Genomic DNA, 70,458 nt, shown 5'->3' with positions numbered 1-70,458 from the left:
TAGGCTGCAACCTCTTTGACATCAGCCACAGCAAGTTTTTTCATGACACATCTCCAAAGGCAAGAGAAACAAAAGAAAAAATGAACTTGTGGGACTTCATCAAGTTAAAAGCCTTCTGCACAGCCAAGGAAACAGTCAGAAAAACTAAGAGACAGCCCACGGAATGGGAGAAGATATTTGCAAATGACACTACAGATAAAAGACTGGTATCCAAGATCTACAAAGAACTTCTCAAACTCAATACACGAGAAACAAATAATCAAATCAAAAAATGGGCAGAAGATACGAACAGACACTTTTCCAATGAAGACATACAAATGGCTAACAGACACATGAAGAAATGTTCAAAATCATTAGCCATCAAGGAAATTCAAATCAAAAACCACATTGAGATACCACCTTATGCCAGTTAGAATGGCAAAAATTGACAAGGCAGGAAACAACAAACATTGGAAAGGATGTGGAGAAAGGGGACCCCTCTTACACTGTTGGTGGGAATGCCAGTTGGTACAGCCACTTTGGGAAACAGTGTAGAGGTCCCTTAAAAAGTTAAAAATTGAGCTACCCTATGATCCAGCAATTGCACTACTGGGTATTTACCCCAAAGATACAGACGTAGCGAAGAGAAGGGCCATGTGCACCCCAATGTTCATAGCAGCATTGTCCACAATAGCTAAATCGTGGAAGGAGCTGAGATGCCCTTCAACAGATGACTGGATTAAGAAGATGTGGTCCACATATACAATGGAATATTACTCAGCCATCAGAAAGAACGATTACCCAACATTTGCAGCAACATGGACGGGACTGGAGGAGATTATGTTAAGTGAAATAAGTCAAGCAGAGAAAGACAATTATCATATGGTTTCACTCATTTATGGAACACAAGAAATAGGAAGATTGGTAGGAGAAGGAATGGAAGAATGAAGGGGGAGGTAAACAGAAGGGGGAATGAACCATGAGAAACTATGGACTCTGGGAAACAAACTGAGGGCTTCAGAGGGGAGGGCCGTGGGGGACTGGGATAGGCCGGTGATGGGTATTAAGGAGGGTACGTATTGCATGGTGCACTGGGTGTTATACGCAAATAATGAATCATGGATCACTACATCAAAAACTAAGGATATACTGTATGGTGACTAACATAACATAATAAAAAATTATTATAAAAAAACAAAATAAAAGTTACTTCTCCTCTAGTCTCTAATCTTAGATTGTGACTCCGCTGTTTATTCAGGGATGAATCTTTGATAGATCTCACAACCATACAAATACAATCAAGCATTGTCTTTATCTCTTCTCTGAGCACATTATCATTCATTTCCAACCCAATACCCACACACATACACTTGCCTGCACTCCAGTGCTTCAGGTGCAGTTTCAGTGTCAGTTCTCAAACATTCCTTCTTAAATTACTCCCTATGTGTTTCTTCCCTGTTGTCTTGAATAGAACCTGCAGGGCAATCACTTAATTTCTCACTGTATCTTTATATATATATTTTTTTCTTCTTTTCTTTATTTCCTGTATCCTGTACCAGCCTACCTGCAGAAAAGTCAACTGCAGATTCAAAAGGCAAGTTTCCCTTGACTGTTAAATGTGAATTGTAAACCCACCAATTCCATGTACACAAGAGCCTGATCTTCTCTTAGATGACCTGTTACCAAAGGCCTATAGTCAAATTAAACCATCATCTTCAGATCAAATATTTCTTGAACAACAAGTGTTGGTGAGGATGTGGAGAAAAAGGAACCCTCATGCATTCTCAGTGGGAATGCAAACTAGTGCAGCCACTGTGGAAAACAGTATGGATTTGAGGGTGTTCCTCAGAAAGTTGAAAATAGAACTACCCTACAATCCGGTAATTGCACTAATGGGTAATTACTCAAAGAATACAGAAACACTAATTCAAAGGGATACATGCACCCCATGTTTATAACAGCATTATTTACAATAGCAAACATATGGAATCAACCAAGTGTCCATCTACATAGGAATGGATAAAGAAGCTGTAGTATATATAGACAATGGAATATTCTTTCAGTTTCTGTCTGTCCTGGAAGCTCTTTATCTCTCCTTCCATTCTGAATGACAGCCTTTCTGGGTAAATTATCCTTGGCTGCATGTTCTTCTCATTTAGTACCCTGAATATATCATGCCAGCCCTTTTTGGCCTTCCAGGTTTTTGTGGATAGTTGTGATGTTAGTCTGATGTTCTTCCTTCTATAGGTAAGGTACCTCCTGTCTAATCTGCTCTGATAGCTTCTTTGGCTCTAAGATTTGCAAGCTTCACTATTATATGTTGGAGTGTTGATCTATTTTTATTGATTTGGGGAGGGGTCCTTTCTGCCTTTTGGACATGAATGCTTGTTTCCTTTCCCAGATTAGAGAAGTTCTCAGCTATGATTTGCTCAAATATACCTTTGGGCCCTCTCTCTTCCTTTCCCCTCAGGCACACCAATAATTCTGACATTGTTTCGTTCAGGGTATGATTAATTTCTTGAAGCCTTTCTTCGTGGGCTGTTTTCCTCAACTTCCTTCTTTTCCATCAGCCTGTCTTCTGGATCACTTACTCTCTCTTCTGCCTCAGTCACCATAGCTGTTAGAACATCCAATTTAGACTGCATCTCAGTTATAGCATTTTTAAGTTTGGCCTGATTAGATCTCATTTCTGCACCAAGAGATTTTGTGCTGTCTTTTATGCTTCAATTGTTATCCTGAATTCCACCTCTGACATCTTATTTATATCCATATAGATTAGATCTCTGTCAAAGAACCAGAGGTTCTTTCTTTTTTTTGTGAATTCCTTCCTCTAATGATTTTGCCCAGGGAATAATGGGTGAGTGAGTAGAGTCCAAAATATCTACCACAACCCAAGCAAAATTTACCCTAGACAAATCCGAAGTGATCAGAAAACAAAACAGAAAAGCAAACAAAACCAAACCAAAACAGAACAAGAAAGAAAAAGAGAGACAAAAGAAAAAAGAAATGGGGGCAGAGAGACTATAATCTCACAGGGTGGATAAAGCAGGGTGAACCCCTTGTTCCTGAGTGTCTTGGTCTGTGTGTGAGAAGACCCTAAATTCCAAAGTTGCAAAGAAGACAAAACATATATATACAAAAATATGGTTGAATAGAGTGAAAGAACCCCAAATTGAAGCATGTATCTATAAATTGTAGATGTAAAAAAAAAAAAGTTAAAAAGCGACTTAAAAATCTTTGGTAGAATAAAAGACTAGTTGGAACAAGAAAAAGGGGAAAAAAAACAAAATGGAAAATTTTAGACCGAAAGATAAATGAATCATGAGAAAACACCTCTAGCTCAATATACTATTTTCCCCTGGTGCTGGAGTTTTACAGTCTTGTGGGATCTGTAAACTAGTTGTGCACCTGTTCTTCCAGTTTGTCTTCTGGAGGAGGAGCCTGCTGTGCTGCTTCTTGGTTGTCTTTGCCTGGGGGGAGTTGCACTGCTGGTCCTCTGTGTGGCTTTTGTTCCCTGGAGGCTTTCCATCTTTAGAGAATCAGAATAAAAACGGCTGTGCCTGATCTCTGGCCTCTCCAGGGTAATATCACTTTCTGGTAGCCAGTTTATGGAAGAAGCTCCCCACCTCCTTTGTTTATCTTCTGATATCTGCCCTTAGATTCATGTCTCCACACCTCCTACTTTGCAAAAAGCAGTCATCTTTCTACTTGTAGAGTTCCAGATATATCTTCTTGCATCTCAAGCTGAATTCATGGCTACTGAGAATGGTTTGATAGATATCCAGTTAAATTCAAGGGACCAGATGAAACAAAACCCCTACTCTTCTGTCATCTTGCCTGTTGGATCCAATTGTGCAACATTTCCAATGTGCCTATCATCTACAAGCATTCTGCCATGTGGAACTAACCAATGGTATCATAAAATCTCAACTGGCAAAACCCATAGAGTCTTTCCATCTGTCATGGCCAAAAGCTCTTCCCTTAACACCATTAACTCTTAGGTCCACTATTCTTGAGAGACATAAACTTTCACCATTTGAAATCATTATTGGAAGACCAAGGAGATTTAGTCAAGGGGAATCCAGCAACTTAAAGGTAATATGATGACTTATCGTCAGGAAGGGCAGTTGTAAACAGATGCCTCAAAGAAATGAGAAATTGGTGGAACAGTCCGTCCACAGCATGTTCCCGGGAAACAAAGTCATCAAGCATTAGGGCCTCCATCACACCTCTAAAGACTCCCCCAGCCTCTCTGAGAGTTCAAACCAGGTATTGCGAATTGCTAGATAGAAGGCATTGACTCATGGATTCTTGCCAATCATTTCTTTTGAAAAAGGCTGCAACATCCAACTGGACAACCAAACCAATGGGACACCTCAAACTGACTGTAGCCCAGAAAAAGAAGCAGATGACATCTGAGTGGACTGCTTTTCCAAGACGCAGGACCAGACCAATACCATAGTACTTTCATCACACAAAAATCTAATGGAAACTCCTAAAGTTGCTGAAATCTTTGGCCTACTGTTTCTCTGTGTAGGATTTGTTGTGATATTTGTTCTTTTACACTTAGTGGGGCTTCTTCATGGTGGTAACCAAACTTTCAAAGGTTTCTGGATACCTACTGTTGTTCCCAGTTGTTCACTTTGCCCTTATCTCCTCTCTTGTCTGGAAAGATGGTATTATTGTTTAGAGATGCCAATCCTGCTTCACCTGGCAACCCATATGATTGCTGTATCTGTCATTGTTCTCCCACCAGAGCCTTGCAAGATACAATGACCCCACAGTCATTCCTATCTCCAATTTTACAATAGCAACCAATTACACTGTTAGCCATACTACAGCACCATCTACCGTAACCTACCCTGTCCAAATCTACATACTCAATATCCTATATTTGGCTGTTTCTTAACATCCCCACAAATTGAAAACTCTTACTGAATTTTTAACAAAAACACTTACAAATACTCTAACCCTACCACATGAAACTCCCACTCTGTTTGTCATATTCTCACATTATTCTCCCTTCCTGCCTCTCATCCTTGCCTTCCCCATGTGAGCAGTGACCTACATGAGTGAGTAAGAAGGAACCCATTTGTTCTGCCTTTCTGGCACAACATGACATTGTGAATGGCTATAGAATCCCACCCCATTCCACTAGAGGTTTGTCAAAGGAACCTCACTTCTCAACGTTGGACATCACCCCTTACTCACTCCTGGTCTCAACATCCTTTCTTTTTTTTTTTATTTTATTTATTTGTTTGACAGAGAGAGACAGCCAGCGAAAGAGGGAACGCAAGCAGGGGGAGTGGGAGAGGAAGAAGCAGGCTCCCAGCGGAGGAGCCTGATGTGGGGCTTGATCCCAGAAGGCTGGGATCACGCCCTGAGCCAAAGGCAGACCCTTAACGAGTGTGCCACCCAGGCACCCCTCAACATCCTTTCTGACTGATGGAACCAAATGCCCTCAGAACATGTCTGGAATCCTCTGCGCACTGGGAGAGGGGATACATTTTCATTTGCATCTTCCATCTCCAGCCTTGGGCTTATGAATGTTTTAATAGTTGGAGAGGCCTTGGTGCTTGCTACATGTTTTCTAGGACATCCAATGTCTCCTCTTACTGTTTTCAAAACGGCCACTATCCCTAAACCTCACTTTAAAAATTCAGGACCCTTATGAATGATAAAAAATTACCTGGATGGGGTGCCTGGAAGACAATAGCTATGGCCACAGTCAGGGCTGGGACTTTCTGTAGGATATTCTGAAGATCAGTATAACCCACACCTTACAATCATAGGCTCAGGGCTTGGAGCAGGCACAGCCCACCTACAAGTTGTGATGCAAAATCTTACCAGAACTCTTAACAGAATTGCTCGCTCCACCTCCAGGGCCATCAGAGCTCAACACGAGTCTTTAGATTCCGTAGATCCTGAGGTCCTCAACAGCAATACTGCATTAGATTATTTACTCACAGCCAAGGAGGAGTTTGTGCCACAGCTGAAACATCTTGCTGTATGTGGATGAGCTCATTTCAACAAGTAAAAATAAAAACCACTAAGTTACTCACACTAGACAAGTCCCTAAAGAGATATTTGAGCTTTACTCCAGAGTGGTTTGATGCCAATTTCTGATGCTTTTAGCTGGCTGGCTTCAGCGCTTGGGGCTCTCTTGTGTTCAGGTTTATAAGTTTATAAGTTGAATATTTTAATTTGTGCCCTATTTGCAATTTTCCAATTGCTCAGTCTTTGCATATCTCATTGTGCTACTACTCAAAATGTCAAATTGATGGTTGCTCAGAGAATATAAACCATTCATTAGATCCAACCAGAAATGAGACCCTGGCCCTAATTGACATCACAACCCTATTCTCCTAAAACCTTCTTCTTACTCAGATGTGGTCCTCAGACTCACCTAGCATGCTTGCTGAACATAACAAATATCAATGAGCTATGAAACTCACACCTTGGAGGCACATGGTGGGCCCAGAGCAGGTTGCCAACCACTTTGATAATGAAAGGGACCTGTAGGATCATAAAAGTTATTCATTGATACTTTCCTGTTGCAAAGATCTTGAAAAAAAAATGTGGTGGGGAGAATGTGAAAGAAAATTCAAAATGAAGTGAGCATTACTAAGACACTCACTCAAACTAGAGTATAAAGGGCAATAAGGAAGTAAGGCATATGCATACCTTCTGATTCAATTTTCAGAATACCATGAACTTTGACTTCTGACAACTGTAACTGGTCAATTATAAGTGGACACCTCCTGGAATACATCATTCTACTTTGGGCTGAAATAGAGACAATGGAACAACTGGTAAGGAAATGGCCAATCCTGTATTAGACTGTCATCCTGAACACTGAACACTCACCATAAATCTTTCAAAACAAGTTTGTATTTTTCCTTCATAAACCTGCACTCCCTGATCTAAATTAGGAGCACACCTCTTCTCTATGTCACCCAGATTACAGTTCCTAAGTCCCTAAAATTAAAGTTTTGGTAGTTTTATAGCACCTACTTCTTGATGGACAGGAATTATGTATAAAAGCAAGGCCCACTTTTGGTGATTTATACAATGTCATCATGTGATGGCAAATTCAGAGGAAACATGGAAATGCAAAATATAAATTTACACTTCAAGTTAAATTCAGATTCCTGAATTTGATTTAATTAAAGTTACATCTTTTTAGAAAAATTGTTCCAGAAGAAAAAGCTCTAGGTATAATAGAAGATATCTTTTGAAGTAATTTATCCAATGTCATCATAGCCACTAAAATACTCAAAAGCTGTACTTGTGTTTCCACCACCAACAAAAAAAATCCTCTCAAAATCATCAATTAAAATTATTTGGGATCTTACATTTGCCAAAGAATAAAGTTGTCCTTCAACAGATGAGTGGATAAAGAAGAAGTGGTTCAATTCCTCAATTTCATAAAAACCATCTATGAAAAGCCTACAGTGAATATCATTCTCCATGAGGAAAAACCGAAAGCCTTTCCCTTAAGATCAGAAACACGACAAGGATGCCCACTTTTGCCATTATTGTTCAACATAGTACTAGAAGTCCTAGCAATAGCAATCAGACAACAAAAAGAAATAAAAGGTATTCAAATTGGCAAAGAAAAAGTCAAACTCTCTCTCTTCGCAGATGACATGATACTTTATATGGAAAACCCAGAAGACTCCACCCCCAAATTACTAGAACTCATACAACAATTCAGTAATGTGGCAGGATACAAAATCAATGCTCAGAAATCAGTTGCATTTCTATACATGAACAATGAGACTGAAGAAAGAGAAATTAGGGAATCAATTCCATTTACAATAGCACCAAAAATCATAAGATACCTCGGAATACACTTAACCAGAGAGGTAAAGGATCTATACTCTAGAAACTACAAAACACTAATGAAAGACATGGAAGAAGACACAAAAAGATGGGAAAATATTCCATGCTCATAGATCGGAAAAATAAACATAGTGAAAATGTCCATGCTACCCAGAACAAGCTACACTTTCAATGCCATCCCAATCAAAATACCAATGACATTTTTCAAAGAGCTGGAACAAATAATCCTAAAATCTGTGTGGAACCAAAAAAGACTGTGAATCACCAAGGAAATGTTGAAAAAGAAAAGCAAAGCTGGGGGCATCATGTTGCCAGATTTCAAGCTATACTACAAAGCTGTGATCACCAAGACAGCATGGTACTGGCATAAAAACAGACACATAGACCAATGGAACAGAATAGAGACTCTAGGAATGGATCCTCGGCTCTATGGTCAACTAATCTTTGACAAAGCAGGAAAAAACATCCACTGGAAAAAAAGACAGTCTCTTTAATAAATGGTGCTGGGAAAATTGGACAGCTAGATGCAAAAGAATGAAACTTGACCACTCTCTCACACCATACACAGAGATAAACTCCAAATGGATGAAAGACCTCGTTGTGAGACAGGAATCCATCAAAATGATAGAGGAGAACATAGGTAATAACCTCTTTGACATCAGCCACAGCAACTTCTTTCATGACACATCTCCAAAGGCAAGAGAAACAAAAGAAAAAATGAACTTGTGGGATTTCATCAAGCTAAAAAGTTTCTGCACAGCAAAGGAAACAGTCATCAAAGCAAAGAGGCAACCCACAGAATGGGAGAAGATATTTGCAAATGAAACTACCGATAAAAGGCTGGTATCCAAGATCTATAAAGAACTTCTCAAACTCAATACATGAGAAACAAATAATCAAATCAAAAATGGGCAGAAGATATGAACAGACACTTTTCCAATGAAGACATACTAATGGCTAACAGACACATGAAAAAATGTTTGAAATCATTAGCCATCAGGGAAATTCAAATCAAAACCACATTGAGATACCACCTTACATCAGTTAGAATGGCAAAATTTGACAAGGCAAGAAACAACAAATGTTGGAGAGGATGTGGAGAAAGGGAACCCTCTTACACTGTTGGTGGGAATGCAAGTTGGTACAGCCACTTTGGAAAACAGTGTGGAGGTCCCTCAAAAATTTAAAAACAGAGCTACCCTATGACCCAGGAATTGCACTACTGGGTGTTTACCCCAAAGATACAGACGTAGTGAAGAGAAGGGCCATGTGCAGCCCAATGTTCATAGCAGCGTTGTCCACAATAGCTGAATTGTGGAAGGAGCCTAGATGCCCTTCGACAGATGAATGGATAAAGAAGATGTGGTCCATATATACAATGGAATATTACTCAGCCATCAGAAAGAACGGTTACCCAACATTTGCAGCAACATGGATGGGACTGGAGATTATGTTAAGTGAAATAAGTCAAGCAGAGAAAGACAATTATCATATGGTTTCACCCATTTATGCAACATAAGGAATAGCAGGGAGATCGGTAGGAGAAGGAAGGGAAGAATGAAGGGGGGGTAAACAGAAGGGGGAATGAACCACGAGAGACTATGGACTCTGGGAAACAAACTGAGGGTTTCATAGGGGAGGAGGGTGGGGGACTGGGGTTGGCTGGTGATAGGGATTAAACAGGGCACATACTGCATGGAGCACTGGGTGTTATACGCAAACAATGAATCATGGAACACTACATCGAAAACTAATGATGTACTGTATGGTGACTAACATAACACAATAAAAAAAAATCTCTTGTAGACAGCATATGGATGGGTCCTGCTTTTTTCTTTTTTTTAATCCAATCTGATACCCTGTGTCTTTTGATTGGAGCATTCAGTTCCTTTACATTCAGAGTAAGTATTGAAAGATATGCATTTAGTGCCATTGTATTGCCTGTAAAGTCCCTGTTTCTGTAGATTATCTCTGTTGCTTTCTTGTCTATATTACTCTTGGGGTCTCTCTTCGCTTACAGGATCCCCCTTAATATTTCCTGCAGGGCTGGCTTGGTGGTCACATAATCTTTCCGCTTCTGCCTGTCCTAGAAGCGCTTTCTCTCTCTGTCCATTCTGAATGACAGCCTTGCTGGATAAAGTATTCTTGGCTGCATGTTATTCTCGTTTAGTACCCTGAATATGTCTTGCCAGCCATGTCTCTGTGGATAGGTCTGATGTTATTTTGATGTTCCTCCCTCCATATGTAAGGAACCTCCTCTCCCTAGCTGCTCTCAGGATAGCTTCTTTTTCTCTAAGATTTGCAAGTTTTACTATTATATGTCGGGGTATTGATCTATTTTTATTGATTTTGGGAGGAGTCCTCTCTGCCTCTTGGACTCAAATGCTTGTTTCCTTCCCCAGATTAGAGGAATTCTCTGCTATGATTTGCTCAAATATACCTCCTAGCCTCCCCCCCCCAATCAGGAATCAAATAATTCTGACATTGGAACTTTTCATGGCCTCATTAATCTCTCCAAGCCTTTTTTTCCCATGGGAAAAAAAGTTGTCTATCTCTGTTTTCCTCAACTTCCTTCCATTCCATCAACTTATGCTCTAGATCACGTACTCTCTTTTCTGCCTCATTGACCCTAGGTGTTAAGTTTCGACTGCATCCAGTTTCAACTGCATTTTACTCATACCATTTTTAAGTTCGGCCTGATTAGATCATTTCTGCCCTTAGAGATTCTATATTGTCATTTATGCTTTTTTCAAGCCTAGCAGTTAACTTTATGATTGCTATCCTGAATTCTATCTCTGACATCTTATATCCATATTGATTAGCTCTGTGGCAGAGAACACTGCCTTTGGTTCTTTTTCTTTGTAAGTTCCTCCTTCTAGTCATTCTGCCCAGAGAACAATGGGTGGGCGAATGTACAGAGTCCAATATATCAGCCACGGCCCAAGCAGATGCACCCTAGAAAAATCTGGAGTGGTTGGAAGCCACCACAAAAAAACAAACAAAGCCAAAATGAAACACGAAAATAAAATTTTAAAAAAGGGGAGAGGGGAAGAGAGACTAATCTCGCAGTGTGGACAAAACAGGGTGATCCACTTGTCCCTGGGTGAATTTTGGTCTCTGTGTTAGAAGACACTACATCCCAAAATTTCAAGGAAAGTGAAACTTATTTATAGAGAGAGATAAAATTGAATAGAGTGAAAAAGGGACTAAAATGAAGCATATATCCATAAAATGTACATGTGAAAAAATACAAGTTAAAAAGCAATTATGACATATAAGTTGGTATAATAAGCATCTAGTTGAAATGGGAAAAATCTAAAAAGAAATTTTAAAAATTGAAAAAGCATAAGAAAAAGAAAAAAATGAAAAAGGGACTTTCATCTGAAAAACAAATGAGTCATGAGGGAACACGTGGAGCTCAATATGCTATTTTCTCTTGGCGTTGGAATTTTACAGTCTTGTGGGATCCATAGGCTTGTCATCCACCTGTTTTTCCAGTCTGTCTTCTGGGGGAGGGGTCTGCTGTGCTGTTTCTCAGGTATCCCTGTTTGGACAGCACTGTCCCAAACCCTGTCAGGAGGGTGGACTCAGTGCAAACTTGTCCTCTGTGTGGCTTTTCCTGGAGGCTTTCCACACTTCTTCTGTAGATTAGAACAAAAAATGGCCATGCCCAAACCTCTGGCCCAGAGCAGGAGATCACAGTCTGCCCTCTTTAATAAACCCTCCAGGATAAACAGTCTCCACCTCTGTATGTGCCAAAAACTGCAGCCTCCCACAGTAAGCGCCCACAGCAACTCTCTCAGAGGTAGTCCCAGGGCCCCAGGAGTGCCACTGTCCTTTGTAACTCTAGAACTGCAAGCGGTTGTGGACTGCAAGTACACCTGAAGCTCCTGGATCATGCCTGGTTGCTGCCCTAATGTCCTTTCTAGGCTGCTACTGACCTGAGAGCTTTTGACCACTTGTGGGTGTGGATTCCAGTCCTTTTTCAGGCTGCTCAGGAAAAGAGTGATTACCAACTGGCCTGGCTGGTGGTTTAGGGTGACCGTAGCTGAGAGTCCCCTCCTGGGCTCACTGACCATAACCTGCTTCCCAGCTCCACTCCTCGGGCACTCTACTGGTTCAGGCAGTCCCATTCATTCTGTGATTCCTTGGATCCCAAGACCACAATGCCCCACCTAGAATTCTCCCTTTTCACTTCCAGAGCCCTTTTCAGAGAGGGATGTCTCTCACTAGAGCAGATTTCTAAGGGTTCTGATTTTGCACTCCAGTGTTATAACACTTTCCAGGAGCCAGCTAATGGAGGCTCCCTCCTCCTTCTGTTTATCTTCCAATATCTCCCCCCAGATTCACAACTCTGCATGTCCTACCTTGCAAAAAGCAGTCCCTTTTCTGCTTGTAAAGGTCCAGATATATATTCTTACATCTCAGGCTGATTTTGTGGATGTTCAAAATGGTTTGATAGATACCAGCTAAATTCAGGGGACCAGTTGAAATGGGGTCCCCTATTCCTTCACTATCTTGTCTCCCTTTCAACCCACCCGTACCAGGTAACTTAAAAGAAAATTTTAAACTGAAGGACTAAAGACTCATGAGAAAAAACTTTGAATTCTATGTACTATTGCCCCTAGCACTGGTGTTTTTCAGTTCTGTGTGATCCATAAATTTGGTATTAATCTGTTATTCCTGCTGGTGTTCTGGGGGAGGGGCCTGTTGCACTGATTCTCAGGTGTCTTTGCCCGTGTGGAGTTTACTGCCACTTGTGAGGGAGCCAGGCTTAGTGTAAGCTGCTTCCGGTTGCTCTATGTGGCTTTTGTTCCCTGAAGGTTTTCTGTGCCATTTTAGAGGATAAAAAAATAAAAATAAAAATGGCACTACCCTCATCTCCGGCCCCAGATATGAAAGACTGTGGCCCCCACTCTTCAGTGCACCCTCAGGAAAAAGCAGTGAATCACTTTTGTGTGCACCATCTCTGCAGACTCCTGCTTTGCACGCCTGAGCCCATCCTCCTGGGGGAAGGAGGACAGCCTTACTGTGGTTCTGCCGCTTGCTGAGTCCCTGCTCTAGAAGCAGTTGCATGATCATGAGTGCACCCATACCACTCCTCCCAGGGGAAGGAGGAGGGTCTCCCTATAGTTCTGCTGCTTGCTGGGCCCCTGCTTAGAGAGGGGTCATCTGATCGTGCAGCAGTTTGTGTTTTGTGGCAACAGTGAGCTGAGCGCCCACTCCCCAGCTAACTGATTGTAGCCTGTTTCCCTGCTCCAATGCTTTGGAACTCTGCCACACTCAGGAAGCTCCATTCTTTCTGTGACCCCAGTGATCCTGGACCACACTGTCCCCCCTAGGATTCTGCCCCACTTCACCACCAAAGCATCTTTCAGACAGGGATGTCCCATACTGGAGCTGACTTCTAAAAGTTCTGATTTTGCACTCCACTGCTGTATTACTTTCTGGTAACTGGCTTGCAAATTCTCTCTCCACCCCATGATTTATCTTCTGATATATCCCCTCGGATTAACTGTTCCACAGCTCCTACCTTGCAAAAAGTGGTCGCTTTTTTATTTGTAGAATTGCAGCAATTCTTTTCTTAGATCTCAGGCTGAATTCACAGGTGTTCAGAATGACCTGATAGATATCTAGCTGATTCAGGAAGCAGATGAAATGAGCGTCCCCTACTCTTCTGCCATCTTCCCTCCTTCTCAAAGATAATTTTTGTACAGCAAAGCAAGAAAATATGGTTATAAATACAGCACAGTGAACACCTAAGAACACAGTTCTTCTATTATGTCATTAAAATATGAACTGAACAAATCATACTTTGACACATATTTCCCTCGTTTTTCTGATTTCATATCTTCCCTCCTCAGTCTCCACAGCAGCTGGTACAACCCAACTGTTCCAGGAATCCTCTCCCATTGGTTCCTACCTGAGTGCTGTTTCCTACCTGGAGACTCTTTCTGCTCAGCGCTGGAGTCCTGTATACTCTCCACAAACACATCTACAGAAACACAAACATGAGCAATCAGTTTATTAGAGAGAAGAGCTCACCATTTTTCCTGCTGTAGTTGAGGTTCTGGTGGGTCATACAGCATCTCCCTGACCTTTCTTGTAGGTTCTCAGATGTTTGCTGGGCTTGGTAGAGTCACAGTCCCTCAAAAAGACATTTGTCATGGTTGTAAACCTTCATATGACACAGAGATGCTGAAGGAATCACCATTCACATTCTCACCTATACAGGCCTATTAGAGCTCTCACCTCCAAACTTACCACCTAAAATTCCGACTGTTATGCATACACTTGAAATGTAGCTATTGTGACAGAGCACAATCATGTGCTTTATTTTATTTTAAATCACTGAGTTATTGAATGATTGGATAAAATTAATTATAAGCAGACACATGTGGCAAGTGGTTACCACCCTGGAAACACAGCTCTAGAATCCAAAAATGAAAAGACATAACCTCCCCTCCTCTGGTTTCCTCTCAGAGTAATCACTGGCCTGATAAGAGCATTCACTTGTTAGGTATTTCCTGAGCTCATGCACATGTGTCAGGCACCACCTGAGACCCTGAAACACCAAAACAGTAGGCTCAACACTTAGGTCATAAGAAGCGATCTACAGATTCGGGGTGCCTGGGTGGCACAGCGGTTAAGCATCTGCCTTCGGCTCAGGGCGTGATCCCAGCATTCCGGGATCAAGCCCCACATCAGGCTCCTCTGCTATGAGCCTGCTTCTTCCTCTCCCACTCCCCCTGCTTGTGTTCCCTCTCTCGCTGGCTATCTCTGTCTCTGTCAAATAAATAAATAAAATCTTTTTAAAAAATAAATAAATAAATAAAAATAAAAAATAAAAATAAAAATTAAAAAATTAAAAAAAGAAGCAATCTACAGATTCAATGCAACACCTGTCAAAATCCCAATGTCACTGCATAGAAATTAAAAAACACCCTGAAAAACATATGGTACCACAAAGGACCTCCAATAGGCAAAACTGTCTTGAGAATGAAGAACAAAGATGGAATCCTCACACTTCCTGACTTTAAAACACTTTACAAAGCTACAGTAATCAAACAGAATTATACGGGCATAAAAACAGGCAGATAGCCAATGGGACAATAGAGAGCTCCCCAAAAAACTCACACATACGTGGATAAATGACCATTGACAAGAGTGTCAAGACTAGACAATGTGTAAAGGAAAGGTGGCCTGGAGTGAAAATTGACACTCTCTAACCCAGCTGTTCAGGAGATTTGCAACAGGGGTGATGGGCACCAAGCTAACAACCAAATTTTGAGTTCCTATTTGCCACTGTCTCTTGGGTATGTGCTTACAGTATTTGAGCATTTCTCAGGCTTATGGTAATGTTATCAAATACACCAAATTATCTTCCTGATTCTTATCTGCTTTTGGCCATGTATACGAAATCACCCCAATACCGACAGATGTTGATCTCCATTGTCCTACCTCGGGCCTTACGTGTCTCAGATTCTGTGGGTTGACCAAGGATTCATGTGGGATTTCTATGTGTATTTAACACTAATGACTATGCCAATGCCAGCTATTAAACGCACTTACAGCTGCCCAGGTTATGTGACCCTTGAGGCCACCTTGTAATGTTGTCAGTGTTTGGGACTTGGGTAGACTCCATTACTTCCAGTCATGTACACAGATACTGGACTCCCCTGCTCTGTGACTAATAATCCTGAGGCTGAATAATAAATGCTGATCACTAGCTCAGAGCGTCAACATAGGGACCTATGGACTAGGTCCACATTTGGGCTATTCTACTTAGAATGTCAAGACCTTTGGCTATTCATTTCCATTCCATATCCATCTGAGGAAAGGGAATATTAAACAAATGTCCGGGCACAGCTTTGGCGATGGAAGAATTCAGTATTATATATGAAGTGTGCAGTGGTGTTGAGATTTTTCGGAAAGATGACACTTGCATTGTGCTGTGTAGGTGGGAATTACCTCTTGAAGAACTATACGCACATTCAACGCCCATGAATTCACAACCACACTACACAGACACCCCATAACTCTCACACACAAACCACACAACCTAAATGACGCAGTTGCTTTAGGGCCTGTAGAACATGGTCATAGTTCTTTACTGGGAAGTTTGTTTTTCCCACTACACCTCCATTCCCAGCAGGACACCAGAATCGGAGTGGTTCTCCAGACCAAGGCAGACAAGAGAGCTCCACCTTCCTCATCACCTATATTTCTCAGATAGCAAATGATTATAAAAAAATTGAAAGTTTTCATTTCCTATTGAATCCACTATGAGTGAAAACACTATGAGGATGACATCACCCTATATACTGTTGTCACAGGTCTTTTCTTCATTTTAGGAAAATAGATGAGAACCAGAGATTGAGCCAATGGTTCCAAAACAAAACAAAGAGGACATGTGTGGAAAAAGGTTTGAGGTTTTCATGGAATATTTCTCAAGTTCATTTTATTTGGCAAATACAAAACTCTTTCTCAAGGAGGAAAAGCTTTATTTATTTATTTATTTATTTATGTTCAGTTAGCCACTAAACAGTACATTAGTTTTTGATGTAGTGTTCCATGATTCATTGTTTGCGTATAACACCCACTGCTCATTGCAATACGTGCCCTCTTAAAACCCATCACTGGGCTAACCCATCCCCCACCCTTCTTCCCTCTAAAACCCTCAGTTTGTTTTCCAGAGTCCATAGTCTTGCATAGTTCATCTCCCTCTCTGATTTTCCCCTCTTCAGTTTTCCCTTCCTTCTCCTAATGTCCTCCACGCTATTCCCTATGTCTCACATATTAGTGAAACCATGTAATTGTCTTTCTCTGTTTTACTTATTTCACTTAGCATAATCCCCTCAGTTCCATCCATGTCGATGCAAGTGGTGGGTATTCATCTGTTCTGATGGCTGAGTAATATTCCGTTGTATATATGGACCACATCTTCCTTATCCATTTGTCTGCTGAAGGGCATCTCGGCTCCTTCCACAGTTTGGCTATTGTGGACATTGCTGCTATGAACATTGGGGTGCATATGGCCCTTCTCTTCACTACATCTGCATCTTTGGGGTGAACAACCAGTAGTGCAATTGCTGGGTCATAGGGTAGCTCTGTTTTTAAATTTTTGAGGGACCTCCACACTGTTTTCCAAAGTGGCTGTACCAACTTGCATTCCCACCAACAGTGTAAGAGGGTTCCCCTTTCTCCACATCCTCTCCAATATTTGTTGTTTCTTGCCTTGTCAAATTTTGTCATTCTAACTGGTGTGAGGTGGTATCTCAGTGTAGTTTTGATTTGAATTTCCCTGATGGCTAATGATGTTGAATATTTTTTCACGTGTTTGTTAGCCATTCGTATGTCTTCTTTGGAGAAGTGTCTGTTCATGTATTCTGTGCATTTTTTGACTTGATTATTTGTTTTTTGGGTGTTGAGTTTGAGAACTTCTTTATAGATCTTGGATACCAGCCCTTTATCTGAAGTGTCATTTGCAAATACCTTCTCCCATTCCAGGGTTGCCTCTTTGTTTTGTTGACTGTTTCCTTTGCTGTGCAGAAGCTTTTTATCTTGATGTAGTTCCAAAAGTTCATTTTTGCTTTTGTGTCCCTTGCTTTTGGAGATGTGTCATGAGAGAAGTTGCTGTGGCTGATGTCGAAGAGGTTATTACCTATGTTTTCATCTACGATTTTGATGGATTTCTGTCTTGCATTGAGGTCTTCCATCCATTTAGAGTTTATCTTTGTGTATGGTGTAAGAGAATGGTCGCATTTCATTCTTCTGTACATAGCTGTCCAATTTTCCCAGCACCATTTATTGAAGAGACTGTCTTTTATCCATTGGATATTTTTTCCTGCTTTGTTGAAGATTAGTTGACCATAGAGTTGAGGGTCCATTTCTGGGCTCTCTATTCTGTTGCATTGATCTATGTGTCTGTTTTTGTGCCAGTACCATGCTGTCTTGATGACCACAGAGTAGTAATATAGCTTGAAGTCAGGTAACGTGATGCCCCCACTTTTGTTTTTCTTTTTCGATATTTCCTTGGTGATTCGTGGTCTTTTCTGGTTCCACGCAAATTGTAAGATTGTTTGTTCCAGCACTTTGAAAAATGGCATTGGTATTTTGATTGGGATGGCACAGAAAGCATAAATTGTGCTGGGTAGCACAGACATTTTAACTATGTTGATTCTTCCAATCCATGAGCATGGAATGTTTTTCCATCTTTTTTGTGTCTTCTTCAATGTCTTTCGTCAGTGTTCTGTAGTTTCTAGAGTATAGATCCTTTACCTCTTTGGCTAGGTTTATTCCAATATCTTATGCTATTGTAAGTGGAATCAATTCCCTAATTTCTCTTTTTCAGTCACATTGTTAGTGTATAGAAATGCAACTGATTTCTGTGCATTGATTTTGTATCCTGCCACATTACTGAATTGTTGTATGAGTTCTAGTAATTTGGGGGTGGAGTCTTTTGGGTTTTCCACATAAAGTATCACATCATCTGTGAAGAGAGAGAGTTTGACTTTTTCTTTGTCAATTTGAATACCTTTTATTTCTTTTTGTTGTCTGATTGCTATTGCCAGGACTTCTAGTACCATGTTGAACAATAATGGTGAGAGTGGGCATCCTTGTCATGTTCCTGATGTTAAGGGAAAGGCTTCAGCTTTCCCCCATTGAGAATGATATTTGCTGTAGGCTTTTTATAGATGGTTCTTATGAAATTGAGGAAGGTACTCTCTATCCTCACACTCCAAAGGGTTTTAATCAGGAAAGGATGCTGTATTTTGCCAAATGCTTTTTCTGCATCCATTGAGAGGGTCATATGAGTCTTGTCTCTTCTCTTATTAATATGTTTATCACACTGATTGATTTGTGAATGTTGAACCACCCTTGCATCCCAGGAATAATCCCACTTGGTCGTGATGGATAATCCTTTTAATGTACTGTTGGATCCTATTAGGTAGGATCGTGTTGAGAGTTTTGGTGTCCATATTCATCAGGGATATTGGTCCGTAATTCTCCTTTTTGATGGGGTCTTTGCCTGGTTTGGGGATCAAGGTAATGTTGGCCTCATAGAATGAGTTTGGAAGTTTTCCTTCTGTTTCTATTTTTTGAAACAGCTTCAGGAGAATAGGCAATATTTCTTCTTTGAATGTTTGGTAGAATTTCCCAAGAACTCCATCAGGCCCTGGACTCTTGTTTTTGGGGAGGTTTTTTATCACTGCTTCAATCTCATTACTGGATATTGGCCTATTTAGGATGTGAATCTCTTCCTGTTTCAGTCTTGGTGGTTTGTAGGTTTCCAGGAAGGCATCCATTTCTTCCAGTTGTTGATAATAGTTTCTAATTATTTTTTTTCTATACCCTTGGTGTTAGTCATGACCTCTCCCCTTTCATTCATAATTTTATTAATTTGGGTCCTTTCTCTTTTCTTTTGGATAAGTCTGGCCAGTGGTTTATCGATCTTATTAATTTTTTCAAAGAACTAGCTTCTAGTTTCATTGATCTGCTCTACTGTATTTCTGATTTCTAATTCACTGATCTCTGCTCTAATCTTAATCAGTTCTCTTTTCGTGCGTGGCTTAGGCTTGTTCTTTTGTTCCATCTCCGATTGGTTTAGGTGTGAGTACAGGGACTGTAAATTAGATTTTTGTGTTCTTTTGAGTGAGGCTTGGATGGCTATGTATTTCCCCCTTAGGACTGCCTTTGCAGTATCCCATAGGTATTGGACTGAGGTGTTTTCATTCTCATTGGTTTCCATAAATTGCTTAAGTTCTTCTTTAATTTCCTGGCTTACCCAAACATTCTTAAGCAGTATGGTCCTTAGGTTCCAAATGTTTGAGTTTCTTCTAAATTTTTTTCTGTGATTGAGTTCCAGTTTCAAAGCATTGTGGTCTGAGAATATGCAGGGAACACTCTCAATCTTTTGGTATCAGTTGAGACCTGTTTTGTGACCCAGTATAAGGTCTATTCTGGAGTATTCTATTGTTTTAGGGTGGAATGTTCTGTATATATCTATGAGGTCCATCTGGTCCAGTGTGTCATTCAAAGCTCTTGTTTCTTTGTTGATTTCTGCTTAGACAATCTGTCTATTGCTGAGAGTGGAGTGTGGAGGTCCCCTGCTGTTAATGTATTATTATCTACATGTTTCTTTACTTTGGTTAACAGTTGACTTATGTTGGGGGCATAGATATTTATAATTGTTAGATCCTCTTGTTGGATATACCCCTTAAGAATAATATAGTGTCCTTCTGTATTTCTAACTATAGTTTTTAGGTTAAAATCTAATTTGTCTGATATGAGAATTGCTACCCCAGCTTTCTTTTGAGGTCCATTGGCATGAAAAATGGTTTTCCATCCCTTCACTTTCAGTCTGGATGTATCTTTAGTTTCAAAGTGAGTCTCTTGTAGACAGCATATGGATGAGTCATGTCCTTTTATCCAAATTGCAACCCTGTGACATTTATGGGAGCATTTAGGCCATTCACATTGAGAGTGATTATTGAGAGATATGATTTTAATGTCATCATATTGTCTGTGAAGTCCTTGTTTCTATAGATTGTCTCTGTAAATTTCTGTTCTGTATCACTCTTGGGGTCTTTCTTCTTTTATAGAACTTCCCTTAATATTTCTTGCAAGGCTGGCTTCGTGGTCACATATTCTTTCAGTTTCTGCTGGTCTTGGAAGCGTCTTGTCTCTCCATCCATTCTGAATGACAGCCTTGCTGGACACAGTATCCTTGGCTGCATGTTCTTCTCATTTAGTACTCTGAATAGGTTTTGCCAGCTTTTTCTGGCTTGCCAGGTCTCTGTGGACAGGTCTGACATTATTCTGATGTTCCTCCCTCTGTACATAAGAAATCTCTTCCCCCTTGCTGCTTTCAAGGTTGTTTCCTTGGATCTAAGATTTGCAAATTGTAGTATAATATGTCATGGTGTCGGTCTGTTCTCATTGATCTTGGGAGGGGTCCTCTCTGCCTCTTGGAGACAAATGCTTGTTTCCTTCCCCAGATTAGGGAAGTTCTCAGCTACAACTTGCTCAAATATATCTTCTAGACCTCTCTCTTTCTCCACCCCCTTGGGGATCCCAATAATTCTGGTATTGGAACATTTCATTGAGTCAGTAACCTCCCTCAGCTTAGTTTCTTGAAATTGGATTTGTTTATCCCATGCCACCTCTTTTTCCTTCTTTTCTGTCATCTCATCCTCTAACTCACTAATTCATTCTTCTGCCTTATTTACCCTGGCAGTTAGAGCATCCAGTTTAGACTGCATTTCATTCATAGCATTTTTAAGTTCCACCAGATAGTTCTCATTTCAGCCCTTAGAGATTCTGTATTTTCATTATTTTTCTCAAGCCTATACATCATCTTGATAATTGTTACTCTGAAATCCATTTCTGACATCTTGGTTATATCCATATCCATTAGTTCTGTGGCAGAGGCCACAGTGTCTCTTTCTTTCCATTGTTGGGGGTTCCCCCTCTTTGTCATTCTGATGAGGTGTGGTTGTGGGAATGTACAGGGTCCAAATTATTGACCAGGACCCAAGTAAGTTGCACCTGTTTTATAGGTACCTTAGGGATATGGGCTTCTTTTTTTTTTTTTTTAAAGATTTTATTTATTTATTCGACAGAGATAGAGAGAGCCAGCGAGAGAGGGAACACAAGCAGGGGGAGTGGGAGAGGAAGAAGCAGGCTCACAGCGGAGGAGCCTGATGTGGGGCTCAATCCCAGAATGCCGAGATCACGCCCTGAGCTGAAGGCAGACGCTTAATCGTTGTGCCACCCAGGCGCCCCTGGGATATGGGCTTCTTGTTCTTCCAGCCTACTTCACTGATACTCAGGCAACCCTATTTGGGCAGAGTTGCCCTGCCTCCTATTGGGGGGGGGGGATGGGCTCAGTGAGAACCAGTTTTGGGGGCTTTTGTTCTCTGGCGGCTTTCCCTGGTGGCTTTGTGTCTCTTCTGAGAGTCAGAGCAGAAGTGACCGTATCCAAACCTCTGTCTCAGAACAGAGAGATTGCAGTCTGCTCTTCACTGAGCTCTCAAGGCCACACTGACTCCATTTCTGTCAGCACTGCTAAAAACCTGCAGCGTCCTGGATTGTGTGCCCCACAGCTGCTCTCCCAGTCCTCGCTCCCAAGGCCGGGCATGTCTCTGCCCTTTGTGCTTCTAAAACCGCCAGCCGCCCCCAGTTCACATGTGTGCTCCCGAGGTTTCAGTCTGGGGGGTGGTATCCTAAAGACCTTTCCCCGCTGCTACCGGTCTGCAAGTTTGTGCCCCGTTCCCAGCACCGGAGGCTTTTGCCTTTCCGGCACAAGTTCCTGGAGGCTCCCTCCCCCTTCCATTTATCTTCTGATATCTGCCTGCAGATTCTTGGCTCCCCACTTCATACCTCAAGGCCAACCACCGCAGAAATTCTGTTTGTAGAGATCCAGATATATCTTCTTACATCTCAGGCTGATTTCGTGGGTATTCAGAATGGTCTGATAGATATCCAGTTTGATTCAGGGGACCGGTTGAAATAGGGTCCCCTACTCCTTCGCCATCTTTCCCCTAACTTCCACTTTAGCTATTCTAATTCCTTTGCCTTTCCATGTAGGTATCTTTTTAAAAGAGTTTATCCACTTATTTGAGAGAGAGAAAGAGTGCACAAGAGCTGGGAGGAGCAGAGGAGGGGGGGAGAAGGAGAAAGAATCTGAAGCAGATTCCCGGCTCAGCATGGAGCCCCAGGCAGGGCTCAGTCCCACCACCCATGAGATCATGACCTGTGCTAAATCCAAGAGCCAGCTGCTTAGCCAACTGAGCCACCCAGGTGCCCCCACCCAAGTATTTTTTTAAGGGCATTTCTTTTTCAAGAGAAGTTCTACCACTTGCTGTTTTCATTTAGCAGGTCATCATCAACATCTTCCCATGTCAATACCTATAGATCTGCCTCTTCTAAAAAGTAAAGATAAAAATAAAGTAAAACACAAATTCATGGTATTAATGTACTGGAATTTATCTAACCTAGTCCCTCTTAAGGGCTAGTATTTCTTCCCCAGTTTTGTTATAATAAGTAATGCCGCAACCAATACCGTATTCTACATGTATTTGCACAAATGTTCCCAGCCCGTTGTCATTTGACTTTGCTTGTGCTATGTGCAAAGACCTGTTTTGTTTAAACTTTGTGAGGTCAAGTTTATCAATCATTTGCTTTATGGCTTCTGGGCTCTCCGGTATGCTTTAGAAAGACCTTCCCCACTCCATAATTATAAATAACAATGATTCATCCATGTTCTCTAGGAGTACTTTCAACATTTCAGTTTCTCAGTCCTTGCCCCGCTGAGCCCCCTGCAGAACTGACCAAGTCTCCCAGGAGCCCGGGAACTGCCTAAGCTGCTCTGGAGAGCCTAGAAAGCGTGCCCCCACCTGCTAGCCTCTCCAGGAAATGTTCCAAGTTCCTCTTGTGCTCCCGGGTCGCGCCCTGCGGGCTAGGAACACCCAGAAAGACGCCCCTGGATGCGTTGTACGCCCACCACCCGCCCCCACCCCTGGCAGAGAGATGAGATCCAGGGTGTGCCCTGAGGAGATCGCGCCTTTGGGTGGCGGCGGTGCACCCTTGCTGGCCGGCGATCTGGCGCCCTCCCTCTGACATTAACAACAGTTGTCTTCTGGTGGCTACTTTTCCAGATTTCCAGAGAAATCTGCCAGGATGGGGTTTGGCCAAGGCGCGCGAGGCTGAACTCCAGAAGGCCGGTGGTGCTAGCAGAATCTTCCCAGTCCTACTGGGAGTCAGTGCGTTGGCGCATCATCCATTCGCTGGAGAATGGACAGACAGGGTTTGGGAAGAGTGACTGTCGCTGTCCTCCCAGGTGCGTGTATGGACCAGAACCTGCTGGTGCCTCTTCGCCCTCGAGAACCAACCATAGTTGCTGCAGGATAACGGGAAAGCGTGTGACGCGGCCTTCCGGTCTTCACGCTGTCCTTTTTTTTTTTTCCTCTCCCGCTGGGAGGTGGGACCTGGCCGTTAGGAGAGGACCAGATTGCACATCATAGGCTCAGCCGCAAGCCCGCATGAATCCCAGCTGTCAGAAGCACCTGCTGAAATTATTTTCTAAGTTCCCCATCTTAGTGGCACACCGGCAGGAGGCATCTTAGAGCGACAGAACGGGGCCCTGGCTGGGCCGCAGTCCTTCGCGAGGTCCGGCGGTCAGAGGTGCCTCCAAGCTTTCCCAAGTTCCCCTTCAGAGACACGGATCGGCCCTACCCACACAGATGGTCTGGGATGATGTATCCGGGTCTGAAGGCAGGCCTGCGTGGGTCCCCGTCGCCAGACTTTCCCATCAACTTTTCCGAGTCCTGCTCTGGAGGTGGAGAACAGCTTGAGCCCTATAGGTGAGTCTAGGTAGGACGCCCCATCCATTGTGCGGGTCTGTGTGGGACCCGGTCTTCGGAACGTCCCCAAATATTCCAAGTCCCTTCTCCTGAACTGTGGCCTGGCCAGGATGACCTATGCGAGGAGGCCTGCGGAAGGCTTTACTGGGCCTCCACGTCGTGCTTCCCGTCATCTCATCATTAGGGACCACGATGAGGCCAGGCCCACAAGGCTGGCAGTGCTCCCTCATGGCTCTGGGGACCCAGATCCATCCCGGTGTGGTCCACCTCTGTGGTACTGCGCCACCTGGTGGCCCCTTTTATATAGTTTACTCCCGGAGCTGGGGTTGCAATGGTCAAGGGATCTGACTCTGCACGATGGTCGAAGCAAAGCCCCCAGATGCCATCAGCGAGGGCGGGATCGCTCAAGTGGCCTCCCGGAGCCGACTGGGAACGAGCCTGGAGATCGGACCTGCAGCTCTGGGCGGGCAGCGCCGGTTCCCACCACCCTCCCAGGAGGCTGGCTGGCTTGGCGCTTTAAGGATCAACCAGTGCAAGGTGTCCTTCACTGCAGGTGGTCCACAGGCCGGGCTGCGTACCACCTGGGCTCCAGTCGTTGGAGGTGCTGCTCAGAAAATTTTCCAAGACCCCATTCACAGGGCCACCTTGAGTACTGGGAAGGGAACCCAGAGCATGGCCGCTGTCCTTTTTGGGGCCCATTCTTCGGACACAACTTCTGGGGAATTTTCCAAGTCTCACTCCAGGGACACGGATCAGCCCCTGCCACGGGGGTGGCTGGGGAGGACACTCCTTGCTGAGAAATACTGAGCTGGGCTGGGAGGAGGCCAAGCACCCATAGCCAACCTGGAGGAAAAATACGTTATGAAAATTAGATAGGTGACTGAAGGAGTTTACTGGAATAGAGACTGGAAATCCTGAGATTTATAGGAATGATGATTGTTCCTGTTGAGGTTACTATTATTCATCATTATCATAATTGTTACTGTTTTTTTATGGTTAATTGTAGTTGTAAAAACATTGAAGTTTCTCTATCCAAGAAGATGGATTGACTTAAAATGATGAAGCATGGGTTCCGGTCCATGAAATTTTTTAAAAATTGAAATATAATTGACATAACATCGTATATTAGTTTCAGGTGTACAACGTAATGATTTGATGTTTGTATATTTTGCAAACAGATCACCACCATCCAGTTAAAATCTGTCACCATACACAGTTATCGGAATTTTTTTCTTGTGATGAGAACTTTCAAGGTCCACTCTCCTAGATACTTTCAAATATGCAATATGGTATTATTAACTATACTCACTGTGGTGTACAATACATTCCCATGTCATTCATTTTTATAACTGGAAACTTGTACCTTCTGACTCCCTTCACCCATTTGGTCCCCCTGGGGGTCCCCCCATTCCCTCCTCCGGCAACCAGCAAACTGTTCTCTATATCCATGAGTTTGTTTTTGTTTTGTTTTGTTTTTCTAGATTCCACATATAGTGAGGTCATACAGTATTTATCTGCTTCTGCCTGACATTTCACTTAGCATAATGCCCTCAAGGTCCATCCATGGACCTTGCAACAGCAAAGGCAAAATTTCATTCTTTTTTATAGCTGAGTAACATTCTATTTGGTCTACAGAATTTTCTAATTCCACTCAGCAGCCCAGAAGCCTGCTTGCTCCAACTAGCAAGGCCCTGACCCACAAGCTGCAGCACCCAGCCTGGAAGGTCAGACCACAGTCTCTGCAACAACTGGCCCCAAGCAGTCAGGACTTGATCAAGAGCTGACAGTCTCCCTCAGTTTTGCCCTGTCTTCAACACAGCAAATGAGAGAAAGCCAAATTTGCTCCCCCTCACAAATCATACCCCTCTTCAACTCAGCCTGACCCTCCCATCAGGACATGCCTTCCTTTTTTTTCCCACCAGAAAGCTTTCCCACTCCTCTGCCTGCCTTGGAGTCTCTGCAAGTGCTGGTGGCTGACCCCTGTGCCAGGCAGAGCAGGCGCTGAATAAATGGTGCTTGTTCTCACTTGGGAGGTCTTTCTTAATCTCACTAGTGGGGGAACCAAACAGAGAGTCATACCTGTTCCCCATGTTAACTCTTTTTAAAAATGTACGTACACATTTATTTATTTAACACACAATTTTAAAAATTGAGATATAGGGGCACCTGCGTGGCTCAGTCGTTAAGCGTCTGACTTCAGCTCAGGGTGTGACCCCAGGTCCCTGGGATTGAGCCCTGCATCAGGCTCCCTGCTCCGCTGGGAGCCTGCTTCTTCCTCTCCCACTCCCCCTGCTTGTGTTCCCTCTCTCGCTGGCTGTCTCTCTCTCCATCAAATAAATAAATAAATAAATAAAATCTTTTTTAAAAAATTGAGATCATAATTCATATACCATAAGATTCACCCTCTTATATCTGACCAATTCAGTGATTTATAATCTAGTCACAAAGCTGTGCAACTGTCACCACTACCTAATTCCAGAACATTTCATCTCCCCAAACAGAAACTCCCTCCCATTAAATAGTTACTTTCCATTCCACCCTCTTCCCAGGCCCTGGCAGCCACCAATCTGCTCTCTTTCTGTATCTATGCATTTGCCTGGATATTTCATGAAAATGAAGCCGTACAATATATAGCCTTTATGTCTGACTTCTTACACCCAGCATCGTATCTTTGAGACTTATCCATGCTTTATTATATATCAGTGATTCATTCCTTTGTTTGACCTAATAATTTTACACTCTAAGCCATTAAGACATTTTCCCCGACATGCTACCACAAATATATATATATATACATTATTTACTATATATATATATATATATATATATAGTAAAATGCATACCACATTACATTTAGTTTTGTAACCATTTTTCAGCTTACATCACAGTGGCATTAAGTACTGCCCGCCTCCCCAGACCTAACCTGCTCCACACTCCTGGAGCCACCAGCATGCCCAGAGGACACCAATCCAGCCCAGTTACCCTGATTCAGAAAGCTCTACAGCACCCATCCAGCTGGCCTAGGACCTCCTGGGTGGGCTTTCGCAAGAGTATCCAAAAGGAGTGCTCTTAAAGGAGAGGCTCTTAAAGGAGAGGCTCTGGGGAAGAGGGCGGCCCCTCACACAGGAGGGTGGCCCCCCCACAGGAGGGTGGCCATGTACGGGCTGGCCAGAGCAAGAAGGCTATGCCTTGAGGCTGGCAGTCACCCAAAGAGCTTCAGGAGGTACAGTGACTATCACCTAAGGTGTGTTCACCTCTGATTCCTGCCAGTACCCATGCAGACCAAAGGGTGCTTGAAGCATCAATGGCAGAGACAGATGCTATTTGCGGCCTCTGGTAGGCCCCTATTGGTGAACCGCAGTGCAGGCCTTCAGGATTTCAGAGTAAGGGCTGCCATCATCTGCAGATAATTACACTCCTTTTGAGAAACAGTTCTTGGCCTGCTACTGGGTCTTAGTAGAGACTGAACACTTGACTCTGGCCACCAACTCACCATGCCACCTGAGCTGCCCATCATGAACTGGGTGCTATCTGATCCACCAAGCCATAACAATGGGCATGCACACCAGCACTTCAACATCACGTGGAAGTAAGGGTGCAGGTGTCATTGGGCCTGATCAGGCCCTAAAGGCACAATAAGTTACATGAAGAAGTGGCCCAAATGCCCACGGTCCCCACTCCTGCTATACTGCCTTCCCTCTCAGCCTGCACCTAAGGCCTACATGGGGAGTGTCCTATTCTGATGATGTGGGCCTGGTTTATAGGTGGCTCTGCACGATTGGCAAGCACCACCTGAAATGGATAGCAACAGCACTACAGCCCCTCTCTGGGGCATCCTCAAAGGACAGTGGAGAAGGGAAATCCTCCCTTCCAGCAGTGCACTTGGTTGTGCACTTTGCTTGGAAGGAGAAACGGCCAGATGTACCATTACCAATTCATGGGCTGTGGCCAATGGCTTGGCTGGATAGTCAGGGACTTGGAAGCAACATGACTGGAAAACTAGTGACAAACTTGGGGAAAGAGGTGTGTGGATACACCTTTCTGAATGGGCAAAAAAAAAAAAAATGAAGATACATTTGTCCAATGTGAATGCTCACCAAAGAGTGACCTCAGCAGAGGAGGATTTCAGTCATCGAGTGGACAGGATGATCTCTTCTCTGGACACCAGCCAGCCCTGTCATTGCCTAATGGGCTTGTGAACAAAGTGGCCATGGTGGCAGGGATGAAGGTTATACATAGATTCAGCACAATGGACTTCTACTCACCAAGGCTGACTTGGATATAGTCACCACTGAGTGCCCAATCTGCCAGCAGCAGAGACCAACACTGAGCCCCAATATCGTGTCACTATCCAGCGGTAATCAGCCAGCTTCCTGGTGACAGGTTCATTCCACTGGACTCCTTCCACCATGGAAGGGGTAGCATTCTGTCCTTACTGGAATAGATAGTTACTCTGGATACAGATTGCCTTCCCTACACGATGCTTCTGCCAAAATTACCATCCGTGGACTTACAGAATGTCTTCGCCACTATCATGTATTCCACACAGCATTGCTTCCAATCAGGAAACTCATTTCATAGCCAAAGAAGTGCAGCAATGAGCTCATGCTCATGGAATTCACTGATCTTACCATGTTCCCCACCATCCTGAACCAGCTGGCTTGACAGAATGATAGAGTGGTCTTTTGAAGACTCAGTTACAGTCTAGGTGGCAATAGCTTGTGGGGCTAAGGCAAGTTTCTCCAGAAGGTTGTATATGCTTTGAATTAGCGACCAACATATGGTGCTGTTTCTCCAACAGCCAGAGGTCATAGATCGAGGAAGCACGGGATGTAAATAGGAATGGCACCCACTAGCAAAGTTTCTGATTCCTAGTCCCACAGCCTCATGTTCTGCTGGCCTGAAGGTCTTAAAACACAGAGAGAAAGGCTCCCACCAGGAGAACTGGGGGTTAAGACTGCCACTCAGCCACTTTGGTCTCTTTGTGCCTCTGAATCAATAAGCAAAGGAAGGGAATTGTGGTGTTGCCTGGGGTGACTGATCCTGACTACCAAGGGAAAATTGGACAACTAGTCCACAACAGAAGTAAGGTACAATATGTCTGGAGCACAGGAGATCCCTTAGGGCCCCTCTCAGTTTAACCATGCCCTGTGATCAAGGTTAATGTAAAACTACAATGACCCAAGTAATAGGCAGGAATGAAGGGTTAGGTCAACCCACCAGGTAAAGAACAAAACCAGCTGAAGCGCTTACTGAAGGCAAAGGGAAAACAGAAGGGGTAGTGAAAGAAGGTAACTGTAAATCCCAGCTGCGGCCACATGATCAGGTACAGAAAGAGAAACAAGGGCCATAATCGTCACGAGTATTTCCTCCTTATTTTACTATGAATACATTTGTGTGTATCTTTTTTTTCCCTCTCTTATGCTCTTATCATATAACATAAGATGTACCAATTTTTATCATAGGATTTAAGCATAGCCAATTTCACATCATAGTGTTTAAGGTACATGATATCAAGGGGAGAAGTAAACATCACTCAAGGACCTACCTCCTTTTCTAGGGAAGGAGTTAGTGCCTTTTCTGTCGTACAAAGGTTGTATCATGTTAGACAGAAGCATGACCTCTTTACTTGGCCATAAGTAATTACTTATGGCTTAAAGAGATGTGTATGGGTGCCAAGTTGACAAGGGGTAGACTTATCATGGTTAATTTTATGTGTCAACCTGACTGGCCATGGGGAGTCCAGATTAAACAATATTTCTGGAAATGTCTGAGGGCATTTCCAGGTCAGTGTAGCATTTCCATTGAATCAACCGATTCCAAAACATATTGCCCCCCCCCCCCCGCCCCACACCATGTGTGGGCCTCATCCAACCCACTGAGGGCCTGAATAGAAAGAGCAAAAAGCGGAGGAAGGAGGAATTCAACCCTTTTTTCCTTGACTTGCTGTTTGAGCTAGAACAACTCATTACATCTCCTGCCCTCAGACTGGGCTTTACACCATTGGCTCCTCCATTCTCAGACCTTCAGACTCACACCAAATTACACCATCAGCTTTTCTGGGTCTCAGTCTTGCAAATGGTACACTTTTCAGCCTCTACAATAACATGAGCTGACTCTCCACATACTCACTTCATGAAAATCTACAGTGCATACTGACAAACCAATCACATGTTTGTCCTTGCCCCATACACCAAAAAGGATGACAAGGAAACAAAAGGGCCAGAAGTGCAGCATGGGTTGTGGGACACCCCATCACTGAGAAGCCCATTCCCCCATGGCAGTGGAGGGTTTTGTCATCTGCAACTCTGTTCTGACGGACTGGGCAGGGAACACCCACCTCAGAAGAGCCCCTAGGGGAATCAGGGGGTGAGTGCAAAGTGGCCTAGAAAGAGGCCTCCACAGGCCTCCCCCAGTGCTCTAGAAGGATCACAGATATTCTGCCAAGACTTATAGCAGCTGTGGTTCATGCCTTTGTCTGCATGGCCTATGTGGATGTGTGCAGGGCACCAGGACACCAGAGCAGAACCATGTCTCTATACACACAGCAAGACACTCACATAAAAATACTCAAAGAAAACAGAGGCACACACAACACTCAAGGACCAACCCCTAGAAAAACCATAGTGAAGCCCTTAGCCCCACACATAAATGCACATCCCTTCATGCCACAGACTCAGCGGTGCCTGTCCAGTCGTGCAGTCAGAGACAGGGACTGCAGTTCCCCAACACACAAAACAATCAGCCGTACCCACCTGACATCGAAGAGCCAGTCCAGTGTGCTCCAGTCACCGAAGTGGTATCAGCCAGCTTCTCAGGCTTGGGAGGCCAAGTAGAGGAAACAGACAGTGGCTGTAGAGTGAAGGTCCATGGTACACGTTACCCAGCACGTGAGGGTTGTGTGGCTCCACTGAGTCCACACACACAGGGGACATGTATCCCCACTGCGTGTCCCATCTACATGCCAGCCCCCTGTTTCTGCAGACATACCTCCCAGGGTGCCACCACTACCAGCCTTAGGGATCTAGGGGGTCAGAACCCCTCCCTCCAGACTAGGCCCTCATTAGTGACCCAGAGGAGGCCCAGGAGTCCGCAGCCCTGAGTGACCCACTACCTACGTCCACACTACAAAGGAGTGCTGCTAATGCAGGTCAGACCAGGGTTGCCAGAGGGGGCCTTCCTGCTCCAGCTGCAGAGCAAGGTTGTGGAGCAGCTTCCAAACCCAGGCCTGCCTGACTTTGCCCAACCAGACTTCCCAGGACTTGGAGCAACCAGGTACACGGAGCTTGCCTGGGCAGAGGGGCCTTGTGGTCACCCACCTGGCCAGAGCATGAATCTCTATCTCAGACCTAGGCTTCATGCGGGTGCCCTTCACAGATGGGGAACTGAGAGGTGAGCCCAGACTGAAACCCCAGCACCTCCCGCCATCTAGGTCTCCTCCAGGACTCGGGTGGGCACCCTCACCCAGATGCTGTGATCACCTACTGCCTATGATCTCCAGGGAAGTGACAGTACCCAGGACTAGACCCAGACCATTCCTGCAGCCACTCGCAGCTGCTCAGCTTCCGTATGGCAGCTCCAGCTTCTGTCAACAGCCAGGAGTATGGTGCAGGGTGCTAGGGTGCTCTCCACTGTGGCTTGTGCCCACATGTCATTCATTCATTCTGTTCATTCCTGGCTCCAGGTCCAGAGGGATCACAAGAACATGTGGGGAAGGGAGAGCCAACCCTGACCGGACTGAGGAAACACCCTAGAAAAAACTGTGAGGACCATGTGGGGACTTCAGTACAACCCCAGATGGCTCTAGAACCCTCCCACCTCCCTGTGTTGCCCTCCCTCCACCCTCCCCCCCTTGAAGCCCTGTCATCTCAAATCCCACCACGGTGGGTACCATGTAATTGGTGAAAGGCAAATCTGATCGTCTGTGCCCCTAAACCTTCAGATCTCTCTACTGCTCTTAGAACAAGCCCTCAGGAGCCTCTGTAACACGTACCCCAGTACACTCTCCCTTTGGCTGCTGCAGCCCAACCACATGGATCCACGTGAGTAGGGGACAAGGAATTTGATCAGTTTCAAGGTCAATCAGATATCAAGGCTAGGGGCTTCTCTCTAAACTGACTTAACAGGATTCTTGCTACAAGTGGACCAGGCAGGCTGAAGACAGGGCCCAAGTGATATAGGAAAAAATGCTAGGGTTCAAAGCCTACGGCCAAGAAAGAATTCTTGAGAAATCTTGGTGCATAAAGGTGGTTTTATTAAAGCACGGGGACAGGACCCATAGGCAGAAAGAGCTGCACTGGGGTCATGAGGCATGCCCATTATGTACTTTCAAGTTGGGAGAAGGTTAGGGATAGTGAAAGTCTCTAAGGAACTTAGAAACAAGGCTTCCAGGACCTTGAGGGGGCTAGCTATTATTGGGAAAAGGTCATATATTACCGTCTAATAAAACCTTAGTCATGAGACCCTTCAGATATATATCATCCGGCCATATGCTTGGGGCAGGGGTGATTGCCAACACGTATCCGGGAGGGGGGGTAGAGATAAAGGAAATTTCTAAAGCAATTTTTATACGTTAAAGTAGACCTACAGGATCGGGGGGCGGGGGGGGGGTAGGATTGTTTTTTGCCCTTAGCAAAGTATTAACATTGAGGCAGTTGAGTCGCTAAAGGAATGTCACTCTGCCTGTTTCAAGGACTTGTCAATGGGCTGTAAGTAGTGAGGAAATTTAATAATTTTTCCTTCTGCCTTTGTTTCCCACATCACCAAGCATGAGGCCTAGTCAGAAGAGTGCTCAGAGGAGCCTGCCCAAAGTTTGGTCAAGGAGTCTTTTGTCAAGACATCATCCTGGGCAATGCCCTAAGTTAGGCTAAATCCTCTCCTTGGCCTGAACCCTACAGAGCTCCCCAGGGGTCAGAATGCCCTCTTCTCCAGAGCTCTAGGCATTCTAATCCATGGCCAGTTGGATTCATCTGCTCAAATTGGCCACACGAGCCTTCTTTCTGGTTGTCTTCTTCAGAAGCCTACCTACTTTTGCATTTTGCTATACAGCAGCCCCCTCCCAATTTTTCGCAGGACTGAATACCCTCCCACTAAGATGAGGAAGACACAATGCTGGTTCTCCATGGCGGGAATCCCCCGCCCCCATGAGCCCAGCAGGATATTCAGCAATCCAAACTCTGTTTTGTAGATTTTTGTGGCTTATGAAAACCGTAATTGTGGATTCCAGGAAATTTTTTTCTCAAGGCTGGACTGAGACATTGGGCTAGGTTTTCTTCGACATGCTGACTACCCTGGTGGAAGCGGAAGCGAGGTGGGGAATGGGACTCCTCCCCAAAAGTGCTGTGGGACCACCCTGGGCCAGCCGAAGTCAGACGCCTCCTGCAGGACCTGACTGCACCGCCGCTGCTGGAGCTCCCAGAGCCTGCACAGGTGTGTATGTTTGGGTGGGGGCTCTCTTGACAGGTAACCCGGACAAACGTCCTATGAATGGAGGACAAGGAGACTGAGGCCTGAAGGTGACGAAAACGGCTCAAGGTCACGCCGCTTGTACTGAGGGGATCAGTGACTCAAGAGCTTTTTCGGAGAGCAAACAGGAGCAAACAGGTTGTGACAGCAGCGACCACCCGGGGCCCGCAAGGCGCAACAGGCGCAGGCGCTAGACGAGAACCCCCCCCCCCACCTTTTCCCCCAGGATGCAGCCCAGACCAGTGGGGGGGGGGGGGCTCGTTTCGCGCCCACCTTGCGCAGGCAGGGCGAGCTTCCTCGAAATCTCGCGATTTCGAGGCTGTGGTTTTACGCCTCTGAAGTCGCGTGGGCAAAATGGCATGGTAAGAGGCGGGGACAATGAGGGACCCTCTTTACGAACGTCCGCGGAGGGGTGGAGAAAGCCTCTTTCTGGACGGTGCAGAGTGGGCCGAGCGGGGCTAACTGTCGTAAAAGGGGGCGGGACGCACCGCGTTGGAGACGGACGTAAAATGGGCGGGACGCGCCGCACTAGGAACTGACGTAGGCGTTGCTTAGGCCGGTGGCTGGCCGGGCTCGGGCGCCATGGAGCGCTACACCGGCGCCTTCGAGGAGGCGGTAGATGGGGCCCGGCAGCAGGAGCGGCATTACCAGCTGCTGTCCGCGCTGCAGAGCCTAGTGAAAGAGCTGCCCAGGTGCGCGGCCGCGGGGCGGAACGGGCGGCTGAAGTGGCCCTAGTCCTGCCCGCGCTCACCGCGCCCCTCTGCCCGCAGCTCCTTCCAGCAGCGCCTGTCCTACACCACGCTCAGCGACCTGGCCCTGGCGCTTCTCGACGGCACCGTGTTCGAGATCGTGCAGGGGCTGCTGGAGATCCAGCACCTCACCGAGAAGAGCCTGTACAACCAGCGCCTGCGGCTGCAGAATGAGCACCGAGGTGCGCGGGGGCGGCGGGACGACGCACGCTTCTCCTCCGGGAGTTTAGCTCTCAGTCTCTGTGCAGACCGAGCCCTTCCTTGGGTGTCGCTCAGATGATGTCCCTAAAATTGACCAGGCCAAGGGCTCGGAGACTGCTAGCGGGGTTTTTTTGGTGACAAAGGGGTCAAGGCAGTTTAATTTTTTCAGTTGCACGGCCCCTTGTTAGCATAATATCCAGACTCTCTGCCCGGACTTGCCCATGTCTCCACCCTCCTACAAGCAGGATGGCCCAAGGCCTCCCTGCCTGGTCAGTCCACCGACGGATCCCGGTGGTGGTGGTCAGCGGTAGCGGTTGACCACCCCCAGTGATGCCCCGAAGTGTTGACAGCTCTGCTGTGCCCTTTAGGGTCAGTTCCCCCTCCGACAGAGCAGAGGGCCACACCACCACCCGCACTTTGAGTTCCCCTGCACTATGCCCTGTGGCACCCTTGGGACCCGAAAACTTCCTCGCTTGAGCCACACCCTCAGCCAAAACCTCGTGAGCCTTGGCCCCACCCAGGCATCCCTACTCAAGGGTCTCCCGGAGCCCCTAACTGCAAGGTATGCTGGGCAGCTCTCCCTGCCCCATCAGTTTCCCACCTTTGTTATTTTCTCACCCAACTAATTTATTTAAAAAAAAAAAAGTTAAAACATACAGTAAAGTTGAAAGAATAGTGTAATGTAAACCCATATCCTTTCCAGCTAGATTCAATAATTAACATTTTGCCAAAGCTTTAATACCCCTAAATATATGCAACACCACAGGGCTTCACCATGAGTCTGCAGCATTCCTCTAGACTGGGGTTTTCAACTGCAGCATTGTTATTTGTGAACAAGTCTTAATGGTAAGACAATGTCTTGTGCATTGCAAGCTGTTTAGCCAGCATCCCTGGCTTCGACCCACTAAATGACAGTGGTACATTCCCCCCGTGACAATCAGAAATGTCTTCAGACATCCTTGGGGATCAACCTTGGCCCAGGATTGAGAACCAGTGCTCAGATCAAGAACACTCTCCGGTACGAGCACGGTGGACAGCATCCTGAAAACAATCATTCCAGGGTGTCTTCTGACCTTCAGTCCACAGTTACGTTATCCAGCTTGCCGTAAACTCACTTTGTGAGGCTAGTGTAGCTTTATGCATTGCTGTTGGTTACTTTGGTCTCTCTGCTTCTGGAATAGCCCCATTCACTGTGGTACTGACTTTTCTTTCCGAAGAGTCTGGGGCGTTCTACCTGTAGAATGCCCCCATTCTGGATCTGTCAGATTACTTCCTCATGCTGTCATTTAACCGTTTCTCCACCCTCTGTGTTTCCTGCACACTGGACAGCAGGTCCAGGCACGATGATAGACAGCTTAAACGTTTGTGGCAAAAATGATTGTTTCTTTCAGGAGTGGACGTGGGGTTTTGTTGAACCCCTTTTTCTGCATCTATGGAGATGATCACATGGCTTTTTGGTTAACTTGGGTGAATTAGTCATTTTTTAATTCCTGGGATAAATCCCATTTGGTCAGGATGTATTACCCTTTGTTTATGTTGGATTTGATTTGCTAAAATCGCGTTAAGAATATCGCCTCCGTGTTTATAATGGACGTTGATCTGTAGTTCCTTGTAATGTCTTTGTCTGGATGGGGTGTTAGGGTAAGGCTGGCTTCAGAGAGTGTGAGTTGAGGAAGAGTTCTCTTCTGTTTTCTAGAAGAGTTTTTATAGAATTGGTATTACCTTTTCCCTGCCGTTGGAGTGGTTGTCTTTGTAAACATTTCTATTGAGGGGTAGGATGCATACAGTCACAAATCCAAAGTACATAGCTCATTACTCTTTGTAGTGCTCAAACTGTGCCACATTTGGTCAGTGGGAGAGCTCTTGGGCTGGCTCCTCTGTCCTTTTGATGTGTCCCCATCATTCTTGAAGCACTTCCTTGCATTCTGGTGCAGGAAGGTGTTTAAGCTCATCTTTTCCAGTTCTTTCCCTGCTTCGGCCCCCCTCCAGCTTCTCCAGCAGCCTCCCGTCAGGATGCACCTTCCCCTTTGGCCACCATAAAGCTTTCCCACTTCTCCTGCCTGTGCTTGAGTCTCTGCCAAATGCAGGCAGTGATGGTCACTTAGTCTCTTTTTGTCAGTAAGTAGTTCTTGTTCTCCTGTGGGTGATCTGTGTTTATCTCCACAAGAGGTTACTAGTTCAGTGAGCCAGTAAAGCACTCAGAATAATAAAAGTGGGAGGTGGACAGCAATTTCTTCATAGAATCCTGGTTCCTTTTAATTGAGGAGTTTTTGATAACCCTTTAGACACTTTGCTACTTGTCCTTTGGAAGTTTCGGGCACATTTTAATGCCACCAGCAGCGAGTGAGCTCCCTGTGACTTTCTGCCCTTTCCTTCCAACTCAGCAGGTGGTGGTGATTGGCTGCCATTGCTTTCCTTGGTCATTGCTAAAGCCAGGCCCCTTCCGCCTGGGCAATGGCCACAGCTCTCTTCTCACCTATGGTTGCTTACCCAGTGGAATTTGGGAGTTGTCTCTGGGATTTGCAGCAATATTTCATAAATGGAGTAAAGGAGATGACGTATCCCTGCATTTATCTATTTCCTCCTGTCCTGCCTCCACGGGGTGTAAGCATTAACCAGGGAGCATCTTCCTGTCTTCCTGTGTCTTAAGTGTGGCTCTTGGTTTCAAACTCATTTAATGTAATAAATGCCATTGTTGAGGTGGGCACAGAATGCCAAGAAACAGAAGATTGGGAGGGTTCTGGGCATAGGAGGTGCCAAACTACTAAGAGGTGTCTGCTTAAGACATAGTGTTGGGTTTGTGTTTCCTTATGGCCAGAGACCACTCCTTATAGGGGAGATCTGGCCACTTGAAAATGGTCTAGGATTTGGGCTGTGTAGTTTGAGTGGGTTTTTTGTTGTTGTTTGTTTGTTTGTTTGTTTGTTTGTTTTTTGAGAGAGAGAGAGCGGTGGGTGGGAGAGAAGGGCAGAGGGAGAGGGGAGAGAGAGAATCTTTTTTTTTTTTTTTTAAAGATTTTATTAATTTATTTAACAGAGTTAGAGACAGCCAGCGAGAGAGGGAACACAAGCAGGGGGAGCGGGAGAGGAAGAAGCAGGCTCATAGTGGAGGAGCCTGATGTGGGGCTCGATCCCAGAACGCCGGGATCACGCCCTGAGCTGAAGGCAGACGCTTAACGACTGGGCCACCCAGGCGCCCCGGAGAGAGAGAATCTTAAGCAGGCTCCACACTTAGTGTGGAGCCTGATGTGGGGCTCAATCTGATGACTCTGAGATCATGACCTGAGCCAAAATCAAGAGTTGGACACTTAACGGACTGAGCCACCCAGGTGGCCCTGGGCTGTGTGGTTTTGAGTATTGTTTTATAATTGGTTTCTTTCCATTCCATGGTACCTTTCTCCTCTGTCCAGTCCTAGGAGAGTGGACAGTTTTGCTTATATTTATGGTGTCATTTAATGGCAGCTGTGGGAGCTTATTCTCAGTGGCCATGGTGAGCCCCACTCCAAGCAACACAGAGTCCCCAGCACAGAGCCTCTAATGATGGCTCATCCCATCCTTGGGCCTCCCAGGGTTCGTACCCACCTTACTCCCTCTGGGAGCTATGGATGGGATGGGGCAGCTCTGCCCACCCTAAAGGGCAGCACTGAGGGAATGATACCACCACGCCTCCATGGGCAGAGGCTGTGCCATACTTGGGCACAACGACTCCTCTCCTCGCCCTCCTTTTCCAGACTTTGCCTGGGTGGTCTCTTGGACATCTCAATGAACGTCCCATGGGTGATGGGCAGCTCACACCTAGGACTGCTGGCCTCTGGCCATCTGAGCCCAGAAGCCTCTGGACTACAGTCTCCCACTTCTCTTGGTCTCAGTTGCCTTGCACCCTCCAGAGTTCCCTGGATCCTCACTGCTGGAGAGAGGCCCTGCCCTGGGTGAGGGCAAGACTGAGTGGGGTAGGGAACTAGGTGTCCCCCAGAACTCCACCCAGCTTCTAGTACAGGGCTTCAGGCAGGCTGGGTCATCAGGCAAGGGCTTCACCTCTGCACCTTGGCCTGGCTGCCCCATGGTGGGCCAGCCAGGGTAGGTGCCAAGGCAAGAAGTGTTCCCTGTCCCCCTCCATCTCCCCCCCCCCCCCGCCACGTGCTGGACTTCTCTGGTCTCATCTCCTAGTGCTCAGGCAGGCGCTGCGACAGAAGCACCAGGAAGCCCAGCAGGCCTGCCGACCCCACAACTTGCCCGTGCTCCAGGCAGCTCAGCAGCGTGAGCTGGAGGTAGGGTTGTGAGCCAGGTGGGTATCACCTGGGTTCTGCTGACTGGGCTGTGGTGAAGAGGGCTCAGGGTGGTTTGGGAGCTGCTGGCTGCTCTGGGCCTCAACTTGGGTGGGCCGTTGGAGGCCTGATGAGTCCCCAAATGTGGCTCTTCACTATGGAGGTTTGGGTGTAGCAGGACCAGGTAGAGACTGATCCCCCTGCTTCCCAAGACCATAGCTCTTCAAGGGCTGGGCCTGTTCAGGGCAGTGGTGGGATGATGGGGCCAGCCAGCAGAGGCCCAGTCTGCTCCCAGGTTGCTCAGGACAACCAGACTTATATGTAACCAAGAAGCCATGGGTGGTGGGGGTGCATGGAAGGGCTTATGCAGGGCCCCAGGCAGCCCGGAGCCTGGGTGTACAGGGAAGAGGTGCCAAGCTGGAATCAGCAGGCAGCCCCAGTGGGGAGGAACGTAAACAAAGGCCCAGAGATGGTTGGCAACTTGTTAGTAAGCAGAAGTGGACCTGGCATCTGGCCAGCTCATGGTGGTCTCGAGCAGTCGTGCTGGGCAAGGCCTGGCACAGCAAAGGGAGGACACCTGGCTGGGGGTTCTGTAAGGGAGAGCATTCCAGGTAGGGCAGCTGAGCCCTTCTGCAGGGTTCAGTGTGGCCGAGAAAGGAGTAACCTGGGTGCGGTAAGGGCACCATGGGTGGTCTTGGAGCCACTGGGAATGGGGAACGGGTTGGAGGAAGTGGCCGGCGACCAGTGTGTGTTTGAGGCAGTGTGTGATGGTCAGGGGGCTGAGCCCCTGAGCCACCCTCACCCTGCAGGCAGTGGAGCACCGGATCCGTGAAGAGCAGCGGGCAATGGACCAGAAGATCGTCCTAGAGCTGGACCGGAAGGTGGCAGACCAGCAGAGCACACTGGAGAAGGCTGGGGTTGCTGGCTTCTATGTGACCACCAACCCACAGGTCAGTGCCTCAGGCCTGCCCTAGCACATCGCAGGGGATGCTGGTTCCCAGAGGCCCAGTTCCCTCTGGGGTTTTATCACTGGTCCCTGGGGAGCCAGGCCCAGAGTGTGTGGGGGGAGGGGAGGAGGGAAGAATTAGTAAGGCAAGTCCCACTGCCTCTGCCCATAGGAGGGCAAGCCAGCTGGCTGTGGGAGTGTTGTCTACCTTCCCCAGGCCTGCTGCTCACAGGGCCCTCATTTGCTCCTCCCCTACATACACCTCTGCACTGAGCCAGGGCAACGGCAGGCCCTGTTGCGGGGCAGCGTCCCTGCTTCTGTCCCATTCTGGCAAGCCGTGGCCAGGATTCACTGGAAGTCAGTCCTATGGGTTCATTGCCTGGCACTCTGTAGACCCCAATATCTGCCTCTGGGCCCTTGGGAAAAGGGGGCTTTTGCCAGGACAGGAGACACCAGGTGTCATTCTGGTCTCACAGCAGCCCTTCTGCATCCCAGGAGCTGACACTGCAGATGAACCTGTTGGAACTCATCAGGAAGCTACAGCAGAGGGGCTGCCAGGTGGGGAAGACAGCCTTGTGACCAGGTGGGGTCTCTGCCAGTTACCTGCTGCCCATCATGGCTGAGAAGACAGCCCTGTTCCTGTCACCACAAGCAGCAGAAAGCTGAGTGGAACTTATCTTCCCAACACCTGGCCACCACCTACCCATTTGCCTGCAGGAGGGGTTGACCCTCTGAGGAGAGGCCAGGTGGACCCTGGCTGCACCTGCCACCCACCTTTGTCTGATTTTGTTTTGTCCAAAGCTAGGATGGTGTGATAAAGGGAAGAGTAGGTCTGTTCTGGCTGGCTGGCTGCCCCATAGTCAGGGGAGAGTGGGGCTGGAGGTCCTAGCACCTTCCCACTCCACTGGGCACATCCTGACCTTTGCCATGCCCCATGTTCTGGTCTCCACCCCTCCCTTGGCAGGTGCAGCCCGCTAAGTTAGTGGAAGACACTGCAAGGCCCAAGCTCTGTGAGGCCCAGAGAAATAAAGGTACTTCAGTGTGGCCTGCATGTGGCTTGTGTGATAGCTCTGTGGTATCTGCCACAACCAGGGCCCAACAACAGCCCTCGCCTTGTAGCTCCGTGGCCTACAGAGGAACCAGCAGATATCTGCCCCCACCCCGCTTTGTCACAGAGGCTCCTCCCACGGGCACCCCCTCTGGGGCTCCCTCATGGAGCTGCAGGCTCAGCCACACCACCTTTCCCCCGGGGTAAGCCCCAACTCACTCGGACCACATCACATCTAGTCGGCTCTGGGAGGCTGGAGGTGGGGGCAGGCAGCCATGCATCTGCTCCTGTCAGAACAGCAGGAGCCTAATGGGGCATCTGGGGCAAAGGGCACAGAACATCAGGAAGTCTGGGGGAAAGAGCCCCCAGGTAGAGAAGCACCAAGCCTACTCCTAGGAGCATCCTGTCTGCATTGGTCCGAGCCCAGGGACCCTCCTGTCGTCATGGGTTGTGGAGTTAAGGGGTAGGAGTGTCCAGCACCCCACATAGCCGAATCTGTGATACAGCCTGAAGGGAGGGACTGGTGGGTCCACCCCACCCACAGTGGGCCTGGCCCCCAGGGACACATGGTGCCAGAGAGGCAGAGCCGTCAGAGCCACTCCATCTTTGATGCTGACCCCGTATGATGGTGCAAGGGAAAGAGCATTGCAGGCGTGAGGTTAAGGGCTGCAAAAGTAGTGGTTTATTGACCAGGCCAGCTTCCCCAGCCTGGTGACTGCCCGCCTGTGGGGCTCAGGGGGTGTAGGTTAGACAAACCCTGACAGAAAGTAGTCCTTCGGGTCCAAGGTCATGGGGGCAGGCAGAGATGGGAGTCGTGCCCACTTGCTGAAAGGCCATTCCTGACAGTTGCCAGTGGCTCTGGCAGGCATCAGACAAAGCCTGAGCACCCACATCCTAAGCAGGGGCCAGAGGGGTGCTGAGGCCCCACTTCCAGCAGGTCTCAGTCAAGGTCATAAAAAGGTGAATCCACATGAGGTTGGGGTTGGGCTATGGCTGTGGCACTGGCCCGGGAGCCACCTAGAGCCCCTCCCAGGCGAAGGCTGGAGGCCGAGTCTGAAGGTGGGTGACGATGGTGGCCCCTGAACACTAGGCTGGACGGTGAAAGAGGCTGCCTGTGCGGAGCCTCCGCTTGAGTTCCTGCCACAGCAGCTGTCGCTCCCGCCACACGCCCTGCACAACACCACTGTTCTCCAGGGCACGGCGCGACAGGTAGGGCAGCACCTCCATCACAGGGCCATAGGGCACATACTTGTACACAGGAAAGCCTGCCTGACCTGTACACAGGCAGAAGCAGTGAGTCCCAGCCCTGGACACCCCCACCCCTGCTCCCCAGGGAGGCCTAGCTCACCTAGTGGAAAGCTGATCTGGTCGCACATGCCCAGTAGCTGTCCAAAGTACACCTGGCGATCGGCAGGGTACAAGCCCAGTTCCTCCATCCTATAGACAGACAGTGCGGCAGGTGAGCCCCCGCCACCCCGGCCGGCTGCCACTCCCAGATCTGCAGGCATACATGTTAGCCTCCATCCCCTGCAGCATGGGCATGGCTGTAGGCTCTGTGCTGCCCAACTAAGCCTTCGCCCTCTGCTTCCCACCTCAGCCCATGGCTACCAAGTTCCCTCCTCCCCCTCCCACTGTGCTCTCTCTCCCTTCCCTCTTGTCTGCCCTGACCTCTGTTCTGGTACCCTGACCCAGCAAGGCAAGCCTGCCCCAAGGTGTGGCCTGGGGAGACTCCCAGAGGCCCTCCCCTGCCCCTTTTTGAGCCCCTCTGCTTCAGTGCCACATCCTCAGTCCCTCGACCTGACCCGGTCTCTTGTCCTCCCCTTGCTGGCTGCTCTGTCCCATATAGCAGTACTAGCCACTGGTGACCGTGGAGCCTTTAGAAGTCTGCTGGCCTAAACTGAGATGGGCTGCAAGTATCAAACATATGGAATTTTGAAAACTGTGGAAAAAAGAATGCATTGTTTTTCTGAAGTGCTGAATACAGGTAATATTTTGGGTATGTTGGGCTAACTGAAAGGTATTATTAAAATTATCTTTTTTGTGTGGCTAATGGAACATTTAGAGTAGACGAGGCTCACGTTTCTATTAGCACTGCTCAGATGTTGGGGTGGGTGGCCCCCAACTCTGTCCAGCCTCCTCTCCTGTCCTCACACCTCCTCTGATAGGATCTTACAAAAATTCCCAGGGTTCGAAATGTCTACTTGCTGAGGATTCCCACATTTTTACCTCCAGCTTCCTGTATCCACATGTCCAGACTCAACATACCTGCACCAGCACTCTGGAACCTGCCCTCATCCTTCCACCTCCCTCAGGGTATATTCAGCCTGGGTCCCCCTCACACCCACCCAGGCTGTCGGCCAGGAGTGTGCTTCCCTGTCTCCAGGGTCCTCCTCTTCTGTCTCAGGCTCCTGGCTCTCAGAGCACTGAGGACACCTCACCCTGGCATGAGGGTCATCCCATAAGCCCTTCCCCTCCTTCCCTCAGAGTCTGACTCCACTGTGGGGGCCACCCAGTCTGAAGCAGGCCACAATCTCTACCACGTTGCCCTGGTCTCCAGTTTAGGTATCTTTGTTCCCCACTGGAACATGAACCCTGTTAGAGTAGGGCTGCCACCATATTGCTGCCTGCCTGACTACTGATGGTAGGGACACTCTGGTGGCTCCCACAATGATGGCTGCTGACCCCTCTCCACGCCCTCTGCCACGTGATTGCAGCTTCTCCCAGCAGATGGGGGCTCTCCACTTGCCATCTAGGCTGGGCCTCCTGACTTCCTTTGGCCAACAAGACAATAGCAAATGGGATGTGGGCAGAGTCCTGCCTTCTCCAGGGCTTCTGGAAGCATGAGGCCACCATGTGGCAAAGCCTGGGCTGGCCTATTGGAAACTGGACATGTGATGCAGTTCCCTGTGCTGCCCCTGCCAACGAATGAAGCCATTTAGGTCCAGTCAGGCCTCAGCTGACCACAGATGCAAGACAGACCCCAGGCCTCTGAGTTTTGCGCTGGTTTGCCACTTTGCCAAAGCTGACTCAGGCTGTCAGACTGAGATCCCTGATGTGGCACCAGAGACCCCTACCGCTTCCTCAGGGAAGGCAAGCCCAAACTGCTGCGGGCTTCCCAGAGCAGAAGCACAGAACCACGGACTGGAGGGGCTGAGCCTCCTCCACGACAGTGGTATTTGTAGAGCCTGGCACAGGCCCAGGAGGCTATGAGAGAGGAGAGCATGCTCGGCTGGCATTCCAGATGGGGGCGGGCCGTGTCCACGGCAGGAGGCTGCCCCTGCTAAGATGGTGAAAACAGACATGTTCTGGTGGGAAGACTCAGAAGACAGGAGGAAGAAAGCCCTTCTGAGGACAGGTTACACCTTTCAGAGTTCCACTGTCCTCTGTGAATGAATGGACTACCTGTGATGCCTGCATTAAATGTGAGTGGCCAACCAGAGCCTGCTGAGCCTGTAACTGAAACCTAGGAGGGCGCCACCTTCCATACCACTGACCCACACGGGGGCCTGCCACTGTGCAGGGGTGCAGGCCCCCAAGTGCTGGGCGAGGGGTGCAGGGAGGCTCTTGGTGTACGTCGTCTAGTGGAGGACCCTGGTGCCCTCGAGGGTTCAAGCTTTGATCAAGTTTCCATCACAGAGTAATATTTTTAAGTCTAAGGGAAAACCAGATTTTAAGATTTACAATTTAATCAGGTGTTTGTTTTAAAAGTCGGGCTAGACCTAATTTTTTTTTTTTTTTTCTTTTTGCACTGAGCACAAAAGGTGCCCCTGGCCCTCTGACATCCAATGACAAGGTTGGGGCATCCAAGGCAGGAAATGAGCACCTGGGAAGTCCCTAGGGATGGAGAGAAGAACGCGGAACAGTCCTGTCCAGCTGGGACTCCACTCGGCCCCCCACCCATCCCACGGAAGCAGTCAGACACGACCCTGGCAGGGACTCTTGGGAGGGAGCCTCGTCAGTCTGCACTCAGCCCAGGTGGCACTAGTGGCCTCGGTGCTCTTGTCCCCACCCTGATGGCCATGACCGCTGTGCATGAGAAATCACGGTTTTCAGCTGCAGTTTCAGGCTGTAAAAAAGCAGTGCCATCACAAGCAGAGAATAAATGCCTCGTCACTGAATGGGTGTGGAGGGACCAGAGTCCACTCATCAGGCAGTGCCCCGCAGGTGCCCAGCCTGGCTGTGCCCTGCCCTGGCTGTGCCTTCACCCCTCCTTCCCAGAGCCCTGCTCAGCCACAAGCCTTGGGTACTCTGCTTTGCTCCTGGGAAAGGCTGGGTCCAGCAAGGCTGCCGCCGCTGTGCTTTCTGCGGGGCCTCAAGCCCAGGAAGGTGGCGGCTGGGGCTAGAACCCCCCGTGTGGTGCTGCTTGGATTAAGACAGAAAACACGAAAACATGGTAATGACACGAGTATTTAAGAATTTACTTCACCTTATTCCTATATCTGACTTGTATGGATTCTACCAAAGTTTTGCTCCACAGGAAAGGCATTTAAAGAGAAAACAGACTATATTAAATTCCAAATGCAGTTTAAAGCATTTAAGAGAAATTATTTATAAATCAGGTGACGCGCCAGAGGCCTCCTGAGGAGTGCTGACGTTACACACCGTGCATTTCAGGAAGCTACGTAAATCACCGAATGAAATTTAGTTTTTGAGTCTGCAACTTTAATAAGTCAGGTATTAATTTTAAAAAACCAACGTAACTGCAAATAGCCTTTTTGCTACTGCAGTGCCAATGCCCAGCCGGGCCTGGGAGGCAGGGGGCCTGCAGGACGCTAAAGCTGCCACGCCAGCTCACCACACAGACGTTACCCCGCAAACACCACCGCGGCTGGCCGGTCAGTGTGCGCATGCTTCCAAAGCACTCCCCCCTCCCCCTCCCCCACTGGGGGTGCCTACCTGCGCAGCGTGAAGTGAATCGTGTCCTCATTGTGGGAGGCCACCATCACTTTGGCCTTGGTGTTGTGCTTCAGCTCCTCCAGGACATAGTTGAGGCACCTGAGGGGAGTGCCACATGAGCCCCAACCTGCAGAGGCCACCGGCAGGCCCAGGGCCAGCCAGCCAGCCCACTCCTCCCAAGTGAGGCCACAGCAGTGGGACCAAGGCTGCACTTGTCATTCCTCAGCACCTCGTGGGTAAGAGAGAAAACAGGAGCAGCACCCAGGGCTAGACATTCGACAGGGCACTAGCTGGGGCACAGTGCCCCAGGCACCCGTGACACATGCACCTTCACTTCCGGGAAGGTGTCCACAAGGAAATTAAAGGCCTGGAGGTGGGGGGCCTCCCTCTGCACACAGTGTAAGGGTGCTACCATCTGGCAGCAATGGTGCATGTCCTCGGACCCACCAACTCCACTGCTAGGAAGGTGCCACAACTGTGTCCTCGCCTGTGAGTACATGGGGGCAAGGTGTGCTATGGGTCACTACTGTAATGACCTGGATGGGCACGCTGCTAACTGGTGGGTTAACACCGTGGGCCTGCACGCGGACACGGGACAATTCAGATGGGTGTTACACGGAAAAGCAAGGGCACAGGGCTGAATGCATAAGGCCAAAGCTGATGTGGGTACACACATGCCATACTCGGAAGCTCTGCCGGGGAGGAAGCGGGAACCAGGGAGATGCTCAGGGTCTGAATTTGCAACACACATACAGCCTCCTAGAGAAAAATCACAGGCTCCGCCTGTCCCTGCTGCATGACAAGTCAGCAAGATACACGGACCAAAAGCAGATGCAGACAGTTGATGACCCCAGTGTGTAACAGGGAAAGCAAACGGACTATATACAAGTCAGGAGGGCCACTCAGGGCATATCCCTTGTCCTAAGGGTCACCAAGGGCTGGCTGGGGGCTTTTCTGTACTAAAAAGGCACCTTAATAGTTTTTGGAAAGGGTAGAACAAAAGCAGAGGATTCAAAAAATAAACAGTAAATTAAAAGCAGAGGAATTAGTTCTGGCCTCAAGCATAAGTCTCCCTCCTGCTCCTGCAGAGGCTTCTGATACGCAGGGCTGCTGCCCCTTCAGATGGGAGTCGTGTGGGCTCAGTGCCAGCATCCCTGCCCTGTTCCCTCACTCCCCCTCCCAGGAAGCCATGAGGCCCTGGGGGCCAAGGAGGGCTGGCACACCTGTGGTACATGGCATTGGTGGCCTCGTACGTAGGGTTAATGGGGTCCTCATAGCCGATCTGTGCCGCACGGGTACGTTCCTGGGCCATATATGCACCCCGCACCAGCTTGGCCCCAAAGCACCAGCCCTCGCGGCGAGCCAGCTCCACGTCCAGGGTGACGTTGTCATAGGCGTCCTGTAGAACCAGGGCCAAAAGTTGATGATGACCAGGATGAGGCCCCCTGCAGCCTGTGTCCCCAGAGGCCCAGGGACCCAGGGTGACTATACCCTGGGACACCAGGGCCAGCAGCAGCTGCCTGACCTGTGGGTGGTTAGGGGAGCTGGGAGACAAGCAGGAGTGAGGAAGGCCCCTTAGATATGGGGATTCTTCTGTGTAGCCTGGGACAACCCTGTTGGGGGACAGACTAAGTGCCAGCAGCCATGGTACACTCCAGAGTCTCCCTGGGCTGACTCAGGGGCAGGGATGTTGAATGCTATGGGCACCTGACTGGACCTCCCCCGCAACCAACCCACTTCCCCCCACCCCCTGAAGCCTGGATACCCATCCTACACCATGTCTTCCAAATACTTGCCTGGTTCCAGAGGACCCCAGCCCAGGTTTGTGCTCAGCTATCCCACCCTGAAGCACTCTGGGCTCCCTGCGGTACGTGCAAAATTCTGAGCAAGTCTTTTTGTAGGGAGGGGACCAGAGCTTTCATCTGATCCGATGGGACTCGAACTAAAAAATGGCAGCAAAAACAAGTGACTCATGAGGCCTTCAAAATGTGGGGATTAAGGTGCATGAAACAAACTGATAAAAGGCTCCTTCGCCTTCCTCCTACCCCTTCTACACCCCGTCTGGGATCTGATGCCCGGAGAAGGGGCCGGTACCCAGTTGGTGACAGGGCCCCGGGCCCTTCTTCCTGTTCAGAGTCCATCACACTCAGCTAGAGGCCTCTCCCAACTCCAGCATGGGACTCGGAGGGCGGCACCCCTCACCCGAGGGCCGGCGGGACACGGCAGGAGGGGGCCGTACCTTGAGGTAGCACTGGTATGTGTTGAAGATGAGTGGCTTCTCCACATTGAACTTGCGCTGCATTTCCAGGGTCAGGCGGCTGATGGCCGGCTGGAAGTAGGTCTGCTCGGCGTCCACCATCAGCCGCACGCCCATCTCGGTGGCTTTCTAAGAGGTGCAGGGGTGGGACAGAGGGTTTAACTGGTGTCAGGTGAGACAGGTGCCCCCCTCTCTGGGCACATCCCAGGGTCCTCGACCTTGGCCAGGATGTCCATCCTCTGCAGCATCCTCGTCATCTGCAGCTCTTCCTCCTCCATGAACCGTGACAGCAGAGGCTCCAGCTGTCCTGTCTGGAGCAGCACGCAGTCAGGCCACAGCAGGCCTCTAAGCCCGCACCTCTCAAAGCTACCACTCCCACTGCCCAAGGGCACCCTCTGTGCAGGGCCTACCAATACTCAGTGCATGGTCCCCAGGACCCACAAGGCCACTTCATCCCCACCCCTTCCCTGCTTTTAGTAAAGATCAGTGCCCTGTCTTGAGGCCATCTGGCTACTTGGTACCCCAGAACCTTGCTGCCAACCAGCACCCTCTGACTCACAGGGCTAGCTGCCCCAGGTCAGGCCTGCACCCAAAGTATCTGCTCCCACAGCCTCTCCAGGACCCTGGAAGGGCATTCCCCTTCTGCTCCCACACAACGGTAAGGAAGTAACCCTTGACCCATTCAATCACCCAGAGGGGTTCAGCCCCTAGCAAGGAGAGGGCTCGGAGGAAGAACGGTGGCTACAGGCAGACAGGGACAGCTTGCAGGAGATTGACAACACAGCAGTGGGGACAGAGGCACCATCCCCAGATGGTGGCCTTCGGGGAGCCAGCAGGTCAGCAGAGGGCTGGTGCTCAGCAGCAGGGGGCACCTATCCTGGAAGCCCATAGGGCACTGGGCCCTCTGCTAACACCACATGCCCGCTAACACCGCCCAGGGCACTCCTGGTGGGGCCTGGAGCATGGCCCTCTGTTGGCCCTCAGAGGCTGTTTGGGGGCTGGGCCCTCAGTCAGCCGGGGCCAGATGCTTGTGGAAGGCACTGTTTGTGGGATGTTTTCCCGAGGTGCTGCTGCTGCTTTACAACCAGCTTGAGGGGTGGTTTCAAACAGAGTGCAGTCCTGGCACTTCCCACAGGCAGGATGGGCAGGGAAGGGGGTTCTCATTCCCTGGTGAGAATGAGAACACAGGCCAGCCTAGTGACTTGTTTTCTACGCACACAACTGGGCACAAGTGATGCTATGGAACATCTGAGGTTAGGCTGGACAAGGTGACAGTGCTCCCGCCTGGCTCTCGGGGGACACTCACCCTGGCAACCCAGCCACCACATGGTGAGGAAGCCCTGCCCCATGCACAGCCAGCATCAACTGCTGGCCGTGTGAGCAGGACCCCCCCACAATGACCCCAGCTCCCGCCACCCTCTGAGAACTGCAAGGGAAACCCTGAGCTAGAGCCACCCAGCTGGTCAGTCCAGAACTGCGATGGGGGATAACAGGATTACTGCCATTTCAGGCCACAGAGGTTTGGGACGACCCAGCATGCAAGGATAGATGACGTGGGTCTCTGTCCCCCTCTGTGGGGCACTCAGGGATTTGTCTTCTTCCTCCGGACCACAGGGGTGTTCTGCGGCCAGGAAGGACACTGATCTCAGCCAGCTGTGTCCCCGGCTGCTGCCCCAGGGTAAGGGACAGGGAACATTTCCCCTCTCAACCTTGCACCCCAGTGAGATAGAGCTCAGGGGTGAGGGGTGGTCACCTGCATGTTAGGGACCACCAGGTGCTTGGAGAGCTCAGTCCTGCTATCAATGAGGCTGCTCCAGTCCAGCAGGTCCAGGGTGCTGTGGGAGAAGTTGCATCAGCACAGGGGCACTAGGATCTATTGGGGGGCCAAGTCCCCAAACCAGCCCATGCCTTAAAAGAGCACCCCAAGCCCAACCCCCACAAAACCCACCTCAGTTTTCAGTTTTAAAAGACAGATAAAATGTTAACATTGTCCTCTGTTTACAAAGTGGAAACCAAACCCAGGCCATTCTTGCACTGGAGCGACAGCAGCTATTAAAAACCCAGGGCGAACACCAAGAACACCAGGGGCCATGTCAGGCTTGGGAAAGAGCCAAACACGGGAGGCCAGAAAGGAGGCAGACCTTGCATGTAAGGGGACAGCTGCTACCAGCCCAGGGGCCCTGGTGATCTCAGTCCTAGCTTCCAGACCCCACGGGATGAGGTGTGGGCCCCTCCAGGATCTCAGGGGCCCTGACCCTCCACCTCCTGTCATGTGGGTCCCAGGAAGGGCTGAGTGTGGCAACCTTACTCTAGGACCCAAATAATTCTGTGAGCAGCCCTGCCAGTTCAGAGGCACTCCTACCAAGCTATAGTCTGGACTAGCCCTGGGCTAGCTGCAGCCCCAGCCCCGTGGACTCCAGGCTCCCTGTCAACTCCTGCTGTGTGTCTCAAGGAAAAGGTCCTTCAGCACTGTCCTCCCTGGCCCATGCTCTCCAGAAGGGCAACCAGGACTGGGAGAAGCCATTGGGGTTCTGCTGGAACCACAGCTGAATCAGGGCAGACACTCCCAAATTCCCAGCTTGGGGGCTACTCTTACCCAGACACACCCAGGGTCTCCGCAGTGAACCAGTTCTCAATCTCCGTCCTGGATGCGATGCCCATCTTTGCCACACTTTCCTTGAGAAGTAAGAAGTTGCCAGTCCCATGAACCTGCCCCAGCCCCGTTCACTAACATCTCCTGTCCCCAGCCCACCCCCACATATCTGCAGTGCTCTTTTGACTTTATGACACCATTAGTGCGAACAGGGTACAGTCTTGGTTTGTGTTTCTGCCTCACAGACAGGTCTATTCCTACCTGGCCCTGATTCCCCTTCCTGGACCCAAAGCTCTGCAGTACTCTGCCACCTGCAGAGCAAACCCCCCTCCTCAAGCCCTCCCACCCCGCATTACTCGGCCCCTGTTCAGATTCCTTCCCAGTGGACCCCAGCTGCTGCTGTGGGGAGCAGAGGGGGGTGCTACAGGCCTCTGGGAACCCACCTCAAAGACTACCTAGCCAGTTCTTCCTGGGCAGGGCTCCTCCCCGAGCCCCACAGTGCCCACCCACTCATACCCACCAGGGCAAGGACGTCCCACCTGCAGCACAGCCACCTCCAATTTCGTATCCATGGCAGCCAGACCAGCCTTCCCGTGCTCTGCAGCCATTTGGTGAAAGAGTCGTCTCCACTTGGTCAGCACATCTGAGAACTGCAGCTGCAAGTGCAGGCCTGAGCCACCATCTACGGCACAGGCCCAGATTCCCGCCCCCAGGACCCCCGCCGAGCCCCTGGGTCCCCTCCTGGCTCCGCCTGTGTGCCCGGCGCCCAGCACCAAGGTACCAGCACAGGAGCTTTCACTTAATGCTCACAGCACCCCCAAGGTCTTACAAACTCTGCACTGGAAGGTTCTGGCACTTACCAGAAACTGAGGTCTCCCCAGTGCAGTGAGCTTGATGGCTGAGAAGCCATCATCACTGGCTCCGCCTGTCAGAAGCCACAGGAAGAACCATTAGGGCTCCAGAGGGGAACGAGGAGGACCAGGAGCCTGTGCCCAGAATCTGTGCCACTCAAGAGTTAGACTCACCTCACCAGACAGGTGATGGAACGAATGGCTGGCACAGCCCCTCTTCCTACCAATTACCTACAACATACACGGTACTGGGTCTCCCCTACAGATGGGTCCCAAGACCACCATGGAGCCTCGAATGACCCAGTGCCAAACTACTGACAGTGCAGTGGCGCCAGCAGATCTCTCCTCCTTTCCCCACCCGGCCCTACCAGGGGCTGCAGCCATGTCCACGGCAGCCACACTTCCTGCACAGGCCTTCTGCTCCCCAGCACGCCTGCCTGACCATCCCTGGAACAGCCCTAGTGGCAGCTCGGCCATCTCAGGCTACGGTGAGTGGCACCAGGGGCCCCTGCCAGGAACCCCCCCCCCAAACAGAAGGGGAGAGCCCACCAAGGAGCCACATATGCTGGGCTGGCTGGCTAACCCCTTATGGGCAGAAGGACAGTGTTCCTACTGAGCCCATAAATACACATGCCCACCCCACCTCGGAGGCGGAAACAGGCAACTTCACAGGGTTTGTTAGCCACGTGGATCCAGTAAGCCGGTGGGCAAAGGAGCCGACAAGACCGGCCCATTCTGTCCCTGCTTCACGTCCTCGCCCATGCCACCGGCACCGCAGGCTGCCCATGGCTGGGGGGGGCAGGGGTAGGGTTCACAGAACACAGAAACACCCAGCAGAACAGACGGCGGAACACAGAAGATGCTCAACCACACCTGCCTCTCTCCTCCCTCCAGGAACCCATGACCCGTCTTCACTTCTGTGACCTTTGCTTTAGGCAGAGCAGGCACAGAGGTGAGGAGGCGCCCCCTTGCTCTGGACCCGAATGGCCGAGTCTCTGCCTGACCACCTGGCATCTCTCTGGCACTGCTCTCAGAATGATGCTTCTGAGCACCACTCACTCCTACCCCGCCCGTGTTCAGCAGGTACAGAGCCCACTAATGGAAGGGCTGCTGGGGCCACACGGTGGAGTTCTGCTGTGGCTGGGTGAGGCCCACCTGACTCGCCTCTTTTGGCGAGCACTCCACCCAGAGGCCAGGTGGGGAGGAATCCTCCATGGCACCAGCTCCTGGAACAGCGCAGCCATTGGCAAACCCAAGTGCCACGTGTGGCTAGGCTCGAGCCCCTGACCCGGACAGAAGGCTGCTCAGCCCGCTGACAGCCTTCCTGAGGTTCACATCTGGGCACCGGTATCCGGGAAGAGGCAGGAGGCGGCAGGCTCCTTCGGCAGGGCTGGACTCAGGCATGACCCCGGTAGGACCTGAGCCCACCCTATGGCTTCCCCAGTGTCACCTATAGTCATCCTCATGACTGTCTGGGCCACCTAGAGAGGAAGCCCCAGGCAAGTGCTCCAGGGCGCGCTTTCACCCATCAGCATCTCCACACACAGGGGTCAGCCCTCCCTGGCAGGTGAACACCCAGCAAAGAGCGGGCCCCACCTGCAGCCTCGATGCAGCGCAAGAATGTCTCCATGTGGCTGTCACACTTGGCTTCATTGGCATAGAAGTAGGTGCGGGCACTGATGACACCGTCCCTGCGGTCTCCAAAGGCCCGGTGGGCCTGGTACTGCTTCTCCCTCTTACTTGTACCTAGAAGGGCAGGCACGTGGCTGAGCACACACAGGCTGTGTGCTGTGTTCTGCCTCCCGCCCAACTCTGGGCAAACACAGGGCTCCCCCGGCATCCAGCAAGACCTGCGTATGGCCCACAGCCCCGTGCCCTCGGGACTGGCTCCTTGGCGGCCATGGCCTCCCTACACTGTGTTGCCCACCACTCCCTGCTCCTACACTCACTGTTCCTTCTCCCTGGCTAAGCCCTAGTCACATGGCAAACCCGGCCAAAAAGGCAGAGCCCAGACCCGTTGAGGGCCAAGGGGACCAGCACCCCTGGGAGCGTCCTGGGATGTCAGCAGACTTGAAGCACTGGCCTGGGTGCATACAGGGAGAAGCCATGTGGGCAAAGGGAGGAGCCTTGGCCCCAAGTCTTGCCTGTGCCCTTGAACCAAGGTCTCCCAAGGAAGGGTTGGGGGCGGGGGAGGGGACAGGTAGAGAGAATATTTGTTCCTGAATAGCCTCCTCTTACTCACCACTGCCCTCCCTCTCTACAGCTGACGTACAGGACCTGTGGGAAGGAAGAAGAGGGTGAGGGTCGGTCACACTACCTCAGACTGCAAGTGACAAGCATGGGTTCCCTGAGAGCAGGCAGAGGTGGGAGGAAGCCAGAGGGTGAGCCCTGAACCCGACCTGACAAGAAGGGCTGTAGGGGAAGGGCTGGCTTAGTCCAGGCAGGTCAGAGTGACTCACGTGCCCCACCTCCCTCCTCACCACCCACCCTGGGCCTGCAGGGTCACCTCCCCTGAGCAGGGTGGGGCAGCAGCCTCACAGACCAACCTGGCCTACAAGCTCTACACCCTGGAGAAGCCTCAGATTCCTTTTGGGTAGGTGAGGAGTGAGTAAAACTGATAGCTGATAGCCCAAGGCATGGAATAGTTGCTTGAAGAAGGCTACTATGGGGGGATTCCTTCTGAAGAAACAACAGAGCCTTGGGGTCAGTCAGGGCTGATAAGGAAAGGACCCGGGCAACTACCAGTGCACAAAATTCCCAGAGTTGAGGAGCAAGGCTCCTTGCTCTGCTCTATGCCTCCTACATGCGGCACCTCCATGAGGAGGCCGGGCTCTGGGCTCCCGCCCGGGCGGACACCCAGCTCCACCCCCAGCCACCGCCTGCCAGCCCCCTGCTTCATTCTTGCCCCTTAGGTGTGTCTTCCAAGCAACAACCAGAATTTTTCTTTTAAAATGCAAGCCCTCCCATCCTACCTGATAAACACCCCCAGTCCTCATGAGGACAGGACGGTGAGGCCAGCCTGAGACCATGTTTGGCTCGGCCCAGCCACCCTGGCCTCTCTGCAGTCCCTCGGCTGTGCCCTCACTACCCCTGTCTGGCCGGCCCCCGCCCTATGTCACCCCTACCCTAGACCCCTGCCAGAATCACAGTAGACACTATCCTCCTCTCAGTGGTTGTGCCATCTGGGACAGCAAATATCAGCTAAGCCTACTCAGATGAAAGGGCTGCTCACCATCACTCTGCCCCAGGCCTGGGGGTGGCATTCGAGTGGCTTCATCCATCATCTGACTCTGTATTTAAAGCCTCTTAAATCGGTTACCAGAGAAAGAGCTCAGCCAAAGCCCTGCTGCTATCCAGTAACCTCCCAAATGCTCAGACCCCTGGGGGCCTCTGAAGCTCCACCCATACTTCACAGGAAAGGGATAGCGATACTCCCCTACCCCCACCCCACACGTGAGACAGAGGTAAAGCCAGCCATGCTGCCGAGAGGGAACTGCACTTGCAGTGGCCTCAAGCCAAGTCAAAGAACCAAGGCAGCTTTTGACCTCCCTGCTCCTACAGCAAGTTGGGGGGCTGCTGGTCACCTTCCAGGGAGCCCTCCCTTTGGACGCCGGCTCTTGTGTGACCCCAGGGCCCATAACTGGCGACTCTGAGCCAGGATACCCAGGTCAGGACCCAGGAGTCCCCGTAGCTAGGCCAGTCCACAGGGGCTGGGGGCTCCGCATACTGCCGCACAGCCCACAAGGCCCCAACCTGGGGACAGGGGACAGGAGCTACTTCGTGCCAACTAGACATGTGTGCCTGATGCATAGAGAAGGGTGAGGTATCACTGCGTGACAATATTTGACTCTGTAACATGAGGGAGGGGTCGGCCCCGTACAACAACATCCCCACTGGGAACAAGGAACACCTGTAAGACCAGCCCCAGGCTGTGGCCCAGGTACAACCAGGAAAAAGCACGATTTGGGCCCTACCATCTACACTAAGGCATGGGTCTCATCAGCAAGGATGGTGGCTGCTGGGGACTCGGGCCTGCTTTGTAACCACACAGCCCATGGCTCAGAGAAACATGACTATTCATGTCTCCAAGGTTCCTGCCTTCTAGGCAGGGTGCATTCCATTCACGTGGGAAATCATTATCTAAAATCCCCCAGTGGCCCAGCACCGTGTAAGGTTCCTGCTCAACACTTCCACAGCTGGCCTGTCCACCCTCCAAGCCCCAGCCAGGCTCCAAAGGCACAGGGGAGCACGGGCCACTCCCTTCCTCACTGCCAGCAGGCCCAGCAGCAGGAAGGCAGAGGCTGCAGCTGTTTCCATCGGGAAGCTTCCTGGGCACAGACAAGACAGCAAGCACTTTAGCAATGGACTGAGCAGAGGAGCCGGCTTGGCCACACTGCCATGTGGTCAGGGGACAACAGCCTGTCTCTGAGCAGATGGCACCAGGAAGGAGCAGGGTCACACTCTCAACCAGGCCTGGTGGGTGGGTCATGAGAAGATGAAGATGGCAGTTGCCAAGTACAGTGGAGGGGAGGAGGGTCATGTCACCAGTGGGGAAAGGAAGTATCCTGTGCATACGCGCGCACACACACACACACACACACACTTGGACGTGGAAGAGGGAAGAGAGTGTGCCCAGGGGCAGAGGGCAGAGGAAGGTGAACATCAGTGGCCCAGGGGAGAGGTGGCAGGAAGGCCCCAACCATCCTCTTGGCCGCCTCCAAGCTCAGCTCACTGCACTGGCAGATATGTTGGCTGGATGCCTTTTAGGAAAAAGAAGAAAATGAGGGGAGCCCTCTCTGGCTCTCTCCTGGGAAAATGCAGGTGGCAGGAAGGAGTGAAGCACCGAGAAGTCCAATGGAGCCCATTCCCATCTGTATACCTACCTCCCTAGCCCCCCAGGCCCTGACTCCAGGCAGCACCCAAGTCCTCTGTGCACTCTGCACCACCAGTCCTGGTAGAGCTGCCACCACCCTGGGGCTCCACCTCCAGCCAGCCCTGGGTCTGCATAGCCAAGACAGAGGCACCTGCCATCCAAACTGTCCCTGGGTGTCCTTATCATAGCCAATCATTGGGAGATACCCTAGCCCCTTATCCCCACAGCTCCCAGCCTGCTGGGGAGATTCTATGGGGTTCCTCTCCTAGAGCCAGGACCCCGGCCTCTGCCTTCTGCCAGGTCTTCTGGGAAACACCATCCCACCCCAGCCCTAGATGGCCACTCTCTCCCTCCAGCACCTATAGCCTCCCACCTCCTGCTTCCTACCCCAGGGAATCCTTCCTGGGCCCCCTACTCAGACCCTTGGGAGACCTGCTGGGTGTCCTGTGCATTCAGCCACCTCCATCCTTTCTGTGCCTCACATGGTTATGCCCAGGGCAGGCCCGGCACCACCTGTACCCTCCCTTCCCCAATTCCTGAGGCCTTAATTTGGGGTAGTGGCCTCTATATCACTCCCCAGAGCAGGGTCTATGGGGCTCATGACAAGACTAGTGAGACAGACCTCTGATCCCCGCCCCCCAGGACTCAGAAGCAGTTCTCTGCATGGGGGTTGTAAGGATGGGGGCTGCATGGCTGGAGCCACTCCTGACCAAGAACACCCAGTAAGCCAGGCAGGCTATTTGACAGTATAGATGTTCAATCAGCACCTGCAAGCCTGGTTCTGCCCCCTCAGCCCAGGCCTCTCCAAAGGCACTGGGCCACCTGGCAGCAGAGCAAGGCATGAGTCTTTGACACCTGTCACTGACATCGGATGGTGGTCACCATGTTAGGATGGGAAGGACCAACACTCACATCCCAAAGCCCACAAGCGGGGCTCTTTACAGCATCAGAGGCACAAACATCAGGGTGGCCCTGGGGCACAGGCTCCCTGGCTCCATGACAGGGCAAGGCCAGCCCACCTCCCCATGTTCTCCTTGCAGAACAGGCAGGAAGTCAGCCAGATCACCCTGGGAAAAGAGTCTTCCTACCAGAGGGAGAAAATCCCATTGTGAAACCACTCAGCCCTCAACACAGGCACAGCAGGGACACAGGGCTCATTAGTCATTCAACAGGCAGCCCCACTGAAGGCTGCAGCTCCACAAGGAATACACAGAGGGGTGCCAAGCTGGAGAACCCCGCCTTTAAGACAGCAAATGGCTAGGCAGGGGCTGGGTTCCCCAGGCCAATCCGCTGCTGCTGTTGCTGCTTGGCTTGGACATTCCGTTCCCAGGGCAGGAGCCTCATGTGATGCCTTTCTCCTTCCTCCCCTCCTCTCTTGTCCCCAAGCCAGAGCAAACACCCCAGCCTGAGACAGGGCAGGTTACTCAGCAGGCTTGTCCCAAGCCTCACGTGGTCAGGCACAGCTGCTGTCAGAACTAAGGGTCCTAAATGCAAGCAAAGGCCTGACATGGAGGGATGCAGGTACCAGCATAAGAACTGGGCATTTTGTAAAGAAAGGGCTGGTCTTGCCTGGATCTCTTGGGCAGCCACCTCTCCGGGAAGCAGAGGGCGGCCTCATTCTCTAATTTTCTTCTGTGGCCCAAAAGAGTGGGTCAGGGAGGTACCCATCTGTCTGTTCTCACTGTGCGGAGAACAGCTCCTGCAGCAAGAAGAGACCCTAGGCCAGCCTGCCACACTGCTCCTGGCTGCCATTCCCTTCTGGGACCTCTGGGTGGGCGCCAGGCCTGGCAGGCTCCACACTCACCAGGCAGAGCCTATCTGCTGATTAGGAAATCCTCCCAGGAGGGGAACTTGGGTGGCTCATTTGGTTAAGCACCTGCCTTCGGCTCAGGTCATGATCCCAGGGTCCTGGGATCAGCGGAGAGTCTGTTTCTCCCTCTCCCTCTGCACCCCCACCCCGGCTCATGCTCTCTCTCGCTCTCTAATAAATGAATAAAGTCTTTTAAAAGGGGGGGGTGTAGCGCCTGGGTGGCTCAGTTGGTTAAGCGTCTGCCTTCAGCTCAGGTCATGATCCCAGGGTCCTGGGATCTATCCCCGCATCGAGCTCCCTTTTCAGCAGGGAGCCTTCTTCTCCCTCTTCCTCTGCCTGCTGCTACCCCTGCTTGTGCTCACTCTCTGTCAAATAAATAAATAAAATCTTAAAAAATGAAATAAAATAAATTAAAGAAAATTTAAAAAAAAAAAGAAAGATAGAAAAGAAAACCCTCCCAGGAGCTAGGCAAGAGTGAGGCAGTGGGGCCCCGTCCAGCAGGTTGGCAATCCCTCTGAAGAGATGCTTTAGCACAACAGGAAGCCAGAGCACCTCCTACGCCAGGGTCAGCAAACATCTTTTATAAACCCTCAGGTAGCGTCTATCTCCAGCTTTGTGGGCCATATGGCACCTGTCGCAGCTACTCAACTCTGCCCCTCTAGGGCAAAAGTGATGTGAATTTCATACACTTTTCACATGTCACAAAATACTATTCTTGTTTTGTCTCAACCATTTTTAAAAAAGTAACAACCAATCTCAGCTTGCAGACCACACAAAACCGGGCAGGTAGGCTGTCCCCAGTCTCTGCCCCTCCTCCAGCCTTGTGCATACAAGGCCTTTTGTGAAAGTCGTCATTCTCACAGAACAAAACTGCAAGAACCCCAGGAAGGCCACTGGTAAGCAGGCTGACCAAGCTCTCCTAGCCTTGGGGGGCCTCCTCCCAACCCAGCCCCAGCTGACCCCAGGATGCTTTGGGGTTACGACCAGATGCCCAGGTGGGCCTTACTCCATCTCCTTGCGCTCAGCCTCCTCAGGGCTCAGATCCTCCTCCACCCCGTAGTCCAGGATGGAGCCCACTCCAAATGCCCTGTTGTGCCGGATCAGGGGCCGGATGGACTCCTGGTCCTCGCCGGCCACAAACTGCCCGTAGAAGGTCATCTTCATCAGCTTTTCAAACAGCCTTTGCCCCAGAAGTCTCCTGGTGAGATGCAGCAGCTGAAAGGCAAAAGGAAAGGGCTGTCCTGGCTGCCCGGCCTCCCCTGTCCCCAGCAGGTCACCCTTGTTCCCCCGCCCCCTTTGCTCCAACCATAAAGCCCTGACACACTCTCCCAGGGCCAAACTTGACTCCTGGCCTTGGTTTAACAGTGGACACCACTGGCAGCAGCTTGCTTCTCAGCCTGTAGCTACTGTCAATCCACTCCTCAGGGAGGGCAGAGATCCCAGAGCCCCCCCCCCCCAACCCCCCCAACAACAGCCACTCACTTCCCTGCCCTGCACACTCACGGATGACCCCAGTGGCACACAGCAAGTGCCTGACCATCACTCGATGGATAAAGAAATGAATAGCAGGTCTCTCTAGGAAGAGCAGCGGGCATGTTCATCATAACATTCTCTGTATCCACACCTCAGTGGGTTATGCCGGGTAGGAGGACGATTTGGTACAACTTCCTAGCAGGCGAGCACCCAGATTTTGCAATGTTTTGTTCACTGCTTATTCCAAGTCCCTAACACAGTGCCTGGCAAGGGGCCGGTCCTCCAGTGGTTGCTGAGCAGATGAACACATGGTAAATTCCGAAGGAGTCTAACTTCAGCTCGAGCAAGCCTTAGGCTAACAATAAGCCAGGTAAGCATCTACAGAGTCTGAGAGATGAGAGCCCATTGTGGGACCAGGGGGGACTCAGTACAGTCATCCAGGGCCACAGCAGACCCAGAGCTCGAGTGCACGTGCCCCTGAGGAAGACAGCTGCCCATAAACCACTCACAATCACATTTTGCCACATCCCCGACTTCTGCCATCATTCCTTCCAAGTCCAGAGCCACTGCTTTGTGCCTCGTGCAATTCTAAGCTAAACAAAACAGATAAGGAGCTTACATCCTAGCAGGGGAGGGACCTCGAAGAAGCAAGGTTCCTCCACAGAGTGATTCAGAACAGGGGTGAGGGAGTGATGGATGGGAGATGTTTGGTGACTTAGATCCAGAGAGGGGGGCTTGCCAAGACATGGAGGTGGCACGGAGCCCGTGCATGGAGCCAGGGCAGGAAGGAATGAAGAGAGCGGCTCCCCGAGGCTGGAAAGGAAAGCTGCTGGGAGGGCACATCTGCCACTTGTCTGGGAATTCCTCTGTGTCCACTATCCCCACGCTTAGCTCCAAGACAGAGAAAGCCTGAGGTGTGTCAAACCCAGTGGATAGCAGGACCCCTTGTGTGAGGAACATCTCTTGGGATCAGGGTTTCGGGGACAATCTAGTCGAAGCAGAAATATGAGCAAATCAAACAGCCTCATCCCCAAACCAATCCTGAGCATCCCCACACTGGCCAGAAGGGAGACATGCCTGGAATCGTAGGTTGGTGCTTGGTGGAGACGCCTCAGGAACAAACCTGAGGGCGCCACGGGGCGTCCGGAGGACAAGGTTCTCCAGGCCATCCCCTCTGCCTTGCTACAGCCTCTCCGTAGCACTCGGTTTTCGTTGCATCTCATTGTTTTTATAAAGAGGATAAGAAACGGAAAATGAAAGACCGACTAGGGAGAATGGGCCAGGCTGCCTTGGCCCCACACAGCCCGGGCCAGCGGTCAGGGAATCCATGGGCCAGAGCAGCCTTGCCAGAGGAAAAGCCGGGTCTTGATTACATCAAAGATCTCCCCAGTAGTAGGTGGGGCAGAATCGGACACCTGAAAACCATCTTCTGGCTCTGGAAAACCCTGACATCGCATGTGTCAGCTCTAAGAACTGTCAGGAACCAACACGTGTGGAAAGAGGCCAGCCATCTACTCTCGGGCCAGCAAATTTTCCTGTCCAGTGCCACATGGGAAATAACGTAGGCCGGGTGGGCCACACAGTCACAGTCGTAACTACTTAACCCTGCTAGTCAAGCACGAAAGCAGCCACGGCCAATGTTAATCAAAGAAGCAGGAGCAAGGCAGATGCTGGAATTTGGCCCAGGGGAGCCCTGGGCTGGTAACCTCCTATACACCCTGCACTTTGTGCTGACCAGCTCCCCAAGGGGAGGCAGGGCTCAGAGGGAATGGCAGGGAAGGCCACCCAGGTCACCGAGCCGGTCACTCACCCTCTCACTCTGGCAAAAGCCAGCCTGTCACAGAGGGCTATGGAGCACATGGGGCAGGGCTGGCAATTCTAAAGCTAACGCCAGAGCAAAGCCACCCCTTGAAAAACATCCTGGCATCAGGTGTATCCCTGGGTGGCCCAGCCTGACATGAAGGCAGCCCCTACTCTTCTCCAAGTGGGGGCATCCTTCGTGGGTTTAGCAACTTGCCCCAGGAACACATATACTTGTTTTCACTGTAAAAGACTCAAACAGATGTGTGCAGAGCAAGGAGGGGTAAAGCCAGTTCTCTCTCCTCCCTGTCCCCCAAGGCCACCATCACCATCTATCCTGTACCCTTCCTCTTCTGTTACCGCCTTCTGCACTGGCTTTGTCATGGAAGACCTGAATTTTCTAAACCCTTATCTTCTGGCAAGGGAGGAACCCTACTGGGTCCCAAACCAATGCAGCAGCTCAACTGGGGCTCCTTCAGGCTGACACTCCCTGGTAACAGATTTGAGGATCCCCAACTGCCCCCACAGGTGCTGCAGATCCACACTGCTCAGCAGAAGGAATTTCCACCCCAGGCCAGAGGACAAGTTAAGTATATACTGGTTCTGGTGAGCAGTCCACAGCCCTGCAGCCTGGCCTCTGCCCCATTTCCCCATTTCCTCCAGTGCCACGCACCAAGGCCACTGACACCAGTGTGACCACTAGCAATGTTGTGATGGAACAGATGCCACAAGGGGCACACAGAGCACCATTAGTGGGCTCCCTGAAGGTGTCCTCGGGGCACAGATGGGACAGGAGGGAAGCCTGGGAGAAGCCTCCCCATGCCTCCAGGCACCCTCAGTGGTCCCTGCACTCCGGCACTTTCTGGCATGTGGACAATGGTCACCCACAGTACCCGACGGTCTCCAGCTCTGCTGGCTTCTCCTCTGGCTTTGATCCCAAGGAAGAAAGCTCAGTGCTGAGATGGCAGAAATATGCCCTGGATGGCTCTAAGCCTTCACTCCCTCCCTTCCGGCCACATGGCAGCAGGCAGGGCTCCTGCACCACTCCTGCCCCACACATCCCAGTTCCACCCAGCAGTCCCATGATGCCCCAACTGCAGGAGCCAGGTCCCTGTCCTTGCCCTCCACAGAGACCTCATGGCCAGCCATTACCCCCTAGTCGTTCCTGCCCCCCAGCTGCCTTCTCCCTCCTGACTGCTGCACCTCCAGAACTTGCTGCTCCTTTCAGGCTGTGCCCCAGACTCTGGTGCTCCCCAAAGGGTTCTCATCACCTTCAACCCCCACCAGGTTCCTTGACCCCTGAGTGTCCCATTCCACCCTCCTTTCCAGTTGGCCTGGGCGCTCCACAGCCACAAATTTGCCACAGAGCATCCACATCTACCACAAACACAGAGAGCTTCCCAGTAGCCTCCACATCTCCAGTTCCACCCCTTCCTCCTCCGCATTCCCCTTCCACTCCTGCCACCAACAGTCCTAGGCTGCATCTGAGTAAAACTTCTGGAGAGACCCAGTCCAACACTCCACTGGCCTCACCGTCCCCTCAGACCCACCTGACTCTGACTTTGTGGCCTGTACCCTCACCTCCCAGCCACCGTGTTTTCACCTTCACCTAAGCCTAAAGTGTGGCTTGGTGCTCTTCTTTGGTTCCGCCTCCCCAGCCTCCTCCAGGGGCCAAGGGAGGCAGTACCATACGCTCAGCACCGCCTCACTTGAGAAATCAACACCGCCCCCATGAAGAGCCTTCCAGACCCTTAGCACCAACAACTGCACCCTTGCAAACTGTTCCCAGGATCACCTTGAAATAACTGTCTTTTCCACAAGTCCAGACTGACAGTGGCTAAGACGGTGTTCTGCTTTTTACTTCCCCGAAGCCCTCACACTTTTCACAGTTACTATGTTGAAGTAATAAAAGTTGTAGTTCAAGTGGCTTCCCATTTTCCCCAACACGTTCCGAATGGCTGTGTCTAGTGAGCTCCGGAGTCACATCTTCTGAGAACTCTGGGTTCCCAGGCCATAAGCCCTTCAAAACGACCAAGACTTCCCTTTGGGCAACATGGAAGACACTCAATTTAATTTTCAGGTGGCAACTTTGCATTACTGCAAGCAGCTTATAGCTTAAAAATTCAGAAACTGGTCTTTGTTTTTAGTTAGTAGTAACTGGCATATAGGAAAATTCACGAGGCCCAAAAGGGAATGCAGGAAACACCTCCCTTCCGGACTTCCCGGCTACAAGCGATGCTCAAGGGACCCCGATTTACAGTAAAACTTCGTGAAGGTTCCGGGAACACACAGAGGATCCAGCGCGTGCCCCTGCTTGCGCGCCGCGATGCGCACCTACCCACCTGCCCGCCCACCCACCTGCCCATCCGCGCACCTGCTCGTGGTGCGCCAGCAGCGCGGGCGAAGCGCACAGGCGCAGCACCAGCAAGCTGCGCACCAGCTCCCAGCTGCGCCGGCTGCGGTACGCCTCTTGAGTGTTGCCGAAGTCTATGATGGGCACCGGTGGCCGCGCGGCCTCGGCCGCCCCGCATCCTGGCGCAGTCTCCCGGCCTGCAGCAGTCGGCTCGCGAGCCGCCGGCGCGGTAGACAGCCGGGCGAGGCGGGGAGTGCCGGTGCACAACACAGAAACGATGCGCCTCAGAGCCATGGCGTGGCGTGCGCGCGCTTCGAGGCTGCTTAAGTACTCCCCTCCGGCCCCGCCCCACCGGCTCCGCCCCGCGCTCAGCCGCGCCCTCTCCTCCGGAGACCCCGCCCCGCCCTAGAGCGCGCGCCCCCATCTTGAGCCACGCCCTCTCCGGCCGACCCCCGCCCCACGCCTTGAGCCAGACCCTCACTTCGGGAGGCCCCGAGCCGCGACCTCTCCTAGGGAGGCCCCGCCCCGCGCCTCCCGCCGCGTCTTCCAGTGAAGTCCCGCCTCGTCCCCAGGCCCGCGCCTTCGGTCCGAGAAACCGCGCTCCGCACCCTGAGCCGCGCCCTCTCCTTGGGAGACCCCGCCCCGCGCCCTTGAGCCAAGACCTTCACGTCGGGAGGCCCAGAGCCGCGCGCGACCTCTCCTTGGGAGGCCCCGCCAAGCCTTAGGAAAAGCCCGCCCCACGCTCCGAGTCATTCCCACTCCTAGTGAGGCCCCGCCCTACCCCAGGCCCCCAGACCCCTTGCTAGGAAAACCGCGCCCCGCGCCCCCAGCGGCTCCGTCTCCTCAGGAGCACCGCCCCGCCCCGCCTTAGGACCGCGGACCTCCGCGGAGGAGGCCCCGCCCCGCGCTCCAAGCCGCGCCCTCTCCCAAGGAGGCCAGACCCCTGCGAGTTCTTGAATGGAGTGTGTTCTGCGGCAGCCTCGGCCACCGAGCGGCGCTAAGCGCGCCTGAAACCCTCCTTCTCAGCCTGTGGCCGCATCCCCGAAAGAGACCTTGTCCCCCTGGCTGCTTATCCCCGGCTCCATCTCTCCCCTAGGAGACCCCGCGCCTCCCGCGACCGGATACGCAACCAGGCGTGCGATTTCCCCCTGGGTTTCCCAGGTCTCTATGCGGGCCCTGTGGGTCCGGAGCCCGCGAGTCAGCGCCACCGCACACCTGTATTCCCGGGCTCCTCCGCTGAGGCGGGGAGGGTGTAGAAGCCAGCAAGGCCGGAAGGCGGTGCCGCTTCTCCTGGGAAGCCGCCCTTCCTCATTCCTAGGCCTACGGCGCGAGCCTGGAAAGGAGGCTCCTTAGGGGCTTGCCCAGTTCTGTTCTCTCCGTCTTCCCAGTCCCACCGCCCACCCAACGCACAGGCACGGACTTCCAAGTTCCCCTTGGAACCCCTGCAACCCCCACGGTTCCTACCCCCAGCCTCCCCTTCAGGCCCTCGGTGCTGCTGCCCTTGGAGCTGACGGCAAAGCCGTTGCTTTGCCACCTCCCTCAGGCCTCCCTTCACTCCTAAAAGCCTTCCCACTCTCTCCCCCTCTGCCTCCGACGCCCTTCCTTCCAGCACCGTGGGTGACCTGGCAACGGAACTCCAGATATCGTCTCCTGGGAGGGACCTGCCTTGACTGCCAACCATAGCACCCTCTTCCCCATCACTCACCCCTCGGCCCCTCCTACATCTCATCAGGACGTTCTGGCACTCCAACAGGTGCTGGGTCTGACTGTGGGTGGCAGCCTCGCTCGGCCTCACTCACCTGGTTTGCCTGGCTCACTATGTGCTTCATGCATTTTGGTGCATTGGATGTCCCGTTCGGGACGTACCCATTGGGCACTGTTGACGTTTGGGGCTGAATAATTCTTTGTTGTGGGGCGGATCTGTGCATTGCAAGATATTTATCAGCCTCCTTGACCTCTACCCACCCGATGCCTGTAGCATCCTTCCCCCAGACCTTACTAATGTTCCCTGTGGGACACCATCACCACTGCTCTAGGTCGAGGGAGGCTTCCCGATGCAGTCGTGGTTTTTCTGCCCACTCTTGCTTTTGTTGGGGTTGCAGAGAAAAAAAGGAGAGACAAAAGAGACAGCTGAGTCAAGGCCTAGAGGCAGGAACTCAGGGGTCCCTTCAGCAGCTTAGAAACTTAGCTCACCAAGAGCAGGTCAGCCTTGGCAGCTGGCCGTGGCCACCAGACTCCCCCTTTTTCCTTTCATGGATGATCTTCCCTCCTCCTGAAAACCCTTCAGGGGCTCCCTGCTGCCATCATGACAAAGCTGCATGGCTCAGTCTGGCTCATCCACCATCAGTAGGCAGGCCCCTGCCCACACCCACCATGCCTCTCTCACCCATGCTGGTCATTTTGCCAGCCCCCCCCTCTGAGCTCCAGCCACAGTTTGCATGTTGCTCTCGGGTACCTGTCCTTTCCCCTGAACCCCAGACTCCTTCCTTCTACTCCTCAGGATCAATTTGGCAGGCCTGTCCCTGTCTGGGCATCGACCTTGCTACAACTTCCTCTTCTTGCATTAGTTGCTGGCTTTAAACCTTAAAAATAAAGCTCTGTTATTTTACCAACAAAAATGGGTTTATTCGGGAATAGCAGAGAATTGCAATTCAGGACAGGGAAGACGTGGCAAAACCGTAGGCAAGTCTGGACAACAAAGGAATGGAATGCTCTTTTATAGAGCAGAGGGGGGAACTTGGAAGGAATGGTTGTAAACAAAAAAGTCTTTTGGAGTAAACAGGGAGTCTGGAGTATAGTGGCTGTTCATTGGCTGAGTTGTGACAGTCTCATTAGCTGGCCGTTGCTGGAGGAGGAGAAAAACCTTTCTCCTGCTGGGGCACTAAAGTAGCTAGAGTAGCCTGGGCTTGAAGCAAGCAGCTCTTCCTGTTGAGCGTGAGAGCTCCCCCTGCTGGCTTCCTGACTCCATGCTGGCTGTTGGTTTGAGGTTTGCCTTCTGGGCCCTGCCCTGACCCCTGAATCACCTTGGACCAACCCCAGACCTTGCCCAGCATCCTGGCTCCTGCTTTCCATGCAGACATTCTTTTGATGCCACATTCTCTCCTCTGTTGTGCACACCAACTGCCCAGGCTGCAGTGTTCCCCCAAGAACATCTGTATCCAGGTACCACAATTGGTTCTCAGCACTCAGCCTCCCCCTCAGGCATTGTACATCAGGAGAAACAGTGCAACTAAGCAGGAGGCACAGTCCTGCCTTGTGGACAGGTGCACACACCAGTCAACACTGGTGACATGCTGCCAGCAAACTCAGGGCTGGAGGAGGTGAGAAGAGCGGACCTAACCCTCCCGCCCTCCAAGGAGCCAGTACTGTGCTCAGCCCATTTTGGGGATAGTGCTGTTGACTTTATCTGCTCCTGCCCAGTGATCTCCCTCTGATACACTCGTATTAGGGGCAGGGAGAAGGGAGCACCTTGGCACCACCGGCCGTGCCACCTGTCACTGCCCTGATAATGGAGAAGGCTCATAACTATCCATATCACATATACTTTTGTCAAAATGATTGAGCACATGAAATGCCAGGTCATCCCACAGTCTAACGGTCCCATGCATTTCTCCCCTGACATGCCAGGCGTCTCCATTCCTGCTCTAACTCAAGAAATACCAGAGTGGAGTCTAAGCCAAAACAAAGCTGACAAGGTTAGGTCCAGGCAAAACTCACAGATGAGGTGGCCATTGTCATGCCGTGGTCATTGATGGGGCCCGTCCTGGCACCAGGACCCCAGCCACCCGGGACAGTCTCTAAGGCTACTCAGTCCAGCCTCATGCAGGTGGAAGTTCCCATTGGGTTTATCACCTCATGTCTTACAGTAAAACATTCATTCTGTAGCCTGTGGCTCAAAAGCAAAGGATGTGAAGATGGTGGCAGTGAAACAGTGGAGTAGGAAGCTCCAGGAAGCCATCTCTCCACTGAATGAACAATTGAACTGTCTTAGGCAACTATTTTGGGACTCTGGAGCCTAGTAAACCACTTGCAGTTTCCAGGGGACAGCTGGATGAAGGAGCTGGTAAATTTCACTCCATTTTAGTCAATGTTCACCTTCTTCACAGCACCTACCAACCCTTCACCCAGGGGCAAGCAGCCTTGGGGACAGTAACAAGTAATCCCAGCTCCCAGAAGCACTATTCACAATAACCAAAATGTGGAAGCAACCCAAGTGTCCACTGATGAGCGAGTGGGGAAACAAAGTGTGGCATACTCACACGGTGGGATGTTATCCGGCCATAAAAAGGGAATGAAGTGCTGATGCATGTTTCAATGTGGATGAACTTAGAAAACACTATGCTAGGTGGAAGGAGCCAGACACAAGGGCCTGGCCATGTTGTGTGATTCTATATATATGAAGTGTCCAGAATAAGCAAATCTATAGAGACAGCAAGCAAATTAGTGGTTGCTACTAACAGGTATGGACTTTGGGTATGAAATGTTCCAGAACTAGATAGTGGTGATGTTTGCTCAACCTTGCCAATTTCTATTAAAAACCATTCAGTTGGGGCGACTGGGTGGCACAGCGGTTAAGCGTCTGCCTTCGGCTCAGGGCGTGATCCCAGCGTTCTGGGATCGAGCCCCACATCAGGCTCCTCCGCTATGAGCCTGCTTCTTCTTCTCCCACTCCCCCTGCTTGTGTTCCCTCTCTCGCTGGCTGTCTCTATCTCTGTCGAATAAATAAATAAAATCTTTAAAAAAAAAACACCATTCAGTTGTACCCTTGAAATGGGTGAGTTGTATAGTATGTGAATTGTTATAAAAGGCCAAGGATTCACAGTTAGGGCATTTGCTTTAAGGAACCTATGACCTGGGGAGAGGACACAGAAGCAGGGCACACAGTGTTCGCTGAGATGGTCCTCTCCCCTCCAGACTGAGGCAGGATGTGGATGAACATCAGGTGCACCAGGTCCCCAGGGAGGATGATCCACCTGTGCTGTGCCTGCAGAGACAAGGCTGGCCTGCGAGATGCTAGCCAGGTACGAACATAAATAAAACAACTGAGTCTTGCACAGGTGCTCAGTCAATGCTAAGATGCCGATTCTGCTGGAAATAGCTGCTGGCACATTTTGAAAGAAGGATGGCCCCTGGTCCAGAGATCCTGGTGGGAGTTTGTGTGGGGGCAGAGGGCTGGGCTCCTGTCCTCCAGCTCGGAAGACTGTGGTGGATCCAAGAGGGCCAGACTTCAGTGGATTTGGTCATGTGGCAGTCACAGGCTGGTCACCGCCCTCCCCAAGGCTGGGTCAGTCAGCAGGGCCAGGGGTTCCCGGGGAGGAGGCAGCCAGTGGACAGACCTTAACAGGCAGCCTGCCCAGACATCTCAGGACACTTACAGACCCCCTTTTACTGTAGTCATGTGCCATCGCTCTTCCCAGACAGCCCTCCCTCTGAATTCCTCCTGTGTCCTGTCTCATATGGATACTTGGTGAAATATTTGTTTTCACTTCAGCCATGAACTTGACATTGGAACTCTGTCAAAGATATTATTTTGCCGTGTGCCTCTTACCCATATTTCCTGAAATATCTGTCTACCCGAATCGTGGCCCCGCGTCAGAATTCATTCTGATTTATTACATTATGCCACTTGCTCTGTAGCCATTTATACTGATACATTTGCTCTGTCTCCTTGCAGAGGAATTCATTCACATTTGTTTAATTTGGGGCTTGTTTTCCCGTTATCGGCCTACACCAAACACGGGCCAGTATTTGCTCCCCTGTTGTGTAAATTCCCTCATCGGCACATTATCCCCTTATCCACTCCACGCCAGCATTCACAGATTCTGCTCGAGCTTTATTTAGCTAAGGGATGTTATGCATTGTTTTCAGAGCTAGTAAAACATGATTGTATTTCCTGAAGTTAAGATTGCCTGCTAGATCCTTTGTACCATGTTTATATGAATGCAGTCACACTTTGCCACACCAGCCACTTTGTATGGTCACTTTCAATGCACGTGGGAGAAAAGGCACTTAGATCCCTCCCCCACGAGATTCCTTGTAAAACCAGTGTGTACTCCATATGCTGACAAGTGTGGCAATCACAACCTGCCCCTATAGGAGCTACAATTACTGCCCCATTTTATGCAGGGGAGACTGAGGCTCAGAGAGGAGGAACCACCTTCCCAAGGGCCCACAGCAGGCTTTGAAGCCAAGGTGGCTGTCCCCAGAGCCTTCTTCCACCTTTTCCAATTGTCAGGTGTGTGCTAGGTCCACAGAGCCTGCCACCTCCCACTGGATCCCTGGCGAGCAGTGACTGGGGAAGCAGGAATGTGGGAGCCCTGCATGGGCACAGGCCTGGAAAGGGGGCCAAGTTGGAGGGACCCTCAGCCCCTGGTAACAGAAGGGAAGCACAAATGACAGGGTTGAGGCTGGATAAACACGTGCATCTTTGTGGTGAATGAAATCGAGTTCTGCACATGAGGAAGGTGGCGGGCTCAGGGCTCATGATGCCTGTAACAGGACCAGATAGGGATGTGCCACATGGAGACTGGGATAACACGATTACAGCAGTGGCCACCCCAGCTCCCATTAGGTCCTGGGCACAGCCCTGCACCAGGAGCACATGGATGGCAGAGCCGGGCCACAGATGACATCCAGGACCAGAGAGAGTCTGGGACTTCAATGGGGAAATGAGAATAGTAACAGTACCCA

At 50.5% G+C, this 70,458-nt stretch overlaps 2 protein-coding genes across 6 annotated transcripts; one reads left to right on the top strand and one right to left on the bottom strand.

Annotated features, from left to right (window-relative positions):
- Positions 1-34,186: 34,186 nt before the first annotated feature.
- Positions 34,187-40,865, top strand: LOC113245931 (protein DGCR6). Of its 2 annotated transcripts, none has more exons than XM_026486298.3 (5): positions 34,187-34,348; positions 34,427-34,587; positions 38,771-38,871; positions 39,678-39,818; positions 40,310-40,865. In XM_026486298.3, exons 1-5 carry the CDS (start codon positions 34,239-34,241, stop codon positions 40,391-40,393), a joined length of 597 nt encoding a protein of 198 aa, XP_026342083.1. In that variant the 5' UTR covers positions 34,187-34,238; the 3' UTR covers positions 40,394-40,865. The 2 variants fall into 2 exon arrangements, with proteins under 2 accessions (XP_026342083.1, XP_026342082.1); XM_026486297.4 differs by having other exon boundaries at positions 34,189-34,348; positions 40,291-40,865.
- On the bottom strand, positions 35,209-64,098 carry PRODH (proline dehydrogenase 1). Of its 4 annotated transcripts, none has more exons than XM_044379501.3 (14): positions 63,790-64,075; positions 59,149-59,357; positions 53,702-53,736; positions 53,056-53,205; positions 51,469-51,533; positions 51,148-51,264; positions 50,612-50,691; positions 49,769-49,850; positions 48,234-48,326; positions 47,998-48,144; positions 46,982-47,157; positions 45,759-45,857; positions 42,211-42,299; positions 35,209-41,180 (listed from the first exon to the last, which is right to left on the bottom strand). In XM_044379501.3, the coding sequence occupies exons 1-14, from the start codon at positions 64,060-64,062 to the stop codon at positions 41,098-41,100; spliced, it is 1,698 nt and encodes a 565-aa protein (XP_044235436.2). In that variant the 5' UTR covers positions 64,063-64,075; the 3' UTR covers positions 35,209-41,097. The 4 variants fall into 4 exon arrangements, with proteins under 4 accessions (XP_044235436.2, XP_044235435.2, XP_026342078.2 ...); XM_044379500.3 differs by having other exon boundaries at positions 35,209-41,149; XM_026486293.4 differs by lacking the exon at positions 35,209-41,180 and adding an exon at positions 41,522-42,136 and having other exon boundaries at positions 63,790-64,098.
- Between the last annotated feature and the right edge of the window lie 6,360 nt (positions 64,099-70,458).

This window comes from Ursus arctos, unplaced genomic scaffold, assembly GCF_023065955.2.
Source record: "Ursus arctos isolate Adak ecotype North America unplaced genomic scaffold, UrsArc2.0 scaffold_34, whole genome shotgun sequence".
NCBI classification, from domain to species: domain Eukaryota; kingdom Metazoa; phylum Chordata; class Mammalia; order Carnivora; family Ursidae; genus Ursus; species Ursus arctos.
Note: the sequence above shows the minus strand (reverse complement) of the source record. Positions and strands in the feature narration are given on the sequence as shown.

Coding starts and splice junctions, on each gene's coding strand:
- LOC113245931 (XM_026486297.4), top strand. CDS start 34,239: ATGGAGCGCTACACCGGCGCCTTCGAGGAGGCGGTAGATGGGGCCCGG. Junction 38,872..39,677: donor CTCAGCAGCGTGAGCTGGAG/GTAGGGTTGTGA, acceptor CTCACCCTGCAG/GCAGTGGAGCACCGGATCCG. Junction 39,819..40,290: donor ATGTGACCACCAACCCACAG/GTCAGTGCCTCA, acceptor CTGGTCTCACAG/CAGCCCTTCTGCATCCCAGG.
- PRODH (XM_026486293.4), bottom strand. CDS start 64,062: ATGGCTCTGAGGCGCATCGTTTCTGTGTTGTGCACCGGCACTCCCCGC. Junction 51,265..51,468: donor TGGGGAGACCTCAGTTTCTG/GTAAGTGCCAGA, acceptor CTGCACTTGCAG/CTGCAGTTCTCAGATGTGCT. Junction 48,327..49,768: donor TGGTGGTCCCTAACATGCAG/GTGACCACCCCT, acceptor GTGCTGCTCCAG/ACAGGACAGCTGGAGCCTCT.